This window comes from Astyanax mexicanus, chromosome 5 (genome assembly GCF_023375975.1).
Source record: "Astyanax mexicanus isolate ESR-SI-001 chromosome 5, AstMex3_surface, whole genome shotgun sequence".
Classification (NCBI taxonomy): domain Eukaryota; kingdom Metazoa; phylum Chordata; class Actinopteri; order Characiformes; family Acestrorhamphidae; genus Astyanax; species Astyanax mexicanus.
In genome coordinates, this window is record NC_064412.1 from 46,046,415 (window position 1) to 46,114,126 (window position 67,712).

The following is a 67,712-nucleotide window of genomic DNA, read 5'->3' on the forward strand; positions in this document are numbered from 1 at the left end:
TGAGATCTCGGGCTACAAAATTAACCTTACTAAGAGTGCGCTTTTTCCTATTAACGATCAGGCCCAAAAGATGACGTTTGATGCTTACCAATTAAAGATAACCAAAGACACTTTTAAGTATCTTGGAGTGACAGTAACCCGCAGATATGAGGATCTGTTTGACTATAATTTTAAACCAGCTTTGGAGCAAGCTAAACAAGACTTAGATCGTTGGTCAGTACTTCCTATATCATTAGCAGGCAGGATCAACTCAATCAAGATGACTGTGTTGCCTAGGTTCTTGTTTCTATTTCAGACAATACCAGTTTTTATCCCCAAGTCTTTTTTTCGAGAACTAGATAAGTATATATCTGCCTTTATTTGGAATAAAACTATCCCTCGGATAAGAAAGGCATTTTTGGAAAGACGGAAAGAAGATGGAGGCCTAGCACTTCCAAATTTTATACAATACTACTGGGCAGCTAACATTCATAAAATAATATATTGGGTCTCCGACATCTCTGATAGTGATAGACCAGTTTGGGTGGAGATGGAACAATGGTCTGCGTATCTGGTGTCCTTATCATCTTTAGTTTGTGCTCCACTGCCTCTTAGTAAAAAGCACCACACCAATAATCCTCTGGTGTATGGTCTCCTTAAAATCTGGTCCCAATTTAGATCCACTTTTAGACTCCGACAAACTTTGCCATCTCTTCCAATCACAGCCAATGTACTCTTTCCCCCCTCACTTATAGATTCATCATTTAAGCTCTGGGCCAACAAGGGCTTGAAACAGATAAAGGATCTATTTAAAGATGGTGTGTTTATGTCCTTTGAACAGTTAGCTGGTGAGCACAACATCCCTAGATCACATTTCTTTAGATATTTGCAGATTCGCGATTTTGTTCGAAAGAAATTTCCTTCTTTCCCATTACTTCCACATAAAAGTGTGATAGGTGAATGGTTAGAACGGGATGCAAGTCAAAAGGGAGTGGTGAGTAGACTGTATTATGACATTCAGATGATTGCATCCCCAACACTTGACCACATCAGGGCAGCTTGGAACAAGGATTTTGGTTATGAGCTCTCAGAGGAATTTTGGCAATCGGCTGTGATGAGTATACATTCAACCTCTATATGTATAAGGCACGGATTGCTTCAATTTAAAACATTTCATAGGCTCCACCTCTGTAGGAGCAAACTTGCGAAAATATACCCGGATGTAAATCCAAGCTGTCCTCGATGCAATCAGGCCCCAGCTAACTTGTTTCATATGTTTTGGAAATGCCCGAAGTTGCTAAAATTTTGGTCTTCTATCTTTGAGACATTTTCATATATCTGCAATAGAGAAGTTGACTCTTGCCCAGAAATTGCTATCTTTGGTGTGGCCCCGGATGGGACGACAGGGTCTTCTGCTCAAGCAGATGCAATAGCATTTACATCTCTACTGGCCAGACGCCTCATTTTATTAAATTGGAAATCGACATGCCCTCCCACACATGGTCAGTGGGTAAGGGACACAATGTCCTTCTTAAATCTGGAGAAACTTAAATATTCGACCAGAGGATCTGTTCAGAGATTTTATAAGGTGTGGCAGCCCTTTTTGAATTATTTCCATCTAGAATTTCCTGCCAAAAGCATGTGAGTACACCTAGATATGATATGGAATTACAATTTAATTATTTGTGTGTTACAATAATAGCAATAATGAAAATAATATTAAGTATGACCTTACTGTAAGGGTTGTGTTTTTTTTTTTTTTTTTTTTTTTTTTTTTGTTTACACTGTTTTCTGTGAGTATGTCTTGATGAATGTTTACTGTTTGCATTTAATATAAAAAGCCAATAAAAATATTTGAATATAACAATTAAGATAAGACAAAACATAAAATAATGAAAATTGTAAAACTGTAAAAAAATAAAATAATAATATCAGGTAAAATCAATGTATAATAATACAAATATAAATTATCAAAACAATGTTTATTAAAATGTTTTCAGACGCTTTTTGAAACTGTTTACTGATGCCGTTGGTCTGATCTCAACTGGTAAGCTGTGGCATTTCTTTACTGCATAAAAACAAAAAGCTGCTTCTTCTCTTCTTATCTGTCACACTACATAAAAACACAAATTTACACAAAATTATAATAGTTGGCCTAAAATAATTATATTACAATGCAAAACCCAATCTAAAAGACAATCTGTAATGTCCGCGCAGCAATGCACACTCTCCATTTCATTCAAAATACTACCACTTTATTCTCGTAATATTATGATTTTAATTACGACTAATAGATAAAGGAGTGATAAATCAGTAGTTTCTTTGATTTTAGATATAGCTGTGCAGTATCCTTAACAGACAGGAGAGCAGACGACGATCGAACGCTCATTACTGCCAGAAGAGGCTTGAGACTCGACTTGGATTCGTGAACATTTCCGATACCAACTGTAAACTCTGGAAACATAGCTAGTTATCCAGTTGCTGTTGCTTCTCTCATGCTGGCAGACATCACTTGAGGCTGGTTGCCATGGTTAGGTGTACACTAAGCGATACTACACATACGTATCATGTTTACTGAGACTATTCAATCAATCAATCAATCAACCTTTATTTTGACTCGGATGCACATTGAGGGCAACCCTAATTTCAATGTAGCCAAGCATTTACATAAACAGGGATTGACATGACAGAGATAGTAATATTTAAATGTAATTATTTTAAAATAGCAGTAAATAAAATATAAAAATAGATAAAAAATAAAAATAGAATTAGAATAAAATAGAAAAAAATAAATTAATGATTATAATAAAGTACGGTTTAACTGATAAAAAATTAAGATCAAAAGAAAATAAGACTAATACAACAAAAATGAGTTAAAATGAGCTAAAACTAACTTTTACATAATACAATAAAAATACAAAAAAATAAATGAACTAAAAAAAATTAAAGCAATAATAATAATAAAAATAATAGTAATAATAATAAAAGAAAATCAAAATAAGTTAAAAAGCAATACTACAAAACTATAAAAAAACAAAAAATAATAATAAAATAAACATAAAATAAGGAAACAAATAAAAAAGTTAAGAATAAATAGAAATGAGTATAGGATTAACTATTGGAGAAAATGTACATATAAACACCTCAATTAGATTCTAGAATCGCAATAAATTCATTTGGATTGAAGGAAAGCTCAGCATGTAAACGTAGACACTGTGTCTTTAAGTCAAACACACTTCTGTGAAATCAACCTCTACTGTTAGGAAGCAACACTGATTGTGAATCAATTTTACCTGCTGTTGTACAAATGGAACAGACAACAGGTAGAAATAAAATGGCAATTAGCAAGACAACCCCTATAAAGGAGTGGTTCTGCAGGTGGTGACCACAGACCTTTTCTCTGTTCTCATCTGTTCTGGCTGATGTTTTGATCACTTTTGCATTTTGTCAGTTATCTCACCATAGAACTAGCATGAGGCAGAGTTTACAACCCACAGAAGTTGCTCAGGTAGTGCAGCTCATCCAGGATGGCACATCATTGCGAGTTGTGGCAAGAAGGTTTGCTGTGTCTGTCAGTACAGTGTTCAGAGCATGAAGCAGATACCAGGAGACGTGGAAGGGGTCGTAGGAGGGCAACAACCCAGCAGCAGAACCACTACCTCTGCCTTTGTGCAAGGAGGAACAGGAGGAGCAGTGCAAGAGCCTTGCAAAATGACCTCCAGCACATCTGGGACATCATGTCTCGTTCCATCCACCAAAACCACACTGCACCTGTCCAGGAGTTGACTGACGCTTTAAACCAGGGGCCTCATGTACTAAGATTGTGTGGACTTCCTACTAAAATATTCCGTACGCTCAGAGCTGAAAAAATCTGGACGTATCAAACCGTCCGTAGGCAGAATCCCACGTACTTTCTTTTAGTACATCACAATCAACTTGAAATTAAGCGCAAGTGCACGAAAACATCACACCTGCCACGACTCCTCCCTTAATTACACAGAGTATAATAATTATAATAATAATATGATAGAGTATAATATGCCCGTCAAGAAAGTGTTTCAAAGTGCGTAGCGTAGCCGCTGTCTTCTAAGTAATGTAATTACTTAAATTACATATTCTAAGCTTGCTTACCAAGAAGCAACCCGTCCCGCACTCAGCTTATAATCTTATCTTAACCATGCTCTTGGAAATCTTCAGTTGTTAAAGCGGGGGGGTTGCCGATGTTCCGACGCGTGTTTCAGAACTTTCGAATCGCACAGTTATTCGCGCCTGACATTCTGGCTGAAACTACACCCTCTTTGACTAGGTCTGCCTAACCACAGAGCGATCTATATTCTACATTATAATATACAGCCCATGGATTGGCAAGTGTAAGAAATTCCATGTGTAGTGTGTGAGCGTGTGAACTCGCTGAGGTGCGTGTGTCACACGCTCAAAGCATGAGACTTGAGAACACTGATTTTACACAATAATGGCTTATTTCTACAATGTGTGAATAAAGGATATCTTAATAGTTGTAATTTCACTGCATCGCCTCTAAGTGCTGCCAAATGACAAAAACACAATACATACGTACAAAAAACATACTCACACCTGAAATGAATGTGCCGTGGGGGAACGCACTTTCTCACATTCAACTCACATTTAGTACATCTGACCGTGAGCGTAAAATATGCCGTACGCAATGCCCAGGAGATTTCTCAGGAGAACATTCGGCGCCTCATCAGGAGCAATACCCAGGTGTTTTAGGGAGGTCATACAGGCACGTGGAGCCACACACACTACTGAGCCCCATTTTAACTTGTCTTGAGGAATTTCCACTAAAGTTGGATCAGCCTGTCATTTGATTTTCCACTTTGATATTGAGTAAATTATCTTACGCCCCTGCCTCAGACAGATTGCTTTATACAATCATAAATTAATTTTAAATGCAAAGAAAACTAAGTTTATTCTGTTTTTCAGATCAACAAGCTGAAATTCCTTATAGAAAACTCTAAAGCTCAGCTGCTGTTACTTATCATTTTAAACTTTATTTCTAACCATTTTCAGACAGCCTGTAACTGTTTTAGTGTCACGTCTGGTGCTGTAGGCACTTCTGTTCCTTCCACACTGAGCTCCAGCGGAGGTTTGCAGTTAGACAACTACACTACCCAGAACGCACCACATGCTGACATCCCACACACACCCACTCACGTGACACCTCCACCTCACCTGTTTCCGCCAGGAAGCCCGGAGTGCTGATTACCCCGCGTATTGCCTGGTTTTGCCCCCCACATTACAAAGCGTTACCTTCTATGTGATTGTTTTTCGTGCATGACCTTGCTCTTTGTTTTTTCAACGCTGATTTCTGCCTGTACCTCTAATTGTGGATTTACTGTGTTTGACCTGACTGTTTAACGTTTCTGATTTTTGGATTATTTCTGATGCTGGCTTCCTCGTGTATGAACTCTGGACTGTTTCCGGTTTATGCTATGGATTATCCTCTGAGGCTTCTGTTTACCGGTGCGCTACTTTGTTTTTGTATTACTACACACGTTTTTACTGTATCCACAAGTGTCTGTATCCTGTGCACACCATGACATTTAGATGTTTTACATTTAAGTTTTACCTTTTTATTTATTTTCTTTTTTGTTTTACCTTTTTATGTTTTTATATTTTATTTATTTTGTCCTTTTGTTTTATTTTGTTTTATTTTTACACTTTATTTTTTAGTCTTCTATAATTTTTTATTTGTTTTTTTTTTATTATTCTATTATTATATGATTTATCTCTTTATTTAACTTTTTACTTATCTTTTTAAAACCTAATTGTTCGTTTGTTTTTCTAACGTTTTTACAATTTAAATTATATTATTTTGTTTATGAAGTTCCTTATTTTACCTAAAATTAATTAAATAAATTAAAATTTGGACCATTTTTCTTTACAGAACATCTCAGAACAACAGTTTGATGGTTTTCGAGCATGAACAGCCTGCTTTAAATCACATCGCAGATTTTCAGTAATATTCAGGTCTGGGGACTGAGATGATCATTCCAGAATATTGTACTTGTTCCTCTGCATGAATACTTTAGTAGATTTTGAGCAGTGTTTAGTGTTTAGGGTCGTTGTCTTGTTGAAGTATCCAGCCCCAGCACAACTTTAACTTTCTCACTGATTCTTAAACATTGTTCTCAAGAATCTGCTGATATTGACTGAAATCCATGAGACCCTCAACTTTCATCAGTCCACAGAACTTTATTTCAGAATGAAAATGTGGTTTAGCATACCTCAAGCGACTCTGTTTGTAGCACAGAAATGGCTTCTTCTGCATCACTCTCCCACACAGCCATTCCTTGTGCAAAGTGTGCTGAATAGCTGAACGACGCACAGTGACTCTGTCTGCAGCAAGATGATGTTGTAGGTGTTTGGAGCTGGTCTCTGAGAGAGCTTTTTATACCCTGCCCCTAAACAATTATGTTAAACATTCTTTGTTTTCAGGTCATTTGAAATTTTTTTGGAGAGTTGTTTTTGAGACTCCTATGTTGCCACTCTTCAGAGAAGATGCAAAGAGGAGAAAAACTCTTAATTGGATTCACCTGTGTATGTAGGTCAAGGGTTAATAAACCTACCATACCATACCATACCATACCATACCATACCATACCATACCATACCATACCATACCATACCATACCATAATGTTCCAATATAATATATAGTGCAATGTTTATTTAACATTTATATTGTATTTAGTTCCAATGTTTAAATGTATTCAAATGAAAATGTATCATTTTACCAATAAAATTAATTTTACGGATTTTTTAAAAATACAATGGTGGAGCTAAAATCCGATACTTGTCAGAAGCTATTGCTTTCATATAAGATAAGTTATCCTGAAATAAACTAATGAATGGGTATTTGTTACACAGTATTATATAGGGGTGCTTTGAGTGCTTGTATGTAATTTTTTATGTAGACAAATGTATGTGGATGTCTGCTATACATATATTCTATGGATATTTTATCTATTTGTTTTTTTTACTCTTGATGGAGGGATGTGTGCAAAGTGTTTTGGATTATTCACGTTCCTGTTCTTTGGAAAAAAGAAAAAAAAACACAATGGCGTTGCCTCCAATATATACTAGGGGCTGTTTTACACTAGTCCTCTTTCACTAAAATAAACAAAATAAAAATAAACCCTTTAAACTACAGTATAAGATGTAATTAGCTTGAATTTTAATACAACCCAGAGTAGAAAGATATGAATTAATTAAACAGGTATGAATTTACATATAATATATATATATATATATATATATATATATATATATATATATATATATATATATATATATATATACATACATATAGCACATTCAATCAAATCACAACAACAATTTAAAACTGATTTTAAATCACTTTTAGTAGTTAAAGTACTCTTTGCAGGCCTGGACTCATTGCTGGCGTGCGTTGTGACCCAGAAAATAAAATACACTGGCCTCTTCACTCTTTCGAGATAAACAAAAAGGTTTTAAAGTAAAAAACCCACATAACTTTGTGACTGAACCTCACACAGCTGAAACTCTGTCTCTGTTGATGTCTCTCGCCCTTTCTCGCTCTCTCTCTCTGCAGGGGCTGCTAGGGTAATGGTGGTTAGCTTGGGGTGGCTAAGCTAGGCTAAAATCGTGAAACTTATCAGGGGTGCCCAAATTTGTTTATACCACTGTAAGTGCTGATAGACGTAACATAATGAATTCTGAAGTAGAGCTAAACTTTCTGCCTTAAATTCAGTCAAATTTTGCAAAGGTGATAAAATGATGCTTCACAGTGCAAAACAGATTGGATAATGACGGTGTAACGTGGGATGAGACGGGAGGCGGACGTTTGAGCGGGTAAGACATGACTTTATTAAATAACAAATAAACAAGTAAACAAAACAGGGGAATAACGAAAATATCTATATACATAAACAAACAGGGAAAACCAACAAAGAACTAAGCTAAACTAAACAGATAATAACAAAACAAGGTAAGGGAATATATACAAAGGAATAATACGTAAATATATACAAAATAAACAAAGAAACAAACAAGAACTAAACGTGACTAGAAATATACAAGAAATAAAGGGAACTAGAAATAAACAAGAAACAAGCAGAGCGTGACGAAACCGTGAATAAACAATAGCTAACGTGGTGAGACAAAACGACAGAGGAAGGTGCAAAGACCGACAGCAAACGTAGACTAACAAGTACTATTTATACTAAACATGAAACAATGAACACCTGGGGAAACAGGTAACGAGGGGCGGAGCTACAAATTACACACACGTAATGGAAAAGTACAAGAGAAACACACTAGGAAATGGGGAAAACACAGGAAAACATAGCGAGGGCGTAACAGACGGAATATATTCTGCTAAAGCAACACAGTAGCTTAATGCAAAAATTATTAATTGTGTAAAGCAGGATTTGTCATGTGTTGTTGTTTAATCAGATCAGTCAACAAGAACATTGAAATTGTCTCTTGAATTTTTCCTGCATTTATATTTTCCTGCATGAGGTTTTCGTGTAATTTTAAAGCCCTATTTTTTTAGCTACGTGATAACAGAACGGATTCAGTAAACATTCATATTTACTATTGTATTATGACTCATTTATTAAAAAGCAATAATTATGAACACGTTTTGTATATAATTGTATATTTGTAATTATAATAACACTTCTAGGAAAACAATCATTATGGATTATAATCAGGATACATGAAGTAAATATAAATTACCGATTATGTCATAAAAAAAACAATTAGAGTGTTCTAAAACATTTATAAAGGTCAGTGTTTACAGAGCAGCTCTCACACCAGCCAACGGCATGAGGTAAGCAGTGCAGCTGTGCTCAATCTGCCAGGAAAAGATAGTTCTGTTATATATATATATATATTGTTAAATATATATACTTGTACCTACACTTCTAATACACCAATGCATGTATGTGAAGACTTAATCTAGGTTTTGACTCTCTTTTGGAAATGACTGGTGCTATGTATACTCTAAATCAGTTTCATTTTTTATGAAAATAACAATACTACATGTATATGGAGATGAATTGGTTAAGGGTTTTGTAAATAATAATGTAAGTTGAAGTAAGTAGTAAGTACATTTCAGTAAGTATTTTTTTACCCATAAAAACACTAATATTAGCATAAATATATTTTATGTATCTGATATATATGAGTTGGTCCAGTATTATTTGTATTACTCTCATCCAGTGTTTGGTTTGGTAAATTAGTGTTTAATAAAGCTTAATCATATGAGCTAGTGATCAAAATAAACATCTCCACAAGCTGGGAATGTCCATGAGAAATCTGAAAGCAAGCTTTGTTCTTGTTTTTAGTTTTTCCTTGTTTGTTTATGAGCATGCGTTTAGAAGATAAACTGCGATTCATGAGCAAAAAAGAAAAGGTCAATGGTTTTAAATCATGTGCTTATGTGTTTTTTGTGCACAAAACAATTATAGTTTTATCTCATTCGGTGTTTTTCTGTTCTAGGATTCTGAGCCATGAACTCAACGGGAACACAGGTTCTGCTACGAGACACGTTTGCAACAACATTTGCCAAGAACTTCATTCTGGTTGTGGTGTGGTTGATCCTGAGCTACATCAATGGTAGTGTGGTGGCAACCTTCTTCAGCAACCAGATATTTTATGAAGATCCTCGCTATATCCTCTTCATCCACATGGTCACCAATGATGCCGTGCTGCTTACTCTCACTGTCACCATGACTGTGGTGAACTACATCAGCTACACCATTAGTGTGTCTGTGTGCACTGGCTTTGTCCTTGTGGCTGTCTTCACGACATACAACACACCTGTGAACCTGGCTGGCATGGCTATTGAGCGGTACATTGCCGTTTGCCACCCCCTGCGCCATTCCCAAATCTGCACCGTCCGCCGCACCTACATCTTTATTGGCCTTATCTGGTTCTTCTCTGTTGTCCCTGATATCACTGACCTCTTTGTGATCCTGGCTAAAGAACCGCTCAGCTTCTTCCACACGTCTGTGTTTTGTGTGCGTGAGAACATCTTCAAAGACCCTGTGCTTCAGCAGAGACGGGTAGTATTTGATGCCCTCTGCTTCTCTTTAGTCTTCCTCACTCTGGCCTACACATACCTTAGGGTCATTTTGGCAGCCCACGCCATGTCCACTGATAAAGTGTCAGTCCAGCGAGCCAGGAACACCATCCTGCTTCACGGAGCTCAACTCCTCATGTGTATGCTCTCTTATGTTTATTCCAGCATTGAAACTCTCTTAAACATCATTTTTCCTGGACAAATCCGGGAGATACGATATGTCAATTATCTCATAAGTTTCATTATGCCACGCTTTCTGAGTCCAATTATTTGTATCTGTATCTGAAGTATCTGAAGAGGAATTTTAGAATTAGACAGTGTAAGGTAAAGACAAGAGTACACAACCAAGAGGAAGAAACTTAAACAGGTAGATCATGTTCATGTGATGAAGCAGACCACACTGTATTTGTGGCAAACCATGACTAAAATAGATGCTATAATTTTAATAAATATTTATAAAAATAAAATCTTGCTTTTAGGTATAAGTTGTTGTAATTTTAGTCTTTGAGTCTGTCTTTTAGTCCATGTCTTGTATTAAGAGCCTTAAACAGAACTATATAAACTATATATATATATATACTTATATATACCTATATATATATATATATATATATATATATATATATATATATATACTTGACTGAGCAGTTTGTTAATCTGTACACATTCACTGAATTGTCTAATCAGCAGGGTAATTCCTAGCAGAGATTACATTACAGCAGTAAAGGTTCTATCTGGCGCCAACACAGAGCCAGCCAGACTCCAAATCAGCAAATCAGGATCTTTGGGGCCAGTTCCTGCAGAGCACAAAACAAAAGCACAACGTGATAAAACGTGATGTGATAAAAAATAAACATACAACAACGAGATGCAGAAAAATGCATGAAACTGTGCAACTTATTTGGATGTTAAAATGAGGAGTATCATGTCCAAAATGCAGAAAAGGTGACTGGTTCTCAAAAAACTTTAGCTTTGTTAGCTAGCTTCCTGTGTTTGCCTGTTTGTATAGGTTGCTGTATGAGTACAGATTCTTTGGCTCGTGTTAAATCATATACTTCTAGAGCTTTTTTTTTTTTTAAAGAAAAAAGATAAGAAGGTCAGTCAGTCCAACAAATTTTAAAACTTTGAAAGTGTCCTCAAGAGTAGTTGCAAAGACAACCAAAAACATTATGATTAAACTGGCACTCATCAGGACTGCCTCAAAACTGCATGAACAAACTGAGGGTGCTACAGCAGGAAAACACTGCTGTAGGAGAACCAAGATAAAAAGTCCAGGCTTTAATTTAACCAATTCATTATAATGTTTTACTATACTAGAATTTATAAATGTAATAGTTAAACGAATACATAGGAATTTATTGATTCCAAACTTCTCAATCTCCTTTATGGGACACACAGCTTTTTATGGAACTAAAACAGGGGTTCTATGGCATCTCTCAAATAAAGCACCTCTAAGCACCTTCATTTTCAATTATGTGTATTGAACAGGATATTTTATTTATATAATTATTTTATATATTTATTATATAATTTGATTATGCTACTTTATTGTGGTAATCCTTCAATACAGTGCAATGTTTTCAAAGTAACCCCAACAGCCCTGCTTACCACCCATGGACAGTTGAAGACTGGAGAATAATAACCAAACCTGATGAATCTTCTAATATTCCTGATGATAGGATCAGAATCTGTCAAAAACAGTCTAAATCCATGCTGGTTGTAGTGATGTTACGGGGTAGAGAATGTAATTGCATAAATGAACTGGGAGTTACTAACTTAGATAGCCTTTCTATTAATCTGCTACACTAAACTCCAAGCTCATTCTCTGCTTCAGACTCAACACAATCTCTAATCACAGTTCCCTATATTAGATACAGCAATACAAACTCAACACCCTGTGATTGCTTTTGGAAACACTGCCCTGCAAACACCACACTCACATACCAGCTACCCAAACTCAGCTGTACAAGGTGTATATGGAAACACCTTCAAATTCAATGCGTTTTCTTTATTTTCGTGACTATTTACATTGTAGATGCTCACTGAGGGCATCAAAACTATGAATGAACACGTGCAGTTATATACTTAACAAAAAAAATGAAATAACTGAAAACATGTTTTATATCCTAGTTTCTGCAAAATAGCCACCCTTTGCTCTGATTACTGCTTTGCACACTCTTGGCATTCTCTCAATGAGCTTCAAGAGGTGGTCACCTGAAATGGTTTTCAGGTGTGCCTTATCAGCGTTAATTAGTGGAATTTCTTGCTTTATCAATGAGGGTTGGGACCGTCAATTGTGTTGTGCAGAAGTCAGGTTACAGGTTACAGCCCTATTGGACAACTGTAAGATGGCAGATGACCTGGCTTCCACAGTCACCGGACCTGAACCCAATCCAGATGGTTTGGGGTGAGCTGGACCGCAGAGTGAAGGCAAAGGGGCCAACAAGTGCTAAACACCCCTGAGAACTCCTTCAAGACTGTTGGAAAACCATTTCGGGTAACTATCCCTTGAAGCTCATTGAGAGAATGCCAAGAGTGTGCAAAGCAGTAATCAGAGCAAAGGGTGGTTATTATGTAGAAACTAGGATATAAAACATGTTTTCAGTTTTTTTTTGTTTTGTTATGTACTTAACTCCACATGTTCATTCATAGTTTTGATGCCTTCAGTGAAAATCTACAATGTAAATAGTCATGAAAATAAAGAAAACGCATTGAATGTATGTTTTTTTGGAATGTGCATATATATATATATATATATATATATATATATATATATATATATATATATATATATATATATATATATATACACATACTGTATATCTGTATACTATCAATAGATAAAGTGTGTGTGTGGGAAGTCTGGTGGATTGAGGGTAGAAGCTGTTGTCTTGCAGTGTGTTTGTGTATGTGTCCAGAATAAATTGAAACAAATACAATCCTTGTATTCCTCCTTTTAAATACATGCACATGGTGACCATGGTGACCCAAAAGTTAAATATTTTTATAAAGATAAACTTACATAAATAAATAAATATTGACTGATTGATTGATTGAATGATTGATCTGCAAAATGCCCACAGTTCTATTTTGGGATTTAATTGTCCAACATAATACATGACATTAAAACCCACTATGCACTGACAGGTACATTCCTATGGTGGCAGCTTTCAGGTGTGGGGATTCTACAAAATGGCTGATGGCATCAAACCACTCTAGCCTATCATTGACTCCATTCTAGCAGTCTATCACTGAACAAAGCTCCTTCAACTAGCTTGATCTCAGACATGCACTGATGCTGTCCACTGTCCACACTGTCCCATTTACATTCATGTTCCCAGCCCCACTTTGTAGCACCTATGAAGCCGTTAGATTTAGAGATTTTGCCTCCTGATCTGTCAGCTTGACTGATTGTGGGTGAGTATGAGGTATTGGTGACACCTGTACCTGTATGGTTGTGCTTTTACATTGAGGACAGAACTCCAGGCCTTTACAACTCTTTCATCTGCCCTGGGTACAGGCCACACACCTCTACAGATACACCAATGGTCAGACCCTCTCTACCAATACAGTTTACACTGCAGTGCCTCCCAAGCAGTCCTTATTCAAAAAGACATTTCCAGAGAAGCTGGCAGCATTCTCCAGGTTAGCCTGCTCAAAAGGATCTTGTGTGGTGTGTGGACATTGTATAGTGGTCCTGCATACCCCATGAGTGCATGTTTAGGCAGAGACACCTAAGGGGTACCTGTGTACCATTGTAATACTTGGGTGAGATAGACAAAGTCATTAAGTTTGTAGATAAGGATTGTGCCTCGTAAATCTAAAGATGCGTCATGATATACAGTTGCAAGAAAAAGTATGTGAAGTCTTTCGGATTACTTGAATTTCTGTATAAATGGGTCATTAAATGTGTTCTGGTCTTCATCTAATTCACAACAGTAGACAAACACCATCTGCATAAACTAATAGCACACAAACAATTATATGTTTGCATTAAACACAACATGTTAATATTGACAGTGAAGGTTGGAAAAAGTTTGTGAACCTTTGGATTTAATAACTGGTTGACCCTCATTTGGCAGCAAAAACCTCAACCAAATGTTTCCTGTAGGTGCAGATCAGACCTGCTCAACAGTCAGGAGGAATTTTGGATCATTCTTCTTTACAAAACTGTTTCAGTTCAGCAATATTCTTGGGATATCCGGTGTGAATCGCTCTCTTGAGGTCATGATGCCTCTTTAGAAGGCGTATTTTCTTCTGTTCCATTCGTTGTTGATTTACTTTTATGTTTTGGGTCGTTGTCCTGTTGCAATATCCATTCTCTGTTGAGCTTCATTTGGCGGACAAAATCTTCTTAAGTTTTCCTGCAAAATGTCTTGGTTAACGTGGGAATTATTTTTTCATTGATGAATGCAATCCAGTGTTAATTTCGTTGACAAATAATTTTCATCAATAGTTTTCGTCAATGAAGCTTTTTTTCAAGACGAAAACAAGACAAAAACTAAATAAAAACAGTGTTAAAAAAAAAAACGAGACAAAAATAACTGACATTTTCGTCAACGAATAAAAACGAGACGAATATTTTTGGCAGGGACGAAATCCAATCAGAACTGATTTAGTTTTGGCAAAGGTAGGGACCAGTTAGGAAGAGATCCAATCACTACTTTAGCGGAAGTGAAGAGGCGGGACTAGTGGGGTAGTCCAACCAATCAGTAGTCTTTTGCAGTAGAGCGGCGCGGTTACACAACTGGTTAATAAATGTTTTTTATAAGTGTGTAGTTAATAATTCAAGGGAACTGATGAAAAATCATTTACATTTACACCCTTTACATTTTAGTTGACTAAATTGACTGTAATTTAAGTCGACTATATTCTTATGATATTTAGACGACTAAAACTAGACTAAAACTAAAAACATTTCGGATGACTAAATTATGACTAAAACTAAATGCCATTTTCGTCACAAGACTATGACTAAAACTAAATCAAAATTTGTTGTCAAAATTAACACTGCTGCAATCCGTCCAGCAAAGCAGCCCCAAATCATATTTAACAGTTGGGATGAGGTTTTGATGATGGTGTGCTGTGCCTCCACACATAGCGTATTGTGTTTCTTCCAAACAACTCAATTTTGGTTTCATCTATCCACAGTATATTAAGCTGGAACATCCAGGTGCTCTTTTGCAAACTTCAAAGGTGCAACAATGTTTTTTTTTTGGACAGCAGTGGCTTCCTCTGTGGTTTCCTCCCATGAACTCCATTCTTGTTTAATGTTTTTCTCATTGTAGATTTGTCAACAAAAGTGTTAGCATGTGCCAGAGATTTCTGTAAGTCTTCAGCTGACACTATCGAATTCTTCTTCACCTCATTGATCATTCTGTGCTGTGCTCTTGCAGTCATCTTTACAGGACAACCATGCCTAGAGAGAGTAGAAACAGTGCTGAACTTTCTCCATTTAAAGACCGTCTGTCTTACCGTGGACACATGAACATCAAGACTTTTAGAGATACTTTTGTAACCCTTTTCAGCTTCATTCAAGTCAACAATTCTTGAACGTAGATCTTCTGAGAGCTCTTTTGTGCAAGGCATGATTCAGACCAAGCAACGCTTCTTAAGAACAGCAAACTCAAAACTGCTGTGTGTGTTTTTATAGAGCAAGACATATCCTATCTTATCACATCCTGGCTCCAATTAGCTCTTAGAAAAGTCATTAGCCTAGGGGTTCACATACTTTTTCCACTCTGCACTGTGAATGTTAACATGTTGTGTTCAATACAATCAGGCAAACATATTTTTGTGTGGTATTCGTTTAAGCAGACTGTGTTTGTCTATTGTTGTGACTTAGATGAGAGCAGAACACATTTAATAACCAATTTATGCAGAAATACAAGTAATCCCAAAGGGTTCACATACTTTTTCCTGCAACTGTAAGTGTGTTCAGGCCAGCAAGGTAGTTGGTAGGATGGACAGCTAGTTTCAGGCAAGGAATAAGGCATGTGCTGTTCTTTTAGTTTACTATTTCTTTAAATAAATTCACCTGGTATCTGTTGTATTATTCTGCCATACAATAGCTTTGCTATTGGAGTTCATCTTTGTTCACATCCTGTCATCGTTTATTATTGATCACAACCCACTAGTATTTTTAAAATCATGTATAACGGCGCCGAGTGGTCCAGCGGTCTAAAGGGCTGTCACTATGAGCAGGAGGTCGCCGGTTCGAACCCCCGCTCATGCAGCTTTGCCATCGAGCTGCCGGCGTTAGAGGGAGCAAAATTGGCCCTGCTCCCTCTGGGTGGGTAGATGGCGCTCTTTCCCCACATCACTCCTATGGTGATGTCTGCAGCACAGGGCGTCTGTGAGCTGATGTACCGGAGCCGAGCCGCTGTGCTTTCCTCCAAGCGCGCTGGCTGCTCGGCAATGCTGCATCGGCAGCAGCTCGAAAAGAAGCGGTGGCTGACTTCACATGTATCGGAGGAAGCATGTGTTAGTCTTCACCCTCCTGGTGTGTTGAGGTATCACTAGTGATAGGGGGAGTCCTAATGAATGGGTTGGGTAATTGGCCGTGTAAATTGGGGAGAAAATGGGAAAAAAAAAATCATGTATAACAGGCTGATCAGGTTCACTCTGTTGGTTCAGTGTTAAGAGGGTTTTTCACAGTAGTTCAATTCAATTGTTATGAGTTCCTGCATGTGTATCCTTCACACTTTATTAATTGTGAAATTTTAACAGGGACACCAAATTGTCTGCTTCCAAGTTGGGGTAGGTTTGGGGGGGGGGGGGCGGTCGGATGGGTTGACCACCCAGATAATGACACGAATGGTCCTGATGTTCTATCTGTGTCACAAGACATTGCTCCCCGCTCAGTTTTAGATAGATAGATAGATACTTTATTAATCCTGAGGGGAAATTCTAGACATCCAGCAGCAGGTAGGTAGAGTACAAAAAGTTAAAAAAGGATAAAATATAACGATACATATAAATACAATAAAATAAGAAGTAAAATGTAAGGTATAAAAGTAAAAGTACAGTCTTTAGTGTGTGTGGACTCCGCGATTGAGGTGAGCGGCATGCTATGCTTCCGCATGGACCGCAACGTCGGCCTCTCGGGCAAGGTCCGTGGAGGTGAACTGTGTGTTTACATCAACACAGCATGGTGTAACAACGCTGCATTGATCTCCAGCTACTGCTCGCCGCTGGTGGAGTTTGCTGTAGTCAGAGCCAGGCCATTCTACCTGCCCAGAGAGCTTAGCAATGTGTACATAATAGCAGTATATGTAGCACCCAGTGCTACTGCTAACGGTGCTAATGCTAACGCTCTGCAAGAACTGCACACTGTTATCTTCAAACTCCATAACTCACATCCCAACGGACTGTTTATTGTTGTAAGGTATAAAAGTAAAAGTACAGTCTTTAGTGTGTGTGTGTAATGTAGAATGGAGGTAGTGCAGTTTAACACAATAGAGAGTCAACACCAGTTGATGTGCATAAAGTGAGGATAGCTGATGTCAGCCATACAGAAAGTGCAAATACACAGTTATATGTTAATTTAAATTTAGCAGGGCAAAACATATGTAAACAGTAGATAGTGAATGAACTACTCGTGTAAAATAGGGTAGAACTATAAAAATAGTGTTATAGGCATCAGCAAGACTGAGAGTGTGTCCATAGCTGAGGGTGTGTCCATGGTGAGGCCAGAGTTGACAGAATGAAAAAGTGTCACAGAGTCTTTAGTTTGCTGTGCTGAGAGGAGTTGAACAGTCTTATGGGCTGAGGGACAAAAGACTTTTGGAGTCTGTCGGTGGAGCAGGACTGGGACAGCAGTCTGTCGCTGAATGAGCTCCTCTGCCTGGTGATGGTGCTGTGCAGAGGATGGTGAACATTGTCCATAATGTTCAGCAGCTTGCTGAGGGCTCTTCTCTCTGCCAGTGGTGTTAAGGACTCCAGCTCTAATCCCGGCACAGAACTAGCTTTCCTCACCAGTCTGTCCAGTCGTCCAGCATCCCTCTTGCTGATGCTGCCTCCCCAACACACTACAGCGTAAAAGAGGACGCTGGCTACCACAGACTGGTATAACATCAGCAGGAGTTTCTGGCAGATGTTGAAAGACCCGAGCCTTCTGAGGAAATACAGTCTGCTCTGTGCCTTCCTGTAGAGGGAGTCATTGTTCACTGACCAGTCCAGCCTATCGTCCAGGTGCACACCAAGGTATCTGTAGGATTTGACGCCCTCGATGGAGATTGGCTGCTGAGCAGAGAGCCTGGACCTCCTAAAGTCTATGCACATCACTGTTTTCAATCACAGTAACCTGAAGGCTCTGCTGCCCAGCTTTCACCAACATGTGGATCTTCCAACGTGTGGAGCTAACGTGCTGGATTTTGTTTACACCAACCTTCCTGGTGCGTACAGAGCAGAGCCCCGCCCCCACTACAGCTACTCGGACCTCGGATCTCTATCATGCTCATCCCAGCATACAGACAGCTCATCAGACGTGCCAAATCAGAGAAGAAACAAGTAACAACCTGGCCTCCAGGAGCCATCTCTGCTCTTCAGGACTGTTTTGAGCACACTGACTGGGATATGTTTAGAGAAACTGCTTCTTCTGATGACTCCATCAACCTGGAGGAGTACACAGATTCAGTGACTGGCTACATCAGCAAGTGCATTGATGATGTTACTGTCTCCAAAACCATCACAACCCGCCCCAACCAGAAGCCGTGGATGACTGTAGAGGTGTGTGTGCTGCTGAGAACCCGAGACAAGGCCTATAAGTCAGGGGACAAGGCTGGCCTCAGAACAGCTAGAGCCAAGCTCTCCCGGGGGATCAGAGAGGCAAAGCGCACCTACGCAAAGAAAATCCACGCCCACTTCCAGGACACTACTGACACTCGGCGCATGTGGCAGGGCATTCAGACCATCACCAACTACAAGTCACATCCACCTGCTTATAACAGTGATGCCTCCCTTCCCGATGCACTGAACTCCTTCTACGCAAGGTTTGAAGCACAGAACTACACGACAGCAAGGAAGACAAAACCTCCTCCAAACCAGGTACCGTGCCTGTCCTCGGCCGAGGTGCGGAGAACTCTACTCAGAGTCAACCCTCGGAAAGCCACAGGACCAGACAGCATACCTGGCAGAGTGCCGACGTGCTTGAAGACGACCATCATTGTCCCTGTGCCAAAAAAGTCTCGAGTGTCCTGCCTCAATGACTACCGTCTCATTGCACTTACTCCCATCATCATGAAGTGCTTTGAGAAGCTGGTCATGAGTCACATCTAAAACCAGCTCCCCTCCTCACTGGACCCTCTGCAGTTTGCGTATCGTCCAAACAGATCAACAGACGATGCTATCACTACTGCGCTCCACCTGGCTCTCACCCACCTGGTAAACTCCTCCCTCTGTAACTGGGTTTTGGACTTCCTGACTGAGAGACCACAATCAGTCAGGATTGGAAACAACTCCTCCAGCACCACCATTCTGAGTACCGGTGCCCCCCAGGGCTGTGTGCTTAGTCCACTGCTGTTCACTCTGCTGACTCATGAATGTACTGCAAAGTACAGCTCAAACCACATCATCAAGTTCACTGATGACACAACTGTAGTTGGCCTCATCAGCAAGAACGATGTGTCAGCATACAGAGAGGAGGTGCAGTGGCTGACGGACTGGTGCAGAACCAATCTCTAAACGTGGATAGCCAAAGAGATGGTTGTTGACTTCAGGAGAGCTCCAGGTGTCCACCACGCCGCCAAGCCTCCACTACTAGACTCTGCAACAGCTTCATCCACCAGGCAGTCAGACTCCTCAATGCACAAAGACAGAGCTGAACCCCACCACACACCCAACACACTCACACAAAACTGAACTGAACCCTTACTTACACACACAAAAACTGAACTTCACCCATTCAGCACAAAGAGGCTGACATGTCTTTATTCCTATCAGCAATATTTGCTGCCACTCTCAATAACCATAAACTCTCTACCTCAGTAACTGCTGTGATTATATATGTTCTATATGTTACAGTATTTTACACATATCTGCACCTTATCCTCACTATACACTTTATTATACCGTATCGCTACTGCACTGTCCTGTCTTTTAAATGGTCTCGTCTTTTGTATTTATTGCTATTTAGTGTTATAGTTTCATGTTGCACTGTCGTCACTAATGCACTTTATGTTGTCTATTGCTTGTTGTTCTGTGTTGCACCATGATTCCGGAGGAACGTAATTTCACTACACTGTGTACCTGTACTCAGTTGTACTGACAATAAAAGCCTCTTGACTTGACTTGACTTGATGAGGATGGTGGAAGTGAGGATGATGGTGGCCCTGATGATGTAGATGATGGAGGTGCAGGTAATGGTGGTGATGATGATGAAGATGGTGAAGTTGGAGTTGAAGGTGATGGTGGTGGTGATGGAGATGGTGGAGGTGAGGGTTATGCTGCAGGAGGGTAGGAGGAAGGGGCAGCAGGAGCAGGACAGTCAAACCTGTTGTAAAAGTTGTTAAACTGATTTGCTCTGTCCACACCCCCATCTACTGGGTTGCCGCTGTTATCCTTGCACCCAGTGATGGTTTTCATCGCACCCCAGACTTTGTTGTTGTCTTGCAGCTTTCTTTCTACTTTCTTCCTGTAAGACTCCTTGGCCTCTTTAAGAGGTATGTAGTTCCCCCTGTACACGCTTCAGCTCCACCAAATTCAAGTATTCAGTAACACAGTGAGTCACCCCGTCAATGTCCTCACCATGTGGGTGCAGCAGCACGCTCCAGTCAGTTGCACCATCTGTTGTTGAAAAAAAAAAAAAAACGCGAGCCCCCCACCTTTCTGCTTCCTGCATTACTCCGGGTCCCTGTCCGTTCTCACTGCAGAGAAGCCGGGTAGCTCCACGTTAGCATCCGGCGTGTCGGGGGTGAGCCAGGTCTCAGTGAAGCACAGCATGCTACACTCCCTGTAGAGCTTCTGTCAGAGCTCGTCAGTTTTGTTGGTCAGTGAGTTGACATTCCCCATAACCACCGACGGAACTGAGGGTTTGTACCTCCAGCGCTTCTCCGTCTTCTTAGACTTTAGCTTAGATCCTGCCCTGCAGCCTCGGTACTTCCTCCTTAGTTCCACCGGTATTGTGTGGACAATGCCCCCACATCCCATGGGTCGGAGGGCCAGCAGTTCTTCACTAGAATAAACACGATATTCCTCGCTGCCCCGCATATTTACGCTAAAAATATCCTTAGGATATAAATAAGATGCACAATAGACGTGTGTAGAAGCACAGAGATGATACATTAAGAAACTCGGACACACAAAGGAAGACAGAGCTACTGGAACAGGCAGCCACTCGCGTCGGCGCCAGAAGATGAAATAATAAATCATATAACATGAAATAATAGATGAAGACACGAATGATCTTGATGTTCTATCTGTGTCGCAAGACGTCGCTTCCCCCTCAGTTTTAATGTTTGCACACCAGTATCAACTCACTTATTACCTGCATAGTGCACATTCACTGTGATGTTGTTGGGTTTGGGTGTTGTTGGGTTTTCTTATTTCACATCTCATTATGTCTAAAACTTTTCAATAAATTCACTAAACACCAGAAAATTAAAACATTACGTTAATCATATTTATTTTTAATAATTTATCAATCATATGTATTTACACACTAAGAAAAGACAAATATTTTTATAAATGACAAAACATTTATTATTTTTTCTTTATTGAATGTGACAGTGCAAGATAAACAGTGCTGGGATAAACAGCTAAGAATGAAGGACAAACACATTACAGATCACATTCTTTACTGGCAAAGTGGCGGCCATCAGCAACCAGTTTACTGATGCACAATGTAGCAGTCCTACTACATCCTCTACTGCCCGGTGTCCCTCCACCGAAGGCGTTGCTTTCTCCTCGTTCACTCCTCTCACTGAGAACGAGACACTGGCTCTCCTAACGCGTAGCCGTCCTACTACGTGTCCGCTTGACCCAATTCCTTCAAACCTACTGCAAACTATCGCACCTGCAATCATTCCGGCTATCACTCACACGATCAATGCCTCTTTAACTTCTGGTGTATTCCCGACTGCTTTCAAACAAGCACATGTGACACTACTGCTTAAAAAGCCTTCTCTCAACCCCGCCAAGGTTGACAAATACAAACCGGTCTCACTGCTACCCTTTCTCTCTAAAACACTAGAAAGAGCAGTTCTAAATCAGGTCTCTGGCTTCCTCTCCCAGAATGACCTTCTGGACCAGAACCAATCTGGGTTCAAGAAAGGACACTCTACCGAGACGGCTCTGTTGTCTGTGACTGAAGCGTTGAAAACTGCCAGAGCTGCAGGTCAGTCCTCAGTGCTCATTCTGCTGGACCTCTCGGCCGCATTTGACACAGTCAACCATGACTTCCTCCTAACTATACTCTCAAACATGGGGATCGCAGACAATGTGCTGTCATGGTTCAGATCGTACCTCACTGGGCGCTCGTTCAAGGTGTCGTGGCAAGGACAGCTGTCCTCAGCCCTCCCCAAGGTTCGGTACTGGGACCCCTTCTCTTCTCCATATACACCACCTCTCTTGGTCAGGTTGTCCGCTCACACGGATTTTCCTACCATTGCTTTGCGGATGACACCCAGCTATACCTGTCGTTCTCACCTGAAGATCACTCAATCTCTGCACGGATATCGCAGTGTCTCTCTGACATATCCTCATGGATGAAGGAGCATCACCTTCAATTAAATCTCTCAAAGACTGAACTTCTGGTTATACCAGCAAAACCATCTTTTCAACACAACTTCTCTATAAGTATCGACTCTCTCTCTCTCTCACCGACAAAGGTTGCTAGGAACCTGGGTGTTCTGGTTGATGACCAACTCTCCTTCACGCACCATGTGGCCTCAGTTGCTCGGTCCTGCCGCTTTGCGCTCTATAACATCCGAAAAATTAGACCGTTCTTGACGCAACAGGCCACCCAACTCCTGGTGCAAGCGGTCGTCATCTCACGCCTCGACTACTGCAATGCCCTGCTAACTGGCCTCCCGGCCTGTGTAGTAAAACCACTCCAGATGATCCAGAACGCAGCAGCACGTCTGGTCTTCAACCAGCCAAAATGGGCACATGTCACCCCGCTGCTCATTGAGCTCCATTGGCTACCAGTTGATGCTCGCATCAAATTCAAAGCTCTTACAATCGCCTACAAGGTGATGACAGAACAGGCTCCTTCCTACCTGCACTCGCTCCTGAAGGCTTACGCTACCTCCCGGCCGCTGCGCTCCTCCAATGAACGTCGCCTCGCTTTGCCAAACATTCACACAAAGCAATCCAGACTGTTCTCATACAGAGTTCCCCAATGGTGGAACAAACTACCTTCCACTACCAGATCAGGAGAATCTCTCGCTATCTTTAATAAACTCCTGAAGACAGAGCTCTTCAAAGAGCACTTACTCTCTTAACACCTCTAACACACTAACTACTTCTAACCTCATTTCCTTCTTCCCCTCCTTCACTCCTCTATCCTATTATTCCCCTTTGTCCTCCTTTTATCCCTATCCAAAGATGTTTTACCTTTAAACTTATTTTACATTGTACTTGACTATTGTAAGTCGCTTTGGACAAAAGCGTCTGCCAAATGTAATGTAATATAATGTAATGTAATGATTATGAAGTAGACATGTGATTCTTTATGTCATTGCAAACCAATCAGATTTAGCTACAATACTTATTAAAGCCAGTGTTTACTCACCAGCACAACATTCCAGCCAACAGCATGAGGTGAGTACTGACTAGAGTACCAGCAGTGTCAGTTAACCTGCACTTTCATTTAGGCTGCAGAAAAACAGATTGTTCTAACAAATAATGTAATGAATATCAACATCCATTGTTTCATAATACTATATCTAAATACATTTCATATCATTTTTAAAGAGAAATGTTCTGTGGAAAATAGGGTGGACAGTGGAAACTGTTTTCAGTAGCTTCAGGTGTGCCATGAACTGAATTTCTTTTATCTCATGTTTTCTAACAAATACTAGCTTTGTTTTTTTAAAATACCATTCATTTTGCCTGGGATAAATCTGCAGTGAAAGTCTAAAGTAGCTTTTCTATATCTGCTCTTATGGCATGAATACAAAATAAAGGGCTCAAGATGTGCAAACTGTTATTTTTAACAACTTTACTTGCCCTTCTAAAAACAAAGATTCTGTGTGAATAATATTTTAAAAGTTTAAAGTTTGTTAATTTTTAAACCACATTTTTACAAAAATAAAACTTTGGGTGGAACCAAAATGGCTCCTTTTATGACACCTTTGAGCCTGGAAAAAGAAAAGTTGTGTCCTTAGAATTAGAACACTATTAATCTAGCTAATATTAATGTAAAGAATCTTTTGTAGGATTAGATTACAGGTAAATAATCATGTGGGGATACATTATCAGGCATTTGTAACCCGAGGTTACCTGAAGTGAAAATTTGTTATTTGAATATGAATTTGTTGTCTTACCATAAAATGATGATGATTGTTTAGCTATTACAGGATTTTACACTTTGAGGTTGTAATAGATTACAAATGTTTCAATACACTGCATAATTACTAATGTACACCTAAATATATTTTTTTCTGAGGATATACTAAATAAAAAAGATGAACATTTAAACATATTTTTTTTTAAGTGGTAAACAGTTGAGTGGGGAGCACATATAAAAATAAAGACAAGAAGACTGTTTCAATTTAAAAGCTGTAATATTTCATATTATTTATTTTATTTATTCATTTTTGTTATCTATGTACAAGTGTTCTAAATGTAAATGTAAGCATTTTAATATGTGTAAAATCACCAATCTGGACAGTCGTTGATGGCCCCTATTCTAATACATGAAAAATATAATCTGAATCTAAAGTCACATTATTGCCTTTATTTGCATTTGTGATTGACAGATCATCCGTAACTTTAAAAGCACTACTAAACAGAGTGAACAAGATTGATTACCTTATTCCAATGACCTGTCAAGATGTCAAACTGCGATAGGTAGATCACTGGGTCAGAACACCCTCAAACATTATGCAGGTCTTGTGAAATGTTTCATCTAACTATTAAAAATGCTTTAAGAAAAGGACAACTGGATGGAGTTAAAGAATCTGGTACGAAGGTGCTGGCTTTTCACTTTTTGATCAATTACATTTTTTTATTCTATTCTCTTTAGTGATACCACAGAGCACCTTCAGAGATCTTGTGGAGTCCATGCAGAAATGGATCAGAGTTGTTTTGGTAGTAATAACAGGACATAAGTGGTTTTAAATGTTATGGCTGATCAGTGTATATTCTGAGTCTAAAGTTTTACACTTAAAAGTCTTAACATTTAGTGTTTTTCTGTTCTAGGATACAAGTTCTGAGCTATGAACTCAACGGGAACACAGGTTCTGCTACGAGACACGTTTGCAACAGCATTTGCAAAGAACTTCATTCTGGTTGTGGTGTGGTTGATCCTGAGCTACATCAATGGTAGTGTGGTGGCAACCTTCTTCAGCAACCAGATATTTTATGAAGATCCTCGCTATATCCTCTTCATCCACATGGTCATCAATGATGCCGTGCAGCTGACTGTCACTGTTGCCCTGTTTGTGGTAAGCTACATCTACTACACCATCAGTGTGTCTGTGTGTGCTGGCTTCATTCTTGTGGCTGTCTTTACGACCCGGAATACACCTGTGAACCTGGCTGGCATGGCCATTGAGCGCTACATTGCCGTTTGTGACCCTTTACATCACAGCCAAATCTGCACTGTCCGCTGCACCTACATCCTCATAGGTCTTATCTGGCTCATCTCTGTTGTCCCTGATATCACTGACCTCTTTGTGACACTTGCTACAGAACCCCTTAGCTTCTTCTACACGTCTGTGTTTTGCCTGCGGCAGAATGTTTTCAAAGACCCTGTGCTCCTGTACAAGCGACAGGCCTTTGATGCCTTTTACTTCTCCTTAGTCTTCTTCACTCTGGTCTACACGTATGTGCGGGTGATCTTGGCAGCCCACGCCATGTCCATAGATAAAACACCTGTCCATCGGGCCAGGAACACCATCCTGCTTCACGGAGCTCAACTCCTCATGTGTATGCTCTCCTACATTTATCCAAGCGTCGAGGTCTTCCTGAACATTCGCTTCCCTGGTCACAGTCTGGAGATAAGATATGCCAACTATCTTATTGTCTACATCCTGCCACGCTTTCTGAGTCCAATTATTTACGGAGTCCGTGACGAAAAGTTCCGAAAATATTTAAAGAGGTATTTTGTATTTAGTCAGAATAAGGTTAAGAGAAGTGTAGAGAACTAATAGGAAATGAAATGAATGTTATGAAATGTTATGATATGGTATGAAATAGGGCCTGTACGAAACAAAGCCATGATGCAATCATTTTACTAAATGCAAATGGTCTTCCATATTGATATTTGTTTCTCAAAATACTGTAATGTTTTTGGTTAATTTTTGTTCACCATGTTTTTGAGGAATGTTTGATGGAATAGATTAACAAAACAAGGGGTAAAGGCTTGTAAAAGTTTATTGTTAACTACTTCACTAGCAATCTTCGAAATAAAGCAGCTATAAAGGGGTTCTTTGATTTTCCCTATGTAAATGACTGAATTATATTAGGAAGTATATTGTAAACACTGATTTTACAAACCTATAAGTGTTGCAAGAAGCTTGATTACTCATGAACCTGTTTTCTACATTTGATTTAATATTTAATAACTGATATTATGCCTACACAGGAAATTTGGCAGTGTTAAATCAACACTGTTAGTGTTAAATCAACACTTATTAGTGTTAAACTTTACACTCTCAGTGTTAATTTAACACTAACAGTGTTGATTTAACACTGCCAAATTTCCTGTGTAGATCAAATTCAGAGCTCAAATTGCATTTTACACAATAAAAAATAAATCCCCTTTTTCTTTTTGAACTGTATGCAATGTGACAGTGGTACAGGAACTGGCACACACGCATGCTCGCCCATTCTTCCATCCTTCTTTATTTTAAATGGCACAGCAGCATTGGAATATAATATGTACTTTTCTTATTTTCTTTTTACTGGAGTGGCTGCTGCAGTAAACACCAAGCCGCAGCACAGAAAACAGCACAAATATGGCAACAACATATAAAACCGCCTACTATATGGCTTTATATATAAAGAATATAAGAATATTTATATATTATATATTATACTTATATATTAAGAATATAAAATACATTTCTAAACATATTATTATAAATTGTCTCTGCATTACCACTAAAAGCATGTACCACAAAAATACACATTATATCAGATGGACACATGAGCACATTTCAAATAATAATAGAATTAGCTGATATACTGATAACGCAGCTACAGAAAATGGAGGGAAAATGGAGCCTCTAGTTTGTCTCACTCAAACTTTAACAGAGAATCGAGTAACAAGCTCATAAACTCTTAGCTATGACATAAAACAACGGATTCTCCACTAAAATATGTTTTAATATGTCTTATAATCGAATTAAGAGCAAATTTTTTAGTAACTTAAAACATTATTTAAACCACTGTGTATTCATAAAACATCCTTTAGCTTTGGATAGGCTGGCACCTCTTTTCTCCTTTCCACTTCTGTCTTTAGTTAGTATAAAAATATACAAAAACATAGAATAATTAGCTAGTTAGCCTGCATGCTAGCATAGCTCATGTGCTGTAGCATTAGCAGTGCACAAACATGCGTATAAAAGTTTACTAGGAATATATTTTAATGCACACTTGTTGTTCATAAACTTATATGAACAACAATGTTGTTCATAAAATATATGATTATTTTGGATTAAAATCAGAGCAGTTTCTGAATTCTAACAATAAAACACATGAATATTTGAACTCTGTTACACCAGCAAAGTGACATACCTTCCCAATGCAGGAATAATTTGTCCAAAGAAGAAGTAAAAGAAATATGTATGTTTAATTCTGATTTTCTAGCACATGCTTGAACACACATACAAAGTACCCACACATGCAATTCTTACCTACAGCATTCACACAAGCTTACCTGCTTTAAGCACTATAACAGCACAGCATTTCAAAAGGACTGATTAAAATGAATGATATTTGAATGAGTAACTCCAGCACATGATCACATGGCAATGTAATTGTGATTAGCTGTAATATTAAGACATTTCCTCATGATCTACACAGTGATCGGAACTGTTATGGAAGTTACACACAGTAGCAGTAGGATTTTGGGCAAATAAGCACAACGTTCTTCTCTTTGGATAAGTAGTATCAAGCTTATACAAGTTTGTATATTCGGAAAGGAAGAAAACCTACAAAATTCAGATTGTCACACAAAGCGTATTATTATTTACGTTACTATGTAGTATGAAAAGGACAAAAGATCTTTCTGAGGATAAAACACAGGAAATAGTGAAAAAGACATTAAAACAACTGAAATAGAGTTATCAAACTCTAGAAAATGAATGATTTAGAGCACAGATTTTCTAAACAAATTGTTAGCATCAGTTTGATTGCTTTATTCAACGCATACAAATATTGCTTCAGCCACCCCAACCAAAGCTCATGAGATACAGAAATTTGCAGTGGCCTCAGAAATACTCACCCAATTATATCAAATCAAATCAAATTTATTTGTATAGCGCTTTTTACAACAGGTGTTGGCACAAAGCAGCTTTACAGAAACATGATTACAGGACAAAGAATCAGGCAAAACATTACACATAGAAAATACAGAATACAGAACCCCCAGTGAGCGCGGAGGCAAGGAAAAACTCCCTCAGAGCTGCAGGAGGAGGAAGAAACCTTGGGAGGACCAAGACTCACATTTGAGGGGGGACCATCCTACCACTGGTCAAACGGCTTTTAAATAGAAATTTAAAAAGTCTTTTATACATCCATATAGGTTTTATGTACTCAGGAGTGTAATAGCACCACTAATAGCTTGTATGTAATCAGTAGTGGAGAATAAGATGGACGATGAGCAGCTGATCTGTGGTGGTGGTGGAGAAGAGCTGACTTCAGAAACTTCCATCAGTCTGGCCGGACAGGAGACGCGAGAGCCTGAGGGTCCAACATCGGTATCGGGTCAGACAGGTGGGCAGTCGGTAACTCGGAGGAAAGCAGAGAGATGGAATTAGTTTTGACTGGATTTATGCAAAACTGAGAATATTAAAACATTATCAGAGTGTGGCAAATGACTCCGGCAGAACTGAATAAAACAGCCTAACTAAAGACAGAGAGCCAGAAGGTAACATAGACATGGAGGCACCCTGAAACACCAGCATCCACCCACTCCACCGTCCACAAACTTGAGTGACCGTGTGCAGTGGGAGAACAACAGCACCAGCATCTCAGTTTACCCACAATTCCCTCTGTCCATGAACCCCTGAATCTGCAGCCTTATCTAAAGGGAAAAACATTAATTACCAAAAGCTAAACTAAACAAGTAAGTTTTCAGTCTAGACTTAAAGATTGAGACTGTGTCTGAGTCCCGAACATATTCGGGGAGATTATTCCAGAGTTGAGGCGCTTTATATGCTTAATTATGGCCAATTATAGGAGTTCTGGATGGCTGTTAAAAGGCCAGCCTATTACAATAAAACTGTCAGATGATTTGGCTGGAATACTCGGAGGTGGGACAGTGGGCTTAGGCATAATTTATCTAATAAGGAGTTCAAATGTGACCATTTTTTTATGTGGCCCTTATTTCAATTCTTTGTGAATATGTATACTTTTATCTAAATACTTGGTAACACTTTATTTTAAGGAACACAAATTAGGCGCTTATTAATGTCTTATTATTTGCTTAATAAAGCAATAATTAGACATTTATAAATGATTTATTCACTACTTATTAGGCTTTATTCTGTGTAAGTGTTTAATTAGTGGTCTGTTGTGTGGAAATGATTAATAATGGCTGTATTAGTTCTTATAGTTCAGAATAAACGGCTTGTATTCTTGGGAATAATTTGATATATCTTAATTCTATATATTTAGGAATAATTTAGAATATTTGGAAATAATTTGTTGTTTGTTGTGTCTTTCTTAGTAAAGCATTTCACAAAAGAGACAAAAGCGTACCATGATTTAAAAATACATCCTGAATGTGCCAATAAAGGTCCACAGTTACAGACCCAAGAAACAAGATACATTTACATTTACATGATCTACAATTACTTAATTAAAACGGTCATATTCATGTTTGCATATAAAAAATTGAATGTAACAAAGATTGATACGTTACTACATTAAGTTTTTTTGCCCAAATGCTACATACATTACACAGACCTAGGCCCAAAATCAGCCTAGCTTTAATTTAACTAGCTAACCTAGCGTTAATTAAACTTGCTAACCTAGCTTTAATTTAACTAGCTAGCCTAGCTTTAATTTAACTAGCTAGCCTAGCTTTAATTTAACTAGCTAACCTAGCGTTAATTAAACTTGCTAACCTAGCTTTAATTTAACTAGCTAGCCTAGCTTTAATTTAACTAGCCAGACTAGCTTTAATTTAACTAGCTAGCCTAGCTTTAATTTAACTAGCTAGCCTAACTTTAATTTAACTAGCCAGCCTAGCTTTAATTTAACTAGCCAGCCTAACTTTAATTTAACTAACTAACCTAGCTTTAATTTAACTACATTTACATTTATGGTATTTAGCAGACGCCCTTATCCAGAGCGACTTACAACAGTGCTTCAAAGTTACTTAAGATATCCAAAGCTAGTTTGTAGACTAGGATCAAGAGATACATAGAGCTTAATCATGTTAAGAACCCTAGGAACCTTTTTTTATTTATTTTTTTTATTATTAGTTTAGGAACTCTTTGAAAAGATGTGTCTTCAGCTAGTGTGTCTAACAAGCTAGCCTAGTGCTAGCTAGCCTAGCTAGTGTGTCTAACTAGCTAGCCTAGCTTTAATTTAACTAACTAACCTAGCTTTAATTTAACTAGCTAGCCTAGCTTTAATTTAACTAACTAGCCTAGCTTTAATTTAACTAACTAACCTAGCTTTAATTTAACTAGCTAGCCTAGCTTTAATTTAACTAACTAGCCTAGCTTTAATTTAACTAACTATCCTAGCTTCAATTTAACTAGCTAACCTAGCTGTAATTTAACTAGATAGCCTAGCTTTAATTTAACTAACTAACCTAGCTTTAATTTAACTAGCTAGCCTAGCTTTAATTTAACTAACTAGCCTAGCTTTAATTTAACTAACTAACCTAGCTTTAATTTAACTAGCTAGCCTAGCTTTAATTTAACTAACTAGCCTAGCTTTAATTTAACTAACTATCCTAGCTTCAATTTAACTAGCTAACCTAGCTGTAATTTAACTAGATAGCCTAGCTTTAATTTAACTAACTAACCTAGCTTTAATTTAACGAGCCAGCCTAGCTTTAATTTAACTAGCCAGCCTAGCTTTAATTTAACTAACTAGCCTAGCTTTAATTTAACTAACTATCCTAGCTTTAATTTAACTAGCTAACCTAGCTTTAATTTAACTCGATAACCTAGCTTTAATTTAACTAGCCAACCTATCTTTAATTTAACGAGCTAGCCTAGCTTTAATTTAACTAACTAGCCTAGCTTTAATTTAACTAACTAACCTAGCTTTAATTTAACTAGCTAGCCTAACTTTAATTTAACTAGCCAGCCTAGCTTTAATTAAACTAGCTAGCCTAGCTTTAATTTAACTAGCTAGCCTAACTTTAATTTAACTAGCCAGCCTAGCTTTAATTTAACGTGCTAGGCTAGCAAGCTAGCCTAGTGTTAATTTAACTATCTAGCCTAGCTTTAATTTAACTAGCCAGCCTAACTTTAATTTAACTATCTAACCTAGCTTTAATTTAACTAGCTAGCCTAGCTTAAATTTAACTAGCTAGCCTAGCTTTAATTTAACTAACTATCCTAGCTTCAATTTAACTAGCTAACCTAGCGTTAATTAAATAAGCTAACCTAGCTTTAATTTAACTAACCTAGCTTTAATTTAACTAACCTATCTTTAATTTAACTAACTAACCTAACTTTAATTTAACTAACTAACCTAACTTTAATTTAACGAGCTAGCCTAGCTTTAATTAAACTAGCTAACCTAGCTTTAATTTAACTCGATAACCTAGCTTTAATTTAACTAGCCAACCTATCTTTAATTTAACGAGCTAGCCTAGCTTTAATTTAACTAGCTAACCTAGCTTTAATTTAACTAGACAACCTAGCTTTAATTTAACGTGCTAGCCTAGCTTGCTAGCCTAGTTTTAATTTAACTATCTAGCCTAGCTTTAATTTAACTAGCTAGCCTAGTTTTAATTTAACTATCTAACCTTGCTTTAATTTAACTAGCTATCTTAGCTTTAAGTTAACTAGCTAGCCTAGCTTTAATTTAACTAGCTAGCCTAACTTTAATTTAACTAGCCAGCCTAGCTTTAATTTAACTATCTAGCCTAGCTTTAATTTAACTAGCTAGCCTAGTTTTAATTCAACTATCTAACCTTGCTTTAATTTAACTAGCTAACCTAGCTTTTATTTAACTAGCCATCTTAGCTTTAAGTTAACTAGCTACCCTTGCTTTAAGTTACAATGTATAACTAGCTAACCTAACTTTAATTTAACTATCTAGCATAGCTTTAATTTAACTAGCTACCTTTACTTTAAGTTATAATGTATAACTAGCTAACCTAACTTTAATTTAACTAGCTAGTTTAGCTTTAAGTTAACTAGCTACCTTTGCTTTAATTTAACTAGCTAACCTCACTTTAAGTTATAATGTATAGCTAGCTAACCTAGCATTCATTTATAAGTTATAATTAGCTAACCTATCTTTAATTTATGTTATAACTAGCTAAACTAGCTTTAATTTTGGATTTATTACTAGCTAACCTAGCTTTAATTTATAAGTCATAACTAGCTAACTTAGCTTTAAGTTAACTAGTTAGCTAGCTAAACAAGCTTTGAGATATGTTTTATTTAGCTAATCTAGCTATCTCACCTTATTCCATGAAATAGCTATGCTAATTTATTTTGTATTAAGGATTTAGCTGTACATTATTAAACTTTCACAGTTCACCTTTAAATTAAGCGTGTTACCAGTGGGTTCCGAATACTGAAACTTGTTTTTAATCTAAGAGTATCCTGACCCACTTGTTACTAAGTATCATTGTGTTGCTGGTGGTTATTGTATTACTAAATCTGGCCGACTTCTCAGTCACACCTGGTTCAGCAGCTAAAAACCTTGGAGTTATTATAGATTCAGATCTAGCATTCGATAAACACATATCTAATGTTACTAGAACAGCTTTTCTACACCTACGTAACATTGCCAAGCTAAGAAACACCCTATCACTGCATGACGCAGAAAAACTAGTCCATGCCTTCATTACCTCAAGGCTAGATTATTGTAATGCGCTACTGTCTGAATGTTCCTGCAGTAACTTAAATAAACTTCAGCTAGTTCAAAATGCTGCAGCCAGGGTCCTTACTAAAACTAGAAAATTTGACCATATTAGTCCAGTCCTGTCAGCACTGCACTGGCTTCCAGTCAAATTCCGCATAGACTATAAAATTCTCCTGTTAACGTAGTAACAGTTAACTGAGTATTTGCGAGACCTCATCTCCTATTATGAACCACCACGATTACCTAGATCTCGGGGTGCTGGTTTCTTAGTAGTTCCTAAAATTCAGAGGAGCTCTGCAGGAGGAAGAGCTTTCTCTTATAAAGCGCCTCAACTCTGGAATAATCTCCCCGAATATGTTCGGGACTCAGACACAGTCTCAATCTTTAAGTCTAGACTGAAAACTTACTTGTTTAGTTTAGCTTTTGGTAATTAATGTTTTTTTTTCCTTTAGATAAGGCTGCAGATTCAGGGGTTCATGGACAGAGGGAATTGTGGGTAAACTGAGATGCTGGTGCTGTTGTTCTCCCACTGCACACCGTCACTCAGGTTTGTGGACGGTGGAGTGGGTGGATGCCAGTGTTTCAGGGAGCCTCCATGTCTATCCCAGATAGCCAGCGACTTTGGCCCGAACTCGTTTCTAAGTCGGCACTGCTGGTTTAGAGTCGCAAGCAGAAAAATACTTCTGGCCCACAGCTGGCCCAGTGTCACTTTCTGACTGTTCTACATCAGTGTCACTGAGCAGTCGTTTTGGTGCTGGTGAACGACTGACGCACCTGACCTGTTGATTCTCTGAACACAGGTGTGACTCAAATACGGAAGACGACCGTGTACCAGCACTGCACTAACAAAGTGGAAAACTGAGTCTGACTGTTCCCCACTGTTAGCACTTTTCTACCAAAGCTGACTTGTACATTTTCTTTTTATTTACAGTTACAGATGCTCCACACACACACACACACACACACACACACACACACACACACACACAGCCTGTTATAGTACTGCTTCCCACACACACATGCACGCACACACACACACACACACAGCCTGTTATAGTACTGCTTCCCCCCCCCACACACACACAGCCTGTTATAGTACACACACACAGCCTGTTACTGCTTCCCACACACACACGCACGCACACACACACACACACACACACACAGCCTGTTATAGTACTGCTTCCCACACACACATGCACGCACGCACGCACACACACACACACACAGCCTGTTATAGTACTGCTTCCCACACACACACACAGCCTGTTATAGTACTGCTTCACACACACACACAGCCTGTTATAGTACTGCTTCACACACACGCACGCACACACACACTCACACACACACACACACAGAGTCTTATTCTATTGGCAACATTTTTCTACATGGACTGGATAAGCTGTGTGTGTTTGTGTGTGTGTGTTTGTGTGTGTGTGTGTGTGTGTGCACTTGCCCCCAAAATGTCTGTGCACGCCACTGTTGGAATAAATGATCAAATTGATCCAAATTATTATATGAACTGCCTATTCACTAAACATCTTTAACATTGTATTAGACTTTAGACCAGCTATTTTGATTTGATATAGTGTTACAGATTTAAAGCAGCTCTACTGTCACACATTGCATGAATTATGTATTATCTTTATTTCCTTTTACATTGTACATTTGGACCTAAATCTTTTAGCTGTATATTTATAAAATAATACCTGATATTTTTGTTGAAAATAAGAAATTAATAAACACAATTCTACATTGCATCATAACTTTGATTTGATCTGGTTTTAATAACACAGAGACAGTCATCCTGAAAATGTTTGTTTCCTTTATTCATGACTGGAATTGACTGCGTAAATTGTTGGTTAATAAGTTCCGCGAAGGACTGCACGCGCTCAAACCACAAGGCAGGCGTCTCATGGCGGGGAGCGGACGGGCTGTGGAGACGCCGCCACCACGGCAAAATCTGCGCACTGTATTATCTAACTGTAAGATTAGATCATTAATGTCAGCAGGTTATAAGTGTGGATAACTGTATCATCACCGCACCCCTGTAGCAGCTCAAGAGCGGAAAATGCTCCTTTCCCTCCAAGCTTCTTATACCTTCTGGCTCTCTGCCTTTAGTTATGCTGTTTTATTCAGTTCTGCCGGAGTCATTAGCCACACTCTGATAATGTTTTAATATTCTCTGTTTTACATAAATCCAGTTAAAACTAATTCCATCTCTCTGCCTTCCTCCGAGTTACTGACTGCCCACCTGTCTGACCCGATACCGATGTTGGACCCTCAGGCTCTCGCGTCTCCTGTCCGGCCAGACTGATGGAAGTTTCTGAAGTCAGCTCTTGTCCACCACCACCACAGATCAGCTGCTCATCATCCATCTTATTCTCCACTACAGTTTACATCCAAGCTTTACATGGCGCGCTATTATAGTCCTGAATATATAAAACTATGTGGATGTATAAAAGACTTTTTAAAATTTGAATTTAAAAGCTGTTTGACCAGTGGTAGGATGGTCCCCCCCTAAATGTGAGTCTTGGTCCTCCCAAGGTTTCTTCCTCCTCCTGCAGCTCTGAGGGAGTTTTTCCTTGCCTCCGCACTCACTGGGGGTTCTGTATTCTGTATTTTCTATGTTTAATGTTTTGCCTGATTCTTTGTCCTGTAATCATGTTTCTGTAAAGCTGCTTTGTGCCAACACCTGTTGTAAAAAGCGCTATACAAATAAATTTGATTTGATTTGAGTTATTGTTTGTTTATTTCTCATTTTCTTTCTTTTGTATAAGGTGAAACTGGGGAAGGAAGGCACCATCACTGTCTCAGCCCGTTGTTGAAATACTACAAAAGCACAAGCTACAGCCAGTGGGATGGCACCAGTGCTACTGATGGAACTCTTTAATGTTGATGTTTTTCTGAACTTTTGTCACGTCCTCGCCCTGTTTTGTCTGTTCTCGTGCCTGTTGTGTTGTTCCCAAGTGACCCCTGCTCCACTGTGTCCCCTGTCTCAGTAGTTTTCCACCACTGTCACATTTGTAGCTATGCCCCTTCCCCAGGTGTTTTCCAAATTATTTTGTGTTTCATGTTACTATAAATAGCCCTCCTCTGTCACTTGTCCTTCGTCGGTCTTTGCACTAACCTCTGTTGTTTGTCTCTCTTTGTCTCTTTGTGATTACAGCCCTAGCCCTAGTTCCTTGTTTATATCTTCTTGTTTATTTGTAGTTCCCTGTTATTTTCCTTTGTTTTCTCCTTGCCCTGTTTAGTTTATTCATTCTTGTCTAGTTTAGTTATTCCCTGTCTAGTTTAGATACTTGTTGGTTTCCTTGTATATATCCCTGCCCAGTTTAGTTTTGTATTTATTCAGTCCCTCGTTTGTTCTTTGTTTATTTACTCCCTGTTTGTTTATATCATTAGTACTTCTTGTTTGTTTAGTTTATGTTCTCTAGTTTCACTGGTTTGTTTTGGTTATTCGTTTATCTCTGTTACGTGTTTACTTGTTCCTTGTTTCTTTGTTTACTTGTTTACTAATAATCCGCTCAACAGGGTGCTAACATAACTGTTTATAGTGCACTATAAGAACTAATACATCCATTTTTAACCATTTCCACATAACAGACCACTAATTAAGCACCAGATTTTGCAGATGTAAAATTTAAAGAAGAAATATGGAGGCCCTATCTCACACCCTGCGAACAGTCTATTTTCATGCCTGGGCCAGCACCTTTAAAATAGTCACAGAGGTTATGAATATATTTATGCTGATGGGTGTGGTGATCTGGAAGTGAGGTGTGTTCTGGTGCGCTGCTCTATTGAAGGCGGAAAACACAGGAGCTCTACCGACTGATTAAACCCTGACAACAGTCAACTGTCAAATGTTCATTGCTATCTTAGTTACTCACACATGTGGACGTGCCGCAGGAGCACAAACCCAACTTCTATATTAACAAAAAACAGAATACACAATATAATGGCATTGCTCTTCATGTAAATGAGCTGCTTTCTGATCTTCAAATTGTGAACGAGGAGGTCAGTTTCCTCTGCTGAGAAGCACAGAAGCACTGCAACATTAAAATATCAATCTGCACCGGTCAAAGCATACCTGGCTCTTAAAGTAAATGGCAAGTGACATGCTGATTGGTTTATTTAACATTATGCCCAAAACACATCCATGATTAATTAAAAAATTTGTATATGCCTTTTGCACATTTTGAGCCATTTTTTTTGCGTACTCACAATACCAAACACACACTGTCGCCCTAAATCAAACTGCACAGTGCACGGCTGATGGCTCGCTAAAAAAGGGCTCTTGGGGTGTAGTGAAACTTGATAATGAGTACAAGCTTTTGTAGAATAGCCCATCTCCGTTCTCCCCCAGCATTCCCAAATACCGTGCTTTTAGCTGGTGCTCCCAACAGGCCGACATGCTACCGTTAAGGCCATAGCTTTGCTTATGCAAAGAAATCTATTTTTTTTACAACAATAACAAACTCAAAGTAGTTCCAAGCCTAATTGGTAGAATTCTGAGGAACCTGACATTTAAAACAGCACATTTCAATATGGCAGCACCATATATGTTAAAAGTTCCCAGTGTCTCATCAGTGTCACAACCTTGTGGAATGATACGAATGGCGTGGTTATATTGTCCCTAAAGAAAAAAAGCTGCCGCTTGGAATGAAATGGAATCCAAAATGAGGTCCCCGCGGGAGTGGACAGACCGAGGAGCTGGTAGAGGCAACAGAGCGTTCGGGACAGAAACCACAGAGCGTAACCTGGAAATGCAGTTAATTAGGTTGAGAAGGTGAAAACAGGCACTCCTCCATGGGGGTCATTCACCAATCAACTGTCTTTAAACAATGACACTCACAGTATATAAAGAGTCAGTGGGAGTCTGTGATGTCAGTTCAGTGAAACTGACAAGGTAAGCACTTATTTTATGTTATTGTGTGTTTTCATTTGTCATTTGAACATTTATATGTAAACACTTGGTCCACACTGTTCAAATTACATTTACAGTAAATAATTTAAACAACTTGTTTATTGAATATATTTGTTTAACTAAACAGACATATCTACAGATACATTTTGTGTTAATATTTATTAATGCTACTTTTTCCAGGCATGTCACTTTTCATAGTTTTACCTTCAGACCATGAACCTCTCTGTTGCTCCTGAATATGAAAACCTCAGCCTGTCGCTTCAGAATGGGGTGCAACGGGACAGCTTCAGTGCTGCTCTCACCAAAAACATAATGGCCATGCTTGTGTGGCTGGCCCTCAGCATCATCAACGGCAGCATGGTGTCCACCTTTCTCAAACACAGATTCTTCTATGAGGACCCACGATACATCATGTTTATTTGTATGGTTGTCAACGATGCAGTTCAGCTGACACTGGTCACTGGCCTTTATGTGGTGAGTGTGAGAAACAAACACTGTGAAAGGATTTTGTCATGATCAAGATGAGGAGAGACTTGGGTGTTGTTTTGTCCAGGCTTTGATATTGCAAATAGGCTCTTTACATGTTATATAAACTATACGTGATCTAATCTAAAGTCTTTCTTGTGGAAGGTGATGTTATCATTTATTATAGTAATGTTCGAAAGTAACGTGTTAATAATTAATTCAATGTAATTTATTCAAACATATGAAAAAGCTTATTCTCTTCATATATTTCACTGTTGTGTCTAATACATTTGTGTTTTAAGCACTGTATTTATTCAGCATTTCCAGATAAAACCAGTTAATTCATAGGTAAATGTTGTATGATGGATTTAGTCACTGTTGTGATACTGGAGCATTACCTGCACCTGTTAAAGAGGAATTGAGTGTTAGCTTATATATTCTCTTTATTTTTCTTCACTAATGTATGTAACCGTTCCTCTAGGTAGACTCCTCCTATGGATGTTTCTGTGTCTAGAGCATGATTAAGTGTTTCCAGATGTATACCATATCACCCTACATAAGCAGGTCCCCAAGCCTGAGGAGGGGGAGAGAGCAGGAACATCAGAATTGGGCAACATCTCTCTACAGGGCTGGCCTAGGACCGCCTTGAAGATATTGTCTTAGTCTTTGTAATAAATAATTATATTAGACCTAAGGCAGTGTCTGCGGTGTCTTCTTCCTCATCTTCAAGCATCTTGACAGCAAAGAGACAGCGATAAATGACAAAATGCAATGTTATTAAACTGAACATAGAAAGACAGTTCTGACACCATTTGAATCTGGCAGCTGTCCTTTACGTTGAAGCACTATTTCATGCTGAATAGAGCAATTAAATGCCCTAAAACTGATATGAGTTTTTTGCCATATTAATGTCTGAACCCGTCTGTGTTTTTTTCTCCTCTAGGTAAGCTATGCCTTCTCCAAGATCTTAGCCTCAGCCTGTTGCCTGCTCATCATGACAGCTGTGCTGACGACACGCGCCACCCCCCTCATCCTCGCTGGCATGGCCATCGAACGCTATGTCTCCATCTGCTTTCCCCTCCACTATGCCCACATGTGCACCATTCACCGCACCCTCTGGCTCGTGGGGATCATCCTGGTCCTGAGTGCTGTGCCTCCATTCACAGACCTCTTTATTACCTTGGCCAAAGAGCCTGCCTCCTTCTTTCAAACATCTATTTTTTGCGACCACTCGCTACTTTTCAGAGACCGCTCCATCTACTACAAAAACTGTGCCTTCGATAGCGTCTACTTCTCCTTCGTCTTCCTGGCGCTGATCTACACCTACTGCAAGATCATGCTGGCTGCCAGGGCGGCCTCTACAGATCTCACATCGGTGAAGAAAGCCCGAAACACTGTGTTGCTTCACGGTGTTCAGCTGCTGCTCTGCATGCTGGCCTTTGTAGTGCCCTCCATGCAGGCACCTCTCATTCAGCTGTTCCCGAAGTACAGCCTGGAGATCCGCTACGTCAACTTTCTGCTTGTCTACATCATCCCACGCTTCCTGAGCCCTATGATCTATGGGTTCAGAGACGAGAAATTCAGAAAGTACTGGAACAAGTATCTTATCCACAGGGTGAGGAGAGTAAAGCCAGATGAGCACCTGCCACATAAACCAAAGTAAATTTCAAATTAACACCTTGACAAAATATGCCCTGTATACAGATAAACTGTGCAAAAAAGAGAGAAAAAATAGAACCATAATTCTCCTTTTTGTTGCTAATATATATATATCTGAGTAATTCAGGGATAAATAAGTCATCCACAGTGTGGTTAGGTGCGAGTTTTATATGATTGTTTTTGATTATTGTAAAAGACTGTCCTATTGTTTGTCAAAACTAAGGTTAAACAGTGTCTTAGACCATGTAGTCATATTCATTTGGACTAATATTTTCTTTTAGAATTGTTGAAGAAATCTGATTCCCCACAACTGTGAAAAACAAAGTTTCTAATATTCTCTTTACTCTCAATTACTGAATTATGCAAAAATGGAAACCTTAGTTTATCAAACTAAGCTATCGAGCTATCGAAGGACAGTATAAAAAGTTAGGCTTGCTGCGTAACATTGCTTACACTCCATATTGTGCAATAATGTGAGTTTGTAAAACTGTTTTTACCCTTAGGTTTTAAATAAATGTGATATTGCCTAAATTGTTTTGCATTTAAAAACAAAGATCTAGTGTGAATATTATCTAAAATTATAGTAGCATTTTCTTCTCTAGCGTCTCCAGTGATAGACAGCAAAAAAAAAGTTATTGTACTAAGAGAATTATATACTAGGATGATCATATATTAGAAAACAAATTTAGGCTTTTCTTAATTTGTCATCCTATATGCATTTATTTACCATTCTAAACATGACATACTTTATAATATTATTTAATGAGTACTTAATGCAAGAATCTATAAAGCAAGAAGTGGGACATATTTGTTACCCCAGGGAGGAGGGAGGCTGGATGCAGGTGCAGACTCTTTATTTCCACAACACACAAACAAATCCAAATACAGGCAGGGGTCTAAGTACCGGCAAACAGGAGTATCAGAGGAAGGCAGAATCGGGGTCGAGGATCAGGCAGAGGTCAGTAACAATGAAACAGATATCTAGAAATGCTCAGAACTCAGAAACACAGATTCGGCAACTAAGACTTCGCACTGGCTATAGAGTTAGAGTCACTTAAATACCCCAGCTGATGATGATCAGCTGGGAGGTTGGGCCGGTGATCAGAACTCCGGCGACGTCGAGCGCTGCTGAGAGGGCATGGGTGGAGCCTCAGGGCTGACAGTACCCCCCACCCCAGGAGCTGCCACCGCAGCAGGACGCCGCCGGCCTGGGGGACGACCCCGAGGACGCGGCGCAGGACGATCAGGACGACGAGAATGAAAGCTGGATATCAATGCAGGATCCAAGATGTCCCCAGCCGGAACCCAGCACCGGTCCTCAGGACCAAACCCCTCCCAGTCCACAAGATACTGAAGACGGCCCCCACGACGACGTGAATCCAACAAAGTGCGGACAGCATAGGCGGAACCACCCGCCACATCCAGGGGTTCAGGAGGATCCCCAACAGGGACCGTCTCCGCCAGTAGACCAGGAATCACCGGCCTGAGAAGAGAGACATAAAAAGAGGGTGAGATTCTATACTGAGCAGGTAATAGCAACCTGTAGGTTACATCATTGATATTTTTATCAATTTTAAAAGGTCCAACATAACGGGGACTTAACTTTCGACAAGGAAGACGAAGATTCAAGTCTCGCGTAGACAACCAGACCCTGTCCCCAGGCTGGTACTCAGGAGTGGAGCCTCGGTGACGATCAGCCTGGGTCTTGTAGCGTGTTTGGGCTTGGTCCAGTCGCACATGGGCACTCTCCCAAACCTCCTCGGCCCTGGAGAACCAGTCGTCCACTGCAGGTGCCGCGTCTCGTCCGAGATGCCATGGGTACAAGGGAGGTTGAAATCCTAGAACACACTGAAATGTGGACAATCCAGTAGAGGAGTTGCGCAAGGAATTTTGAGCGTATTCAGCCCATGGAAGGAATTGTGCCCATTGCATAGGTCGATCGTGACAGTAGCATCTTAGGAATCGACCCAGTTCCTGATTCATCCATTCCGTCTGCCCATTGGACTCTGGATGATGACCTGACGACAAACTCACAGTGACCCCTAAGCGGTCCATGAAGGCTCTCCATACCCTGGACGTGAATTGTGGTCCCCTGTCAGATACTATGTCCTCTGGGATGCCAAAATAACGAAACACATGCGAAAACAGAGTCTCTGCCACCTGGAAGGCACTGGGTAACTTGGGAAAAGGTATGAATCTGCAGGATTTGGAGAAACGGTCCACCACAACAAGAATAGTAGTAAAGCCCTCAGATACAGGTAAATCTGTGATAAAATCCATTGATAAGTGTGACCATGGTCTGGAGGGAATGGGCAAAGGGACAAGCTTACCAGCAGGGGGCCTTCTAGGTGTTTTGGTGATGGTGCAGGTAGTGCAGGATTGGATATACCTCTCCACAGTTTTGCTCATAGAGGGCCACCAGTACTTGGTGGACAACAGCTGGAGAGTGCGTTGAATACCTGGATGTCCCGAGCCGAAAGAGATGTGAGCCCAGACCAACAGATCATGTCTAAGACGTTCTGGCACATAGAGTTTGTCAGGAGGGCAGGAGGTTGGTGGTGGAGTGTTGTCCAATTCGTTCCTAATGTCTGCATCGATCTGCCACTCGATTGGAGCTATAACAACAGACTCAGACAAGATAGGTTCAGGAAGATGGGAATTGTCAGTGTTACTAACTAGTCTAGACAGGGAGTCTGCTTTGATATTTTTGGAACCAGGTCTATAGGTGATGTGAAAGTCAAAACGTGTAAAAAACAGAGCCCACCTAGCTTGTCTTGGATTCAGTCTCTTGGCCGTACGGATATACTCGAGATTCTTGTGATCCTTAAAAACCACGAAAGGCCTCTTGGCTCCCTCCAGCCAATGTCTCCATTCCTCCAGTGCTAGTTTGACAGCAAGTAGTTCTCTGTTGCCTATGTCATAATTCCTCTCTGCTTCGGACAACTTCCTGGAAAAGAACGCACATGGGTACAGTTTAGGGGGCATACCTTGTCGTTGGGATAAGACCGCTCCAACTCCAACTTCAGAAGCATCCACCTCCACCAGAAACTGTAGCTCTGGATCCGGGTGTCTGAGGATGGGTGCAGAAGTGAAGCGATCCTTTAAAGTCTGGAATGCATGTTCTGTGTGTTCATCCCATGTAATTCTCTTACCACCTCCTTTTAGAGCTGAGGTAAGCGGAGCTGCTACAGCGCTGAATCCACGAATGAATCGCCGGTAAAAATTAGCAAACCCCAGGAACCTCTGTAGGTCTTTCACCGTACGAGGTGTGGGCCATGACAAAACGGCCTCCACCTTGGCTGAATCCATTTTGATACCCTCCTCACTCAGTATATAACCTAGAAAAGACACAGAGGATTGGTGAAAAAGGCATTTCTCTGCCTTGACGTAGAGTTGCATCTGCAAGAGTCTTTTAAGCACCTTGCGCACATGCTGCACATGCTCCACTTCAGTTCTGGAATAGATCAAAATATCATCAATAAAAATGATGACAAACTGGCCAATCATGTCTCTGAGTACATCATTAACCATAGCTTGAAACACAGAAGGAGAGATAGAGAGACCATATGGCATAACCAAATATTCAAAATGCCCAGTGGTAGTGCTGAACGCAGTTTTCCATTCATCACCCTCACGAATTCTTATGAGATTATAGGCACTTCTCAAATCCAATTTGGTAAAAATGCGAGCTCCGCATATTTGTTCTAAGGTGGCTGGGACTAAAGGGAGAGGATAGGAGTACTTAACCATAGCTGAGTTTAACTGGCGATAGTCAATGCAGGGTCGTAATCCTCCATCCTTCTTCTGCACAAAAAAGAACCCAGAAGATGCAGGAGATGTAGAGGGACGGATAAACCCTTGTCTAAGTGCCTCCTCGATATACTCCTCCATGGCTGCCGTTTCAGGACGAGAAAGTGAATACACCTTGGCTTTGGGAAGAGGAGCTCCTACTTTTAAGTCTATGGCACAATCATAACTCCGATGAGGGGGTAATTGAGTGGCTTTTTTCTTGCTGAAAACTTCTGCCAGGTCACTGTACGCTCTTGGAACTTGGGAAATACTTGCATTGACTGGGCTCTCCACTGTGGTGGATGCAGCAGTAAGCCTCAGGCACTCCTCTAGACATTCAGCAGACCAGGTTGCAATTTCATGATCTCGCCAGGAGATGGCAGGGTTGTGCTTCTCCAACCAGGGAAGCCCTAATATTACTTTGTGCACAGGGGAAACAGGGACTAATAGACGCACAATTTCTTGGTGGATAGCTCCCACTGTAATACGGACAGGCTCTGTAATGTGAGTTATTTTGCCGTGTCCTACTGGCTGGGAATCAATGGCTTGGACATTCAGGGGATGTTTAAGTGGGAAGAGTTGCAGTTTTAGTTCTTTTGCGTAGTTTTCATCAATGAAGTTCCCGGCTGCTCCCGAGTCGAGAAGGGCTGTGGAGGAGGAAGACACCAGGCAGTGAACTGTAATTGGCACTGTGAAGGGTTTCAAAGAGAGTGTGTGTGGTGGAACACTTACCCCGCTGCAGGTAGGAGGAGCTTCACGGGACAGTTCTCTCTTGGGGCGAGACACACAGTCTCTGATCAGATGCCCTGCATCTCCACAATACATACACAGACCCATGACGCGCCGCCTGGCTCGCTCTTGGTGGGATAAACGGGTAGTACCAAGTTGCATGGGCTCAGGGAGGTCTTCTGGATATGAGCGTGGAGAAAGGTAGCGCTCTCTCATCAAATTGTCCAATCTGATAGCCATACCTATGAGTCTCTCCAACGTCAGATCATCATCCCGGCACGCCAATTCTTTTTGTACCTCCTCCCTTAGTCCTCTCCGGAAAACTGAAACCAGCGCTGAATCATTCCATCCACTAGCCGCGGCCACCGTGCGGAATTCCAGCGCGTATTCCGCAGCGGTTCTCCCCCCTTGTCTGATTTTTAATAGCTTCTCACCACCTTATTTTCCGTCAGGGGGATTATCAAAGACAGAACGAAACAAGGACTCAAAACATTCATAAGACTGCGTAACAGCGCCTGCTTGCTCCCATACAGCTGTAGCCCATTCCAATGCTTTACCTTTAAGCAAAGAGGTAACAGTGGCGATCTTCTCCACATCACTAATATAGCCAGCGGGCTGGTGAGTAAAGTACAGTGAGCACTGCAGTAAAAAACCCCGGCAATCACTCGCCTTACCATCATACTTAGTGGGCAGATCTAGACGGCAGCCCGCTCGAGGACCTAGAGCGTTCGGGGTTGCCATGGAGATAGGAGCCGCTTGCACAGGGGCGGGAGCTTGTGACGTGTCGGCAGGAGCGGAGGCACCCAGGGAGGCTACAGCGGAAGTAAGATTTTCAAGGGCTGCTCTGATCTCCGCCATGGAGCTATTTAGGTGTTGCAAACCCTGATGGTGCTCACCTAACAACTTTCCCTGCTCTGTAACGGCCGTTACCAGCTGGGAAGGCAGGAGTGATGCAGCTCCCTGTGTGGTGGCGTCTGCTGCATCCATGGGGCGAAGTCTTGCTGTTACCCCAGGGAGGAGGGAGGATGGATGCAGGTGCAGACTCTTTATTTCCACAACACACAAACAAATCCAAATACAGGCAGGGGTCTAAGTACCGGCAAACAGGAGTATCAGAGGAAGGCAGAATCGGGGTCGAGGATCAGGCAGAGGTCAGTAACAATGAAACAGATATCTAGAAATGCTCAGAACTCAGAAACACAGATTCGGCAACTAAGACTTCGCACTGGCTATAGAGTTAGAGTCACTTAAATACCCCAGCTGATGATGATCAGCTGGGAGGTTGGGCCGGTGATCAGAACTCCGGCGACGTCGAGCGCTGCTGAGAGGGCATGGGTGGAGCCTCAGGGCTGACAATATTAAACAACCCTGTTTCATCGTTGTCACGTGGATGGTTCATTTAATTATTTCAAAATTGAAAGTAATCATTTTGATTGATACAAAAATAAAAAAAATGTTTTGGGTGCTAAGTAATTAGAAAAGCGTTGAAAAAATGTATTGTTGCTTTTAGTGCTAATTTTTCATCAGGTAGATGATAAATGTTGGGCAATGTGCAGGTTCAGTTTCTCTCATTTTTTTCCCAATTCCCAAAAAACAGAGAAATAATGTTAGATTAAAGTGTAAAAACAGACAGGACTGTTCCAAATTTGTGATTTACTTGTTTAAATGTTGTTGTAAATCAGTAGAGAAAACTCAGTAACACTTTATAATAAGGGTACATGACATGACATTAATTAAGGCATTCATTAAGAATGAACTCATCAGTAAGTAAGGATACATTAAGCTGGAACAAACATATTAATAACTGCAAGGTTAAATTCCTTGTGTATGAATGAATGAATGAATGAATGAATGAATGAAGGCTTTGTACACTATATGAATATACCAGTAATTAATATGTTAATTAAGCATGTGGTTTCCATTTGACATCCCACATTCCCTTCCTCATATAATTCTGTAAAACATCTGCTTCTTAATGCACATGGTTTGTTTTATTAGTTCCATCCTTTCATATTTTATAGAATAATAGCATTTAACATCATACGTACAAAAATACACTTATATTTTTGAGTATACAACACAGACACCTGCATGCCAATCCTGTCATCTTTTCCAGAATGCTGGCACTTCTATTACTACTAGTGTTTTATGTTATTTTTCCCCAGTGTATTTTTGTAATAATTAATAAGTTATATAAACATGACTGAAAGCGACTGTAAATGCATTATATGTTAAGGATTTATTACTGATACTTTGAGTAATTTATCATGTTTGTGGAGTAAAGTCATGAACAATTCCCTCTTTATTACTGATGAAATACTACCAAATATGTATATATATGAGTTTCTGTAGCATTCCCATTAGAATAACGGCGTGAGTCTTTATTGCTGACAGTCTTGAAAACAACTTGAAGAACCAACAACAAAAAAATGTAAAACCAGATTAAGAGCTTGTGCCTCAACGAACAAAAATAAAAAATAAACTAACAAAAACCAGCATAAGAGCTAAACTGAGTGCTGAGCTCAGTGCCTGATGCTTTCTATTTGTACTTTACCCAGTAACTCCGTGGGCCTTCAACATAAAAGCCCTGTTTTTATAAACTAAATAACATGCCATAGAAAATGCATTGGAACTCAGAAACAACACATTCTAACAAGAATAAATCTATTTATAAATTCAGTATATGTTTTTAATACACCTTTAGGGTTATTAACAGTTTTTTTTACCAGTATACTGAAGTACTTCACTTATGGTGAATGATAGAAAAAAAGGAAAAAGAAACAAAACATTACCTTATATTTTATATATACAGTTTATTACACAATTTATAGTAACATATTAACTCAGAAACAATACATTTTAATGAGAATAAACTTAATTTTAAATTCAATAGATTAGGGTTAAACTTTAGGGTTATTCACAGTGTATTTTTTAACATACTGAAATACTTGACTTATGGTGAATGATAGTACAAAAAAACAAACAAAGGTAATCTTATAATTATTAAATTTGTTTTATGAAATGTCCCATAGCTAACCCAAATTCAGTATGTACACATTTTATACGAATTAGTACTGAGCTCTAAAAACTTGTGATGGATGAGTTCTACTGAGTGGGTTGGGTAACTGCATGGCCTTCAAAATTGGGGAGAAAATCGTAAATTAAACTATAAATAACTGAGTTTTTAAAGCTCTGTGCTGATAAATTGTGAATAACCCTAAGGGTATATAAAGAACATTTATTGAGTCAATAAATAGGTTTATTCTCATTAAAATGTATTGTTTCTGAGTTGCACTGCATTTTCTAACAACCAAAAGGCATGTTCCTTAGTTTGGGAAAACGGGACTTTTATTTTGATGGCTTACGAAGTGACTGGGTAAAGTGCAAACAGGAAGCAGAACGACAGAGCCCGTTTGTTGAGGCAGGAGCTTATAGACGGTTTCATGAGCAACGTCACCAAAAAAGATGTGCGCGCACTTTGGCAACGGAAGTGGAGATTTGTCCCATTAATCCATAGAGCTGATCCATTTTCTTTAATATATAAATGAAATAATAAACAATAATATTATACAACATGGTACGTGTGCGTGTCAAGAAGTTTTTCCACTATTATTCTTACACAGTGGTGATGCATATACCTAGGCGTTTAGATTTAATTTTGTCCTTCAAGATAAAAGTCTCGCAATAATGGCCGAATCTACTGTAAGTGTCTATGTCAATCAGCTTAATTATCAAGATCGTATGAATTATATGAGCAAACTTACCCTGCCGACAGGAGATATTCTTCCAGATCCATACAGAATAGTAGACGGGGAGGAAGATTTGTCTAAATGGCCTCCAGTTCGGTGGCCAGATTTCTTTACATATTTGATTGATAAACCTAACACTAAAGAGAAACTGCGCGCCTACAAGTCACTGGATGTGTACAACTACGTGCTTTGTGGTCATGTACAAAACGTACAGTATCATGACATACATCCAGAATTTTGCGTCTTAAAGTCACATGTTCTACCCAGTCAAAGACAGGGACAGAAGACCAAAATGTATGAGGCTTGGGTGATCATACACAAGCAAATGAACTATATCCTGACAGGGAACTGTAAGTAATGTAAGTAATAACTTGCATAAAAATAATACTTATAATATTATTAATAATATTATTAACAACAATAAAATTACAGTTAACAGATTACTAGTAATAATAACAATAATAATTTAACATGAACAACATACTACTACTTATTAGAAAAATATCTGGATTAAAATAAATCCAAAAACATTTACACCTAGAAAGTGTTGTTGTAGTTTTGTAATTGCTTTGTAAGCCATTATTATCAATATACTATTATTATTACTTAGTACTATACAATTGTAAATACAACTATTTATTAAGCAAAAATTAAACAGATATGAGTATTAGATGCTGTTTTTGATGTCAATATGTGATATCTTCCACTTTTTGTTTCAGACTGGGTTCATGCTGCAGTCATGCAGCTGCAATATTATTCAAGGATGAGATTTGTGTTAGAATGGGCAGGACGGGGTTTCCGGTTCCGGATGTAGGGGAAAGACGCAGGCGAGCGAGCTCCCAGATTAAGGGCTGACTAAACTTTAAATAATAACTTTTTCTCTCTTATTTTTCTCACGAAACGTGTACGTAGACTTCCTAGCCGGACCTGTCCTCTAAAATGAGCAGCTCAAAGAACTCTAAACACGAAACAAGAGCGCAAATTCTGGCTACGCGCGCCGCTACCAGTGCTGCGGGGAAGTTAGCATCGTTTGCTAATTCGACCGCAACGTGCTCCCAGCCTGCAGCGATGCCTGACGACCCAGCTAATGCCGCGCTCATTACAGCGGACCAGCTATCTGCTGAATTTGCAAAGCAGAGGTCCTCGCTTAAGGAGGACATCTCTCTCCTCATTCGAGATGCTGTTAAACCACTGCAAGTCTCCATTGAATCTCTACAAGCTACAGTCAACTCTTTTCAAACACGCCTTACCTCTGTTGAATCTGTGGCCGGAGACAACTTCGACCGGCTAACAGCGATCGAATCCACCGTGGAGTCACTGCGTGGTACAAACCAAAGTCTTATAGATCGTCTTGAAGACCTTGAAAATCGCTCGCGTAGGTCCAATCTGCGCATTCTGAATATTCCCGAGGGCAGCGAAAAAGGCAAAGACCCGCTCAAGTTCATGGCTGAGCTGCTGATGCAAGTGGTGGGCTCGGATATCTTTCCTTCACCACCTGAGCTGGAAAGAGCTCATCGGTCCCCATCGCTTAGATCCAGCCTGAACAACTCTCCACGCCCGTTTCTAGTTTGTTTCTCCAGATTTCAACAAAAAGAAGCATTGCTGCGCTGGGCCAGGAATCATGAGCCGAGTTATCAAGGTTCCGCTCTCAGGATTTATCAGGACTTCAGCGCAACTCTCACAAAGAAGCGCGCCGCCTTCAACGGTGTGAAGCAAGCCCTGTATCAGAAGAACATTCGGTTTCACCTGCTCTACCCGGCCCGGCTGCGTGTTTTTCTGGGGGACAACATCCATGTCTTCAACTCGGCCGATGAAGCTCAGAAGTTCTTTGATCAAGGGTCCGGTAAATAGTCATCTGAACTTTTATTAAACACAGTCTTAACTGTGCCAAGAGCACACATGTTACCACCGTAAACGAGGTTATGTAGCGCTAAATTTTTTTTATTTTGCCCTTGGTCCTATGTTTCTGTGTTCATTTTATTCGATTGCTTACAAATGTGTAAACTTGATTTCTTAGAAGCATTTGTATATACTCACGTCTGTAATGCAAGTTTCACCTTAATACCCTATTCTTTTTCTGGGAGCTCTGTAGTTAGCAGCGTTATGTGGTTATACTTTACGAAATCCGTATGTGAAAAGGTTAGCCTGCAGCTTGACTCAAGAAGAGAAGCAAGTATAGGCATTTGTTCTGGGAATGAGTTAAGGGTTGGGATTCCTCTGTACCCCCCCCCCCCTTTTTTTTTTTTTTTTTTTGTATACAGATTCTTTTACTGCTTTATATCTCTAAGGCAAAATGGGAACACGCTTTGTTAGCTGGAATGTAAAAGGTCTAAATGGACCAGTTAAAAGAGCCAGGATATTCAATCATCTTAAATACTTAAACTGTGACATCGCATTCTTGCAGGAAACCCACCTATTGGTAAAAGACCAAATTAGACTTAAAAAATCTTGGGTTGGACAAATATACCACTCTAACTTTAACTCAAAGACACGGGGAACAGCCATATTGTTTCATAAAAGGATCCAGTTTAACGCAACCCATATAAAATCAGACCCATTTGGACGCTTTGTGATTGTATCAGGCCTTCTGTTTCACAATCCTGTTGTTCTGGTTAATATCTACGCTCCCAATTGGGACGATGAAAAATTCATACAAAAAGTAATGTCTCTGATACCAGAGTTAAATTCCCATCAATTGATTTTTGGCGGAGACCTGAATTGTGTAATTAACCCAGCCTTGGACCGTTCTAACCCCACGTCCGCTATCCCATCAAAAATGGCTAAGACACTGTCAGTTTATATGGAGCAATTGGGATGCATCGATCCATGGCGCACACTATACCCTCAGAGTCAATCTTTTTCCTTTTTCTCCCCTGTGCATCACTCCTACAGTAGAATAGATTATTTTTTTATTGAAAAAAGCTCACTACCCTCAGTTAAAAAAATTGAATACTCAACTATAGTAGAATCGGACCATGCACCAGTCATACTGAATCTTGCACTCCCTTTTAATAATGTAACTCGGTCTTCTTGGAAGATGGATAAAACTTTGCTTGCTGATGCAGAGTTCTGTGATTTAATTTCTATTAAAATTGATAATTTCATAGAGTTTAATAAAAAAGACAACATCTCTCCATCAGTTCTATGGGACACGCTAAAAGTAGTAATTAGGGGTGAGATCATAGCATACTCATCTAAAATGAATGCAATGTGCAGGGCTGAGCAAGATGTAATTATTGAGGCCATAAACAGAGTCGATGCTCAGTACTCAATCTCTCCATCCTCTGAACTCTATAAAAAAAACTAGACCTTCAAACTCAATATAATTTAGTAACGACTACTAAGACAGAACGGCTTTTGTTAAAATCACGTGGACTGGTTTACGAACACGGTGAAAAAGCCGGACACCTTCTGGCACAACAGCTTAAAAATCGGGCAGCTACTCAGCAAATTCCACAAATTAGGAAACCCAACGGCGAGGTAACCATTGACCCAAAAGAAATTAATGATACATTTTCTGCATACTACTCAAACCTTTACACCTCAGAAATACCCTCAGACCGCACAGACATGGATGTTTTTCTTAACAGCCTTCAAACCCCTTCTATTAATGAAGAACTTAAAAATGATCTTGATTTACCACTGGAGCAGACAGAAATCATTAACGCAATTCATGCATTACAAAAGGGCAAGGCACCTGGTCCAGATGGCTACCCTATAGAATTTTACCAAGCTTTTTCTAATAAATTATCACCCATTTTACTGGACATGTTTAATGACTCGTTATCTAAAGGTGTACTGCCACCAACAATGACTCAAGCCTCAATTTGCCTTCTGCTTAAGCCTGGTAAAGATAAATTAGAGTGTAACTCATATCGGCCCATCTCTTTGTTGAATAGTGATGTCAAAATCTTAGCCAAGATCCTTGCCATACGCCTGGAAACTGCAATGCATAACGTGATCTCTGATGATCAAACCGGTTTTATTTCTGGCCGACACTCGTTTGCAAACATCCGTCGTCTTTTAAACATCATTTACTCTCCTAAATCCAGGGAGACACCAGAGGTGGTTGTCTCCCTTGACGCAGAAAAAGCCTTTGATAGGGTTGAATGGCCCTACATGTTTTCGAGCTTAGCGAAATTTGGATTTGGACCCATCTTTATCTCATGGATCAAACTTTTATACTCATCTCCCAAAGCATCGATTATCACAAATGGCAAACAATCACAGTACTTTCAACTATCAAGAGGAACCCGTCAGGGGTGTCCCATCAGTCCTCTACTGTTTGCCTTGGCTATTGAACCCCTGTCTATCATACTTAAATCATCATCATTAATTAATGGAATTTTCAGAGGTGGACTAGAACATAGACTATCTTTATATGCGGACGATTTATTGTTATATATATCAAACCCTGTTCTTAGTATGTCACATATTGTTCATATTCTAAAGAGGTTTGGCACTTTCTCTGGATATAAATTAAATTTTGATAAAAGTGAATGTTTCCCCATTAATGATTTGGCACTTAAAATTCCAGAAAATATACTACCCTTTCATATGTCGAAAAAAGGCTTCAAATACCTTGGTATAAACATTACAAGAGACATGCAAAACCTCTTTCAAGAAATTTTTTCTCCTGTTTTGGAAAAAGTAAAACTGGACTTGAAAAAATGGAGGTCACTTAATCTATCTCTGACAGGGAGGGTAAACTGCATAAAAATGAACGTCCTTCCCAAATTCCTGTACTTATTTCAAAGTATACCACTGTATCTTAGTAAATCTTTCTTTAAATCTGTTGAAAAATCTTTTACTGAGTTTATTTGGAATGGCAAAAATCCCAGAATACGTATAGAGCTACTGCAGAAACCCAAGCAACAGGGTGGGTTAGCCCTTCCAAACCTTTGTTACTATTACTGGGCTGCAAATATTCAAAAAATAATCCACTGGCTTCATGCCCCAGATTCTGGGTGGTGTCAACTTGAGGCCTTCTCTTGTATCTCGACCTCCTTTAAGGCGTTGGTCACCTCCAATCTCCCCCTGTCTGCCTCAACCTTTACTAATAACCTAATTGTTATCAATACACTTAAAATATGGAATCAATTTAGAGAGCACTTTGGATTTAAACACTTCCTTCATATGAGCCCTATATGCAATAATCACTTATTTCTACCTGCAAAACTGGATTCTGCATTTTCTACTTGGTGTAGAAAAGGTATCTCTAGCTTTAAGGACGCATATATAGACTCCACATTTCCAAGCTTTGATGAGCTATCAGTAAAATTTAACCTTCGCCGATCTGACATGTTCCGTTACTTTCAAATCCGGCACTTTTTGAGAAATTTGGACCCGAACTTTCCTAACTTGCCTCAAACTTCAGTCTTGGATGACATATTAGAAACCCTCCCCAACATAAAAGGGTTGATTTCAAAACTAACAGACGTTATATCTTCCCTTAAAAATCTGACTCTGACTAAAATTAAGGCTGATTGGGAGAAGGAATTGGGTATAGTAATTGAAGAAGGACCATGGAACTGTGCTCTGCAAAGGGTTAATAACAGCATCTCTTGTGCAAGGTTAGGCCTGATACAGTTTAAAGTATTACATCGTCTTCACTTCTCTAAAGCAAGACTGGCCAAAATGTACTCCAATAGTGATATCTATTGCGATAAGTGTCACAACACCCCGGCCAATCTAACCCATATGTTCTGGTCTTGCCCCGCTTTAACCGCCTATTGGCTTTCAATTTTTACTTTTTTATCAGAATCTCTTAATATAGATCTTCAACCTAATCCACTTACTGCCATATTTGGTATATCTGATAAAAGTCACAGAACAATCATAGCCTTTACAACCCTTCTTGCTCGCAGGAGAATTCTATTACACTGGAAATCAAAATACCCACCAAAAGCTTCTGTGTGGCTTAGAGACTTGATGCAGTTTATTCAGCTGGAAAAAATTAAATATTCCCTTAGGGGCTCTAGGAAAAAAATTCTAAATATTTGGGCACCAATTCTAAGCAATATAAGCAACATTAAATCTATAACAGACATTGATTAATCCTTCTTCAGTAAATCACTTCCTTCCCTCTTAGTTATATATTTGTTTATTATTTACTTGCTGATCTCATTTGACTTTGTTTTGTCTATTTGTTTTGTTCCATTGTTGTTGCTTAATAGTTTTGTTTGTTTATTATTATTATTTGTCTTTTTTTTTTTTTTTTTTTTTTTTTTTGTGGGGGGATGGGGGGTTGAGGGATGCTGTGTGGGATTGGGGGAGATGGTGGGATGGGTGGAGTGTAATAATGGGGATTCGTTCATAGAAGTTGAAAAAGGGAGGGGGGAAAAAAAAAAAAAAAAAGGAAGGAAGGAGGGAAGGAAAGGAGAAAAAAAAAAAAAAAAAAAAAAAAGATAAATGGAAATATCTAGTTGTGATTGCTTTGTGACTTTGTGTTGCTATACATTTCCACAATAAAAAAAAAAAAAAAAAAAAAAAGAATGGGCAGGACGGAGAAGGCAGCAGTTACGTCAGGACCATGCTTATAGAAAGACATGTGCAGGAGAGAAGTAAAGTCATCTACACTGAGGGAAATCAGCTTTGACAAACCAAAGAGACCAGGGACAGACTTTTCAGCAGCTTCAAAGTCAGAAAAAATCAGTATCACTTCTAGAGGCATGTGTTTAAGATTTAGATAAGTTTAGATTAAGAGAAAAGATTCCCTTGAGAGATTTCCATAGCATGTAATGTACATGGTTTATTCTTTCCAGCTTGCATTACAGGCAACAAAGTAATTGTCTTTTTTTGTTCCCCTGGATATATTAGTATTGACAGATGATGACATCCAGGAGCTTCACAGTATTGCCCCAGGTGCTGCAGTGCTGACAAGTATGGACAACAGTGATACTGATACAGCTTCCTCAGACAGTGACCCAGATGGAGACCTAGACTTACCTGATCCTTTAACAGCTCTGTATGATGAGGCCCTCAGAGATCTTACACCACAAGAAATGCAAGTAAAATGTGAAGAGGTGTTTCACAAACTGAAAAGGTCTTCACAGCCACAACAGTGGGAAAGGCTTGAGCTTATCACACTTAGGCAGTCTCAATCCAGTGCATGGCACACATATAGAGCAGGTTGTATAACTAGCACAAAACTTCATTGAGTATGCACCACTGACAAAATAAGCATAGAATGCATCACTGATATAATGCAATACAACACACCACACCTTAATGTTCCAGCTGTACAATGGGGAAAAAGCATGGAGGACACTGCAAGGAAGTGCTATACTGAGTATATGGCCAAATCGCATCAAGATTTCACAGTAATGTCCTCTGGTTTAGTTGTGCACCAAGAAGAGCCCTATCTTGGGTCATCACCTGATGGAACAACAAGCTGTGTCTGCTGTGGCAAAGGAGTTGTTGAAATTAAATGTCCATTCAAATATCGAGAGAGCCTACAGGGCTGTTCTGAAGACAGACAGTTTTGTCTGGACTCTTCTTATGTGCTTAAGGACACACACCCATACTACTACCAAGTTCAGCTTTACATGTTTGTGTGTGGTGTTAGCCACTGTGACTTTGTTCTTTGGACACAATCAGAAGTCATCGTGCAACGTGTCGAGAGAAATCAGGAGTTCTTACTTCAAGTTTTACCAAAAGCCAGAGATGCCTTGAAGACTGAGAGGGTGTGCAAACACTGTGAAAGGCCATCACACTGTGATGCATCTACACCTTTGGAAGTTTCGCTTGAAAATCGTCGTCATGTGTTTGAGGACTGCTTGTTTACTAGGCCATTTAATTAAAGACTGCAACCAGTGTGCCATAACAGCTAACCAGCTCCGACAAATGCCTGATATTGTGCTGTCAGTAACATTGAATTTATAGGCTAGGTATCGGTTGCTAATACCCATTCTCAATTTAATCAAAATAATAAATAGGTGGTCCTCTAAACTGAGCTTATGGGTAACTTTTTTCACACTACCCACTAGCTTCCCTAGTAGCCAATCAAAGATAACAGTAGTAAGCCCTGTGAGAAACACAAACTGAGTTAAGTCAGGCTTTACAGTTGAACAGGTAAAGTGAGCATTTTTCAGCTTCTCTTTAAGTTTGGCATTTTCATCCCGCAGTTGTTCACATTCTTTACGCAGGCTGACACACTCTTCCTGCAGCTGACCATGTTTAGTGACTAGATCTTCATAGTCTTTCTGGGGTACCATGGCCTCTGCATTCTCTTCAACTTAATAATAGGAACAAAGAAAAAGTAAAAAAAAAAAAAAAAACTTATTATTAAAATAAAAATTTCAATCAGCATAAGTAACAAACAACAACAAAAAGACATTAAATGATAAGGGCCCATACCAGTGCAAGTGTCATCTACTGGTGGTGGAGGTGGAGCAGGTTGTGTCACAGTCTCCCTCTCATCTCGCTTCCTTTTTCTGCTGGGTCTATGCAATGTAAAAAATAACAATATTAGAAAATAAGTTACGCTTAACTGTAACGATTAAACGAAGAAAAAAAAGTTTATTCACCTTTCAATTTTTCCCTCTGGACGCTGACTATGTTTTTTGTATACAAAAACAGAGGGGACAAAATCAGGGCTTTCAGAGTCCATCGACGCCTCTCCTGTGAAGCAAATGAATAAAATTATTAAAATGAAGATTTTCCAAAAGCAAACAACCCAGGTAGCAAATAAATCACTAAAGCACTGTTGTTCTCCGATGTTAGAACTGATGTATTTGATTCAACTGTATGGTTATATGTTTTGATTATATGAAACTGTACTTACATTAAGTATGTATTTATTGTTTGTACCCTGTTCTTATAGCTTATACTGTGTTCTAGCACTGTAGAAAGGGACAAGTAATAATAATATTAATAATAATAATAATAATAATAAAGTATTATTATTTGTGGGAAGCACCTTTCGCCTAAAGGCATCTAAAGAGTTAAACAAAGCCATTCAAAACATTTAGCTAAATTAACGTTGATTAAATAAATGAATAAACCAATATTAAAAGAAAAAAAATGAAATAAAAACAGACAGTGAATCAATATTAAAAATGAACAATGAAAAATGCTAAATAGTTTTTTTAAGTCCATTTTTAAGTCAACCAAAATGACGTTAAGTCAATGTTTTGCTAGTATTTAAGCTTGTAAAAGAGCTGGCACTAGCTAGTCAGCTAAGCTAACCGGCTAGTTAACAATAGCAATGTGGCACTCGCACGCTTGCGTGGGCTATGTTTACTTTAAGCCCTGAGAAAGTAATGGAAAGTTATAATCAGAAGCCTTGACATAATTAATGAACTCAAATCCACCTTACCTGATATGAAGTGGGCACTGCAGACGCGGGCATTCTTTATGATATCCTCGGTCCAATCGATCCTGTTAATAGCCTGCAGCCACAGCCATCTCCTGTTGCTCTGAAAAGGATGCGATCCAGATGGTGTTCAATAAAACTTTAAACCTTTACCTGACGAATAACGGTTTGAACAGCCATATACACAACACCCAGACATCTGTGTTAAGATTAACACAATATATTTTAAAAACCGCGCTGATGCTAGCGTAAGTCTATGGTTAAATTCTACAGTTCCGTTGCCAGTGTGCGCGTGCATCCTTGTCTTTGTATGCAAACTTTGAAAGGGTCTATATGCTGGTTTTTGTTTATGTTGTTTATTTTTTATTTTTGTTCATTGAGGCACAAGCTCTTACTCTGTTTTTACATTTTTTGTTGTTGTTTCTTCAAGTTGTCCACAAGCCTGTCAGCAATAAATTGTTACTGAATTATCAGTAAAGACTCACACCGTTATACTAATGGTCATGCTTCAAAAAACTCATATATATATTTTGCAGTATTTCATCAGTAATAAAAAGAGAATTGTTCATGACTTTACTTTAGGGTCCACAAACATGATATATTACTCATGAACATATAATGCATTTACAGTCACTTTCAGTCATGTTTATATAACTTAATTATTACATTACTTTACATTACATTACATTTGGCAGATGCTTTTGTTCAAAGCGACTTACAATAGTGAAGTACAAAAGTAATAGAAGCTAAAGGTAAAAACATCTTTAGATAGGGCCTAAAGGAGGTCAAAGGGAAATGATAGAATAGAGGAGTGAAGGAGGGGAAGAAGGAAATGAGGTTAGGAATAATTAGTTTGTTAGAGGTGTTAGGAATGTAAGTGCTCTTTGAAGAGCTCTGTCTTCAGGAAGATAGCGAAAGATTCTCCTGATCTGGTAGTGGAAGGTATTACAAATACACTGGGAAAAATAACAGAAATACTTTTTAACAGAACTGGAGCTGGGAGGTTGGAAGAAGCAGTCAAGGCGGCAAAGACCAAACTCACTGTAAAACCTTGGAAAAATAACTCACAATAACTCATTCTCTATCAGTGAAATATTAATATAAACTTTGATGAATGCCCAAACACAATATACAAATAACAAATAAAATAAATGTAGATAAAATTATATATATATATAATATCACATATTATATATCACACCCTAGCCTGTGTCTGTCCAGTGTCTTTCCTTTTTTGGTTCCTTCCTGCTCCTGTCCTCTGTTCTCTTGTTTTGTTTACCTGTCATGTTTCCCAGCCATGTGCTACTGTGTTTTGGTCCTGTCTCCGCCTTAGCCCCGCCTTGTCATCTGTAACCCCTCCTGTCTCATTTGTAACTCAGCCCCCTCATTACCTCCACAGGTGTCTGTAGTGTGTGCCTGTGTATAAATACCCCATGTGCTCCCTTTTTGTTTGAAACTTGTCTTGTTACTCTGTTTGGATCTGCCGTGTTTTTTGTCTACAGTGTTCTGGTTGGTTTTCTTGGGTTTGTTTCTTTGTTTGCTTATTTTGCTTGTTTAAGTCTTTTAGTTTATCCTTTGTTTTTTTTAGTGTTTGTTTCAGTAACCTTTTTTCTATAAAGTTCTTCCTTAGTGTTTTGTTGGTTTGTTTGCTGTCCGTGATCAGGTTTGTTTCATGTCTCATGCTGTTTGTTAGATTCCTGTTTTAGTTTAGTTTAGTCTTCTTTAGTTTTGAATTCAGTGTAACTTTGGTTTATTTTGTTTGTTAGTTAGTTTGTTTTAGTTTGTTTATTTAAATAAAATCATTATTCTGCACTTACATCCATCCCTCCTCACATACGTAACATAAGACTAGACCTCATAAAAATGGACGTAGCAGAATATATCCGCAGAGGTAGGGAGGAAGTGGGAGACGAGTACTGGACGTTTGTGACACTCAGAGTACTTGAAGAGTGCCTGCAACGTACACCCCTTGTACGTGGTTCATCCTCCCCAGTTCCAGCAGTGCCCAACGCCCCAGCCTCTGCTCCAGCACCCGCCGCCTCTGATCCAGCGCTGCCCACTGCACCCGCCGCGCCGCCCACTGACCCTGTGCCCGCGGCTCCGGCCGCCTCTGACCCTGTGCCCGCGGCTCCGGCCGCCTCTGACCCTCTGCCCGTTCCCAGAACTAAGCACACCCTCAGGTCGTGTGCTCCCCAACCTGCTCCAAGGTCTCCTGCTCCAGTCCCTCGAATTCTGCCCAGGCTGGTTCCACAGACTTCGAACTTTACCAGTCCTGGGCTCCCATCTATGTTTGTATCTGTACCTGTGTCTGTTCCTGTCTTAGTGCCAGTTTCTGTCTGTGTCCCTGTATCTGTGTCTAGTCATGTTTCAGTCCTTGTTCCCATTACTGTATTCGTGTCCGTCCCAGTCAATGTATTTGTCCCAGTTCCCTGTCCAGTCATGTCCAGTCTCCGTTACCGTCTTCTGTTCGGTCTACTGCCCCATCTGCGTTCCTGTCTAGTGTTCAGCCCCATGTCCCAGTTCCCGCCCACTGTCCAGTCTGTGTTTCAACCCACTGACCAGTCTCCATCCCTTTCTAGTGTCCAGTCCTTGCCCCCTGTCCAGTTTAAGCCCCTTGTCCAGTTCTTGATACCTGTCCATTCTTTCGTCCAGTCTAAGCCCCTTGTCCAGCCCGTGTCCCTTGTCCTGTCTAAGCCCCTTGTCCAGTCTCTGTACCCTGTCCAGTCTTTTGTCCATTCTATGTTCTTGTCCACTGTCCAGTCTCCATCCCTGTTTAGTGTCCAGCCCTTTGTTCAGTCTTCTGTCCAGTCTCAGTCCCCTGTCCAGTCTTTCGTCCAATCCTTGTCCCCTGTCCAGTCTATGTTCTCGTCCACAGTCCAGTCTCCGTCCTAGTCTAACGTCCAGCCCCCTGTCCAGTCTTTTGTCCAGTCTGCATCCCCAGTTCAGTTTAAGTCCCTTGTCCAGTCTCTTTCTCTGTCCACTGTCCAGTCTTCCCTCAGTCTGTCCCATGTCTAGTCCTTAGTCCAGTCTTGTCCTGTCCTCTGTTCTCCCTCTCTTGGCGCCTCTGGTAGTGGCGTCGTTGAGGGGGGGTTATGTCACACCCTAGCCTTTGTCTGTCCAGTGTTTTTCCTTTTTTGGTTCTTTCCTGCTCCTGTCCTCTGTTCTCTTGTTTTGTTTACCTGTCATGTTTCCCAGCCATGTGCTACTGTGTTTTGGTCCTGTCTCCGCCTTAGCCCCGCCTTGTCATCTGTAACCCCTCCTGTCTCATTTGTAACTCCGCCCCCTCATTACCTCCACAGGTGTCCCTAGTGTGTGCCTGTGTATAAATACCCCATGTGCTCCCTTTTTGTTTGTCGTGCTTTTTGTTTGAAACTTGTCTTGTTACTCTGTTTGGATCTGCCGTGTTTTTTGTCTACAGTGTTCTGGTTGGTTTTCTTGATTTTGTTTCTTTGTTTGCTTATTTTGCTTGTTTAAGTCTTTTAGTTTATACTTTGTTTTTTTTAGTGTTTGTTTCTTTTTTTTCTATAAAGTTCTTCCTTAGTGTTTTGTTGGTTTGTTTGCTGTCCGTGATCAGGTTTGTTTCATGTCTCATGCTGTTTGTTAGATTCCTGTTTTCAAGTTTAGTCTTCTTTAGTTTTGTATTCAGAGTAACTTTGGTTTATTTTGTTTGTTGGTTAGTTTGTTTATTTAAATAAAATTATTATTCTTCTTAACACCCCCCTCATGATATCAAGAACTAAGACAACTTCTGCATAAGGTTAAATGAACATTTTCATTTGTTTGTTTCACAGAAACAAGAAAAAAACAAAAAATGCTATGGTCAAAATTATTAGCCCTCTGACAACTAATAGTCAATTGTGTAGCCTTTCTGCTACAAAACTGACAACAATCTATTCTGGTAGTTTGTAACCAAGTTGGCTCCTGAGGGATTTTAGCCCATTAATTTTTGGCAAATTGTTCAAGATCATGCAAGTTGCTTGGTCTCCGAGCATGGAGCCGAACCGTGAGCTCCCTCCCCAGATTCTCAATAGGATTGAGATCTGGGCTCTGAGAGGACCACTCCAGAACTTTGATTTTGGTCTCTTTCAAAAAGGTTTTGACCAACTTTGATGTATGCTTTAGGTCATTGTCTTGATGGAATACCTCGCAACGACCTAACCCTAGACTGGCAGCAGATATCCTGATGTTGTTCTTCAAAATATCCACATAATTCTTCTTTTTTTTCATGGTCCCATGCACCCAAACAAGATTTCCTGTCCCTGAAGCAGCAAAACAGCCTTATCCACAGCATTATGCTTCCACCAGCATGCCTTACAGACTTCCAAAACACACCCTTATGTTTCAGATTGTCCCTGGCAAGAACCACGAAGTGCCTCACAACAGTTTTGCGTGAAACATCAAGTCCAGAAGAAGCAAGTTCAGCAACAATCATCTTTGCAGAGGTCCGGGGATTACTGTTGACATCTCTGATTATTTTTCCATGCAAAGTATTGGAAATATTGCATTTTCGACCACGGCCGTGTTTATTTTTAACAGACTTTGTTTCTTTGTGCTTTGCGAGGATGCAATGCACAGCTGTTCTAGAAACCATGAAACGCTTGGAAATGGCAGTATATCTTTCCCCTGTAACGGAGGAGCAGACGGGAGGCGGATTTATATGCGGGTAAGACAGACTTTAATAAATAACAGATAAACAAATAAGGGAATATGGGAGTAACGAATAAATATACATATACATAAACAAACAGGGAAGACCAACAGAGAGCTAAGCTAAACAGATAAGTCACTAAACTAAACAGATAATAACAAAACAGGGCTAGGGAATATATACAAAGGATAAATACGTAAATATATACAAAACCAGGAATAGAAACAAACAAGAGATATAAACAAATAATACAAACTAAACAAAGAACAAGAAACGTGGAGAAGGGCAATAACAAACCGTGGCAAAACTATAGCTATGACGTGACGAGACAGACAACAAGAGAAGGTGCAAAGACCGACGGATAAACATGGACTAAAGTGAGCTATAAATAGTAACATGAAACACTGAACAACTGGGGAAGGGGCGGAGCTATAAATTACACACACGTGAAGCCCCTCCCTAAACGCGCAGCTCTCGAGGCGCGTAAAAACGAACCCCGGGGGCCGGCGGCGGGGAGAGGCCGGGAAAAACAAGAGACGAGACCGGGGACTTGACATGAGGCAAAACAGGAGATTGGACAGAAGACTTGACAGGAGACTGGACAAAGAAAGGAGACTGAACCGGGGACGTGACTGGAGACTGGACATTGGGCGAGACACGAAAACGGTGACAGGAAACTGGACAGGGGACGATGACTGGACGTGAGACATGACAGGTGACTGGACAGGACTAGACATGGGAACGGGAACAAAAACATTGACAGGAACAGACACGAAAACGGTGACAGGAACAGGCACAGACAAACCAGACAGGACAGGAACCAGAACATAGACAGACACGGGGACCAGAACGGGGAGCGGCATGGGGACAAGAAAGACCTGGGGATGCCCAGGACTGGCTAAAGTCAGAGGGGTAGTTCGTGGAGCCAGCCTGGGCAAAGTTCTTGGGCTGGAGTCCGGGGGCCTTGGGGCAGACCTGGGCAAACTTAGTCCTGGGTGCAGGAACCGGCGTGGGTGTGGAGCTGGAGGCGCAGCGACTCGGGCAGCAGGAGCTGGTGGCGGTGCAGCGTCTTGGGCAGCAGGAGCTGACGGTGCTGCGACTCGGGCAGCAGGAACTGGTGGTGCAGCATCTCGAGCAGCTGGAGCTGACGCCGTGGCAACTCGGGCAGCAGGAGCAGAAGCTAGCTGCGGAGCCGCTGAGGTGGAGCGTAGCCGAGAGCCCCAACAGTTAGCCCCGCCCCCCAAGAAAATCCTCCGGATCTTGGGACCCCTTAGAGCGCCGTGACCGAGGCCTTCTTCGGCCTCGGATTATCCTGCGCCGAGGCCCCAAAGGGAGCGTGATGGATAGCCAGCCCGCATCCAGCCCAAGGGTGACCCGCTAAATCCATATGGTCGGTCTTTATGTAACGAAGGAGCAGACGGGAGGCGGATTTATATGCGGGTAAGACAGACTTTAATAAATAACAGATAAACAAATAAGGGAATATGGGAAAACCTGCTGATGAGGCGTTGCTAAAATCATCTCATGTTAGCGTGCGTAATTTCACGTGTTAGTGCTCAAGTTTCACAGGTCTGACCGGACCACTAGTGTTTGGCCTTGACTGTATCCAGCCGGACAGTGTGGTATTGTTTCAAGAATTGACTGGGTCCAGTCAGACAGTGTGATATTGTCTCAGTAATTAGACAGTGCCGCCCTCCCTATGTGCGCGTGTCTTCCTCCCGCTTTGGTAGGTGAAGGACTTTGCACGCACAGAGAGAAAGGCCACACTGTTCGTCCCGAAGCCTCCTTTGTATCAATTTAGTTCATACAGAGTGCACTAGCTGATGATTGATGGTCATTAGTCAGAGACATGCAGTAAACGAAATGCTTCAAGCATGAGCTATATAAGTCTCACGATAGATCTCATATGTTATATGTTAATGTGTTAGTGGCGCGTGGTTAGACCGCCATACAATAGACCCTATGTGTTAGTAAACGCCTTATGTATCGTGTGGGTTAATTTGTCATAATAGAGTCTGTGTTAGTCACATGCCTGATCAAACAATGTTTTACTATATATGTAAAGAATATACTGTGATTATTGGTTAATCTTCTATATAAATGCGTGTAAAATACACTGTGAGTAAAAATGATCAAATGTAAGGTGAGTATTGGTTAATGGATATAAAATACAAGGTTTCACACAATGATTATGTAATTATAGATACTAAGATAAGTAATCATAACTGAAAGATATTTGTCAATACACTCAAGGTAAAATAAACAGTTACTCTTCACTAGCTAACCTAGCTTTAAATGATCATTTATAACTAGCTAACCTAGCTTAAATTTATAAGTTATAACTAGCTAACCTAGCTTAAATTTATAAGTTATAACTAGCTAACCTAGCTTTAAGTTGTAATTTATAACTAGCTAACCTAGCATTAATTTATAAGTTATAACTAGCTAACCTAGCTTTAATTTAGGATTTATAACTGGCTAACCTAGCTTTAATTTACAAGTTATAACTAGCTAACCTAGCTTAAATTTATAAGTTATAACTAGCTAACCTAGCTTTTAGTTATGATTTATAACTAGCTAACCTAGCTTTTAGTTATGATTTATAACTAGCTAACTTAGCTTTTATTTATAAGTTATAACTAGCTAACTTAGCTTTTAGTTATGATTTATAACTAGCTAACTTAGCTTTTATTTATAAGTTATAACTAGCTTACCTAGCTTAAATTTATAAGTTATAACTAGCTAACCTAGCTTTTAGTTATGATTTATAACTAGCTAACTTAGCTTTTATTTATAAGTTATAACTAGCTAACCTAGCTTTAAGTTGTAATTTATAACTAGCTAACCTAGCATTAATTTATAAGTTATAATTATTTGTATTTGTATTTATTTATTTAGAAGGGGACAGTGCATTTTCATAAAACACATGATTATACATAGTTAAAAAAGCCAGAATTAGCCAGAAGGCTAGTTTTCATCTGTAGTCCCCAGGCCACGATGTAAAAAGGCAAGAAGAAGTTTAAAAGAGAAAAGACACAAGATAGAATTACAATTTAAGAAAAAGAGAGTAAGAAGAAAAAGACAAACTACCATACAGTATAACACAAAAAAAAAAAAAAAAAAAAAAAAAAAAAAAAAGAACAAAGATTTATCATATCACTAAAACAACACAACAGGCTTATATTTTAATGTTGGCAACTATAGTTATTAATAAGCCACATTTTCAGTTTTTTTGTGAAGTTCTTATATGTTGTGAGCAACTTAACCTCCTCAGGTACTGAGTTCCACACGCTTGCACTCCTTACAGACCAGGCCGATTTACCAAAAGTGCTTCTGCGCAACGGAATGTTGCAGTCACCTCTGACAGATCCTCGGGTGACACGCTCAAGGCTATTTCTTTGGCTGATAAAGTCTGCCAGAGGATCTGCAGCCAATTTATGCAGTACTTTATAGATCAATTTTAGGTCTGCAAATGTGTGAAGACTGTCCCAATCCAAAAAATTATATTTTTTTAAAATTGCACAGTGATGATGGTACCTGGGTTTTTTATCCATTACTTTAATTACTTGCTTGTACAAGATTTCTAAGATTTCTAAGATTTCTAATTAGCTAACCTACCTTTAATTTATGTTATAACTAGCTAACCTAGCTTTAATTTAGGATTTATAACTGGCTAACCTAGCTTTAATTTACAAGTTATAACTAGCTAACTTAGCTTTAAGTTAACTAGTTAGCTAGCTAAATTAGCTTTGAGTTATGTTATAATTAGCTAATCTAGCTATTTTTTGCATCCCATTAAAAAGCTATGCTAATTTATTTGTATTAAGGATTCAGCTGTACATTATTAAACTATCACAGTTTAACTTTAAATGAAGCATGTTACGAATGGGTTCCGAATAATTAAACTTGTTTTTAATCTAAGAGTATTCTCACCCACTTGTAACTAAGTAGCTGGTGTGTTGCTGGTGGTTATTGTTTGCTTATTTCTCCTTTTATTCCTTTTTTATATGAAACTGGTAAAGGAAGGCACCACCACTGCCTCAGCCCGTTGTTGGAAGACTGCAAAAGCACAAGCTACAGCCAATGGAACGGCACGAGTGCTACTGATGGAACACTTTAATGTTGATGTTCTTCTGAACTTTAAGCATACCTTTATCTGTTTTTGTATTATACATACAGTAGTATATTATATTCTTGAATATATAGACCGTTTCAATGAGGAAAACAATAACAAAGCTACTGCGCATGTCTGTTCCCTCGACGCTTCAGGTGGCACTATTTTTAAGTATACAGCTTTCAAAATGAGAAGTCTCCCGAAAACAGAGCAAACATATGATCAGAAATTAGTAAAAAGTGTTCAAACCTCTTTCATGATCCTTTTGATAAGGATTTAAGAGGGAAGTTATTTCCTCTGATTTAAAACGCTTGCCAGAGGGGACCTACCCAGATGTGATCACTACCTTGTTGAAACGGAGGCAGTAAAAGCACACCGCAGTTTGGGTGCATATAATTACTTTCTCAGTGGAAAAGTTGGGAATATTTGTTCCTGTATTAGAGAATGCATCACTATAATGTATGGTGAGGTTGGAGCAAGTCTAACGCTATCCAACACGTACTCTACATGGTTTATAGATAAGAAGGAGGGAGAAGTTGTGAGCGGACACTGTAACTGCAGGCAGGTCAGCAGTGTGAAAAACGAAAGCAGGCGTGTTTACTATGGAGGACCAAAATATAAAAAAAAAAAGTATAAATAAATAAATGTTAAAATAAATAAATGAATAAATAAATAAATGTTGACATAAATAAATGCACATATAAATGAATAAATAAATATATAAATACGAAATTTATTTATTAATTTATTTATTTACCTATACAATTATTTGTGCACGTATTTATTTATTTATTTATATATGTATTTATTTATTTATTCATTTATATGTGCAT

The 67,712-nt window shown here is 39.5% G+C and overlaps 3 protein-coding genes and 1 long non-coding RNA gene across 4 annotated transcripts; 3 read left to right on the forward strand and 1 right to left on the reverse strand.

Annotated features, from left to right (window-relative positions):
* The first annotated feature begins 9,507 nt into the window (after positions 1 to 9,507).
* On the forward strand, positions 9,508 to 10,372 carry LOC103036220 (odorant receptor 131-2-like). The gene has a single exon (XM_022685345.2). It carries the CDS (start codon positions 9,515 to 9,517, stop codon positions 10,370 to 10,372), a length of 858 nt encoding a protein of 285 aa, XP_022541066.2. The 5' UTR covers positions 9,508 to 9,514.
* A 14,519-nt stretch (positions 10,373 to 24,891) lies between these two features.
* On the forward strand, positions 24,892 to 26,685 carry LOC103033030 (odorant receptor 131-2-like). The gene has a single exon (XM_007238296.4). The coding sequence runs from the start codon at positions 25,467 to 25,469 to the stop codon at positions 26,397 to 26,399; it is 933 nt and encodes a 310-aa protein (XP_007238358.2). The 5' UTR covers positions 24,892 to 25,466; the 3' UTR covers positions 26,400 to 26,685.
* A 1,563-nt stretch (positions 26,686 to 28,248) lies between these two features.
* Positions 28,249 to 32,638, reverse strand: LOC125802196 (uncharacterized). The gene is made up of 3 exons (XR_007439181.1): positions 32,278 to 32,638; positions 31,625 to 31,672; positions 28,249 to 31,456 (listed from the first exon to the last, which is right to left on the reverse strand). It is a non-coding gene; the product is annotated as an uncharacterized LOC125802196 (long non-coding RNA).
* Positions 32,639 to 38,494: 5,856 nt separating this feature from the next.
* On the forward strand, positions 38,495 to 41,293 carry LOC103036533 (odorant receptor 131-2-like). Its single transcript, XM_007238307.4, has 2 exons — positions 38,495 to 38,884; positions 39,819 to 41,293. The coding sequence occupies exons 1-2, from the start codon at positions 38,624 to 38,626 to the stop codon at positions 40,536 to 40,538; spliced, it is 981 nt and encodes a 326-aa protein (XP_007238369.2). The 5' UTR covers positions 38,495 to 38,623; the 3' UTR covers positions 40,539 to 41,293.
* The last annotated feature ends 26,419 nt before the right edge of the window (positions 41,294 to 67,712 follow it).

What these genes read in the sequence shown, in the direction of transcription:
- LOC103036220 (XM_022685345.2), top strand. Translation starts at nt 9,515, where the DNA reads ATGAACTCAACGGGAACACAGGTTCTGCTACGAGACACGTTTGCAACA.
- LOC103033030 (XM_007238296.4), top strand. Translation starts at nt 25,467, where the DNA reads ATGAACTCAACGGGAACACAGGTTCTGCTACGAGACACGTTTGCAACA.
- LOC103036533 (XM_007238307.4), top strand. Translation starts at nt 38,624, where the DNA reads ATGAACCTCTCTGTTGCTCCTGAATATGAAAACCTCAGCCTGTCGCTT. An exon ending in TGGTCACTGGCCTTTATGTG is followed by an intron (nt 38,885 to 39,818) that starts GTGAGTGTGAGA and finishes TTTCTCCTCTAG; the next exon opens with GTAAGCTATGCCTTCTCCAA.